Source organism: Somniosus microcephalus, chromosome 12 (assembly GCF_052327205.1).
Source record: "Somniosus microcephalus isolate GS21.2 chromosome 12, FLI_Smic_1.0, whole genome shotgun sequence".
NCBI lineage: Eukaryota > Metazoa > Chordata > Chondrichthyes > Squaliformes > Somniosidae > Somniosus > Somniosus microcephalus.
The window spans coordinates 15,233,886-15,305,974 of NC_140998.1; the positions used below are offsets into that span (position 1 = coordinate 15,233,886).

The 72,089-nt window shown below is 46.7% G+C and overlaps 1 protein-coding gene across 1 annotated transcript; it reads left to right on the top strand.

Moving 5' to 3' along the window:
* Positions 1-267: 267 nt before the first annotated feature.
* LOC147109040 (leucine-rich repeat-containing protein 74A-like) lies at positions 268-53,448 on the top strand. The gene is made up of 6 exons (XM_086002602.1): positions 268-1,387; positions 26,208-26,303; positions 27,574-27,717; positions 42,743-42,847; positions 47,987-48,072; positions 53,275-53,448. The coding sequence occupies exons 1-6, from the start codon at positions 1,199-1,201 to the stop codon at positions 53,297-53,299; spliced, it is 645 nt and encodes a 214-aa protein (XP_085858728.1). The 5' UTR covers positions 268-1,198; the 3' UTR covers positions 53,300-53,448.
* Positions 53,449-72,089: the final 18,641 nt, after the last annotated feature.

The following is a 72,089-nucleotide window of genomic DNA, read 5'->3' on the forward strand; positions in this document are numbered from 1 at the left end:
TACTAAACCTGAGCTGGAACCAGATCCAAACGCAGGGCGCAGTGGCTTTGAGCGCAGGATTACGGGTGAGAGCACACACCCTTTCACTTAACGCCAGACAACGTTTGCTTTTCTCCCCTCTGGCCTCTTCCCCTGAAGGCAGTGCCTCATGTTGGGGTACAGTTCCAACGATGCAGGCAGACCTCCAGCACTTCAGCCTAGTGGCCGTAAGTGAGTCCAGACATCGAGGGGGTGATTTTCATCGAACTCGCTGGGCGGGAAACCCAGGGGATTGGGAGGAACTTGCACAACATTAAAAGAAACCGTTGACTTTAATAGAGAGTAAAATCGGGCGTGGTTGTAAAACCAGTGTTGCCCCCGTCAGGTGTGAATGTGCTGCCTGAAAGGGCGGTGGAAGCAGAATCAATCGTAACTTTTGACATGAACCTTGTCATTCATGTGAAAATGACTTATGAACTGATACTGGGCGGCCTGCTGGTGGCACTGTCCAGGGAGAGTATAAATACTCGGGCATGGGCCCAGCTTGCTCAGGACATTCTTTAACAGGAACTAGTGAAGGACACAACTAGATCTCCATGTTGAAAAACAGTTGATTAAAGCCTTGTTTAACGCTTAGACCAAGTGCCTAGTAGTTTTCTTATATCAACTTTCAAAAGGGAATTGGATATATACTGGAAAAGGAAAGATTTGCAAGACTGTAGGGAAAGAGTTGGGGGAGTGGGACTAATTGGATAGGTCTTTCAAAGATCCAGCACAGGCACGATGGGCCAAATGGCCTCTTTCTGTGCTGTAAGATTGTATGATTCTATGCATGGAAGGTGAAAAGAAAATTACAGGACCAGTAGTTCATTAAACCTCTACGTCCCGTGTTTTAATAGACCCATTCACAGTGCTAGACAAGCTATTTCCTAGAGTGATGTTCTGCTTTCTCTCACAACACAGAGAGGGAAAATACAGAGTCTCCCAGCTCTACCTCTATCCCTCAGCAGGTGCGGGCTATGAATTGTGGCCCGGACACTCAGGGAGAAGCAACTCTGGTGCTGGCCGTAGCTGAAGGTGGTCCTTGCCTGTATTTGTAGCCTCACTGGAGCACTGGGTCAGCACAGAAACTATTGTTACGTGTTCATTACCGCAGTCCTACTAAATACAGTCTGCCATTTCCATACAGTCGCAGCGTGTCTTCTATCTTTAGATCAATATGAACCTGAAGGTCCTCGATCTTTCCTATAATGGCTTTGGAAATGAAGGAGCATTCGCCATCGGAGAGACGCTGAAATCCAACAACACCCTGCTCGAGATCAACCTCAGCACCAACCACATCAACAACGAGGGGGTCACCATGTTGTGTAACGGGCTGGAGATCAATGACACGGTTAAGAGGTTGTATGTACGTTTCGCTTTGAGTAAGGTGGTAAGGTCAGATAACAACATAACAACAACTTGCATTTATATAGCACCTTTAACATAGTAAAAATGTCCCAAGGAGCGTGATCAAACAAAAAATCTGACACCAAGCCGCATAAGGAGATATTAGTAAAGGATGACCAAAAGCTTGGTCAAAGAGGTCGGTTTTAAGGAGTGTCTTAAAGGAGGAGAGAGAGGCGGAGAGGTTTAGGGAGGGAATTCCTGAGTTTAGGGCCCAGGCAGCTGAATGCACAGCCGCCAATAGAGAGGTGAAGGAAATCGGGGGAAACACAATTCATAATTCCGATCCCAAGAGAAATATAAGCAGAGGACTGGATGGCTCAGGGAGCCAGCACTCAGGCCTTTTAGCCCTGGTTTCTGGATTCAAATCTAGCTCAGGCTGATGGATGAAAGACTCTCTGACTGGTTCTAGGGTCCGACATTCATTGAGTTTAGAGTCATCTCAATGCAGCTACTGGTGGATGTGAGTTCATTGCACAGAACAGTGCATAATTTATCACTAAATTATCAATCAAGTAATCAGTTAACTAACTAAGCTATAAGCTAAGTTAATTCAATATATGGGGGAGAAATTTGTGTGTTTTGCGCCACACGGTAGCAAGATGGCGCTAAAATGCCATTCAGAGCTCTACCACCACCTGATGCTGGTTCCAGCGCCACTTGCCGTTTTGGTCTTGCCGGTAGCGCTGCCGCTGAACTTGATCACCGGGGACCTCGCCATCATGGAGATCATGACCTCAGTGAGTGCGGAATGCTCACTAGACGCCCGATCACCCAACTTTGTCATAGCCATTGAACTTACCAGCTGCAGAAAATGACGACAGCTTGAGGTGGCGGCAGCAGCAGGAAGCCGGCTCCAGATCCACTATTTAAAGGGATCATCACCAACTCCTGCTGCAGAGAGAGTCAGTGACCTCCTGGATGCATCGATGGGCGGCGAACTATGAAATGAAAGCTATGTCTGCTGCTGTAGACTGGAAGGATCTGCTGGTGAAGAAATTGAGGGCCACGGTGACCTTGACTGCCACTGGGAGAGCCGTGGTCACCCTGGTCTGAGGTTGGAGGTCTGGTTGCAGGAGGTGGTAATGTTCTGTGACCACCTCCTTGGCGAACTGGGTTTGTGAAGTTTGAGTGGCTGTGTGCTACTTCCTGCTACTGCTACAGTTTTCTTTAGTCATTTCAAGGTTCTTTGGTATCAGGAGTGCTCTGGCAAGTACAAAACTCCATAATTATTTCTGAAACACTTCAACCTACCACACTTGCTAAAAGTCATGGGGGCTTACTGGCAGTTGACCTCGCCCAACGGCAGAGGGAGCGGAGGCAGCGAGAATGATGGGAATATATCCGCAGAGAGAGGAGTAGGGCCATCAGGGCTCTCAACAGGAGGCCTTACCCTCCTAGGGTCTTCTGACACCTCTTCTCCTACCTTCAATTAAGCGAGGAACAATGTATTAGGAGGCTCCCGCTTCACCAAGGAGGTGGTCACAGAACACTGCCACCTATTGCAACCAGACCTCCAGCCTCAGACCAGGGTGACCACGGCTCTCCCAGTGACAGTCAAGGTCATCGTGGCCCTCAATTTCTTCACCAGCGGATCCTTCCAGTCTACAGCAGGCGACATAGCTTTCATCTCATAGTTTGCCATCCATCGATGCATCCAGGAGGTCACAGAGGCTCTCTGCAGCAGGAGAAGGGACTACATTTCCTTCCCCATCACCAGAGAGAAGCAGGACGAGCATGCACGTGGCTTTGCCAGGATAATGGGATTCCCCATGCTGCAGGGCTCCATCGACTGCACCCGCGTGGCTTTGCGGGCACCGCAAAATAATCCTGAGATCTTCCGTAATCGCAAAGGCTACCACTCACTTAATGTGCAGTTGCTGTGCGACCACAGACAGCGAATCCTCAACGTCAATGCCCGCTATCCTGGCAGCATCCACGATGCCTTCATCCTGCACCAGATAGGTGTGTCAGCAGTCTTTCAGCCACCACATCAAGCTCGCAGGTGGCTGCTCGGAGACAAGGTCTATCCACTCTCCACCTGGCTCATGACTCCCCTCCGTAACCCTAACACTCCTGCCCAGCACTCATATAATGAGAGCCATGCTGCCACCAGGAACATCATCGAGCAGACCATCGGCCTGCTCAAGCAATGCTTCCGCTGCCTTGACAGCTCGGGAGGAGCCCTCCAGAACACGCCGGAGCGGGTGTCCCATTTCGTGGTGGTCAGCTGCATGCTTCACAACTTAGTCATCATGAGGGTGCAGCCCTTGCCAGCAGGGATTGTGGGACCACCTCAGGAGGACGACAAGGCAGAGGAGGATGAGGAGGAGGACGAGGAGGAAGAGGACGAGGAGGAGGAGGAACAGGAGGGAGGGCAGAGGCAGCAAGACAATTGGCCTTCCGGACGGGCTGTCCATGACCGGCTCATCAGACTCCGATTTGCATGAATGAAACCCCAGATCCCCGTAGCTCACCACATCTCCATCATACCATCCCCGTCTCATGGCATATCACAGCATCCTCCTGGGCGCAAAGGTGAAATGAGTGAGGCCACAAAATATTCCAAACACAATTAATAAATGTATCTATAAAAATATCACACATATCACATGAATTCTAATAACTAATGACCCTTGTGCCTGCCATAGTTGAATAGTTTGCAAGGTGTGAGATGTGGGTGTGAGTGTTGCTAGGTAGAGATTGTTGGCGGGTGAGTGCCGGGGGTGTGGTGCATTGAGCAGTGTGTGAAACTTGTGGTACAGATGGAGGTATTTAGCATTTGTTGAAGCAATCACTCACCATGACCACCCGTGTGAGGTCATTAAACGTCCTCCTGCACTGGGTGTGGGTCCTGGGGAGCACAGCACAGTCTGTGATGTGGTGTGCCTCCTCCCCCCACATAGTCCGGCAGACTTGACGCGAGGGCCTCCTGTCAGTTGTTGGGTACAGGACCGCCCACCTTCTCTCCACTGCTGAAACCAATGCCTCCAATGCTTCATCGGAAAACCTCCGGGCTCTCTCCCTGGGGCGGCGATCTGCCATCAGGATTTGTAATTAAGAGCTATTTCTCCTTGTCCTTCTTCTTATGATTGTTGGGGCAGCTGCACACCCAACAATGCTGAGAATGAGGAGCTGCAGCATCAATGAACCTCCCCTTTAAGTAGTGAAAAAAGCCTGTGGCAATCATTACTTGTGTTTAGACTGCCCCCGATATTGGTCCAGCTTTTCAGTGTAACGCCAATGATCTTGAGTTTGTCGACGAGAATCATGACTGCAAACATTTTAGGAGTGAGGATGTATCCGAGATGAGTTTCAGTGGTGCTATTTCAACATTTTGGGGGAGAAGTTCGGTATCGCCCCGTTTGGGGCGCAATTATCGGCCGGGCGCAAAGTTTAGCGCCTGGCGCTAATTATCGCCCCCGACTGCAAACTTGGCTTCTATCACCCCTGGAGGTGATTGGAGCGCTAAATCAGGTGCTACACACCTCTCTTAAGGCGCTAACGCCGAGGAGCGAGGCGCTACCTCAGAGCGCTGGCGAAGCTCATGTGATGTCAGTCAGCAATGGAACACAGACACACTGGCGCCGGCCAGTTCTTAAAGGGGAGGGTTGATCTTGCTCTCCATCCACACCCTACTCATTACAGCCTTGAATATCGGCCTGGAGAGACCTGTACATCAATTCTGCTGGAAAGAACAATGGAGAGGACCAGGGGAACAGCTCAGAGTGCAGCCCCCACAGTCTCTTCTAAATCGATGCAAGGAAGGGCAAATCAAAATGAATCTGCAAAGTGCAGCTCAGAACCCAAAACTCCTTCACACAGCGTTGAATCTCTCCAGAAGTCTCTCTCTCTCTCAGAATGCGTGATGCAAAAATGTCGCCAACAAAAAAAGGCAGGAAGCGGTCGCCTTTAAATAGCACTCCCCCAGTCCCTTCCCGACTGCAAAATGCTCCCCTCTGTAGTGTATGTATCCGTCTACCTTTAAGAAAACCATTGTATGTAACCGTTCACCTTTAAGAGAACTATTTTAGGTGTGGCACTACTTTGTTGGCTTCTGTATACTGTAATACCGACGGTGACCACACCGGTATATAAGTGCTGTGTCAGGATTTATTTGGCAGATTCAACCTGACCTTTGAATAGTAAAGTCCTGTTTTAAGTTACTCTGGTAGTCTGTGTATTAATTAACTAAACAACTCACAGACTTTACAGTGGCGACGAGTCCGATCGTACCCTGCGGCAACAATACTTCCGAAGCAGTTAACGAGCGTCGAGAAGAGGCAACCGCCCTCGTCGTTCTGCTGGGAGAAAACTCGAGGCTGCAGAACTAGAAAGGAAGAAGAAGTTAGAGACAAAGACTTCCATCAGCAACAGGCACTGACTGTCCCTTCTGCCACGGTGAGGAGTGAGCCGATCAGCACGAGAAGCAAGGCGGCCACGGTGACTGTGAGTAAGGGAAAGTAAAAAGAATAACCGGAGGATAAGGGCGGTGCACTCGACCACGGTCGAGGGGGAAAGGAGCCGGACAGAAGTCGGGTCCAGAGGCGCTGAGACTGGGGCAGCGTGGAGCAAGGAAGCCGCGGTACAGACAGGCTGGGGGACGCAACGGCATCATGAGACAGCTAGACCGCGACCGGCGAAAAAGGCCGGGCAGCGACCGAAGCCACGAAGCGCTGCGACCGGGAGCGTAGGCGCGGGAAGAGATAAACTCAGCCGCAGCCGGGGAGGGAAGCACCGGACTGCGAGAGGGCTGGGAGGCGCGATTGGGAGCCGAGTGAGCGGGAGAGGCAGAGCCAACCAAGGGGGAACTGAGCGAGAGCCAGTCCAGCGGCTGAAACTGTTCTCCGTCAACGGGGTGTACCCAGCGCCGGTAGAGCCGAGCGAGCGGGAGAGAGACAGAGCCCGAGCAAGGGGAACCGAGCGAGAGCCAGCCCAGCGGCTGAAACTGTTCGCCGTCAACGGGGTGTACCCAGCGCCGGTTGCCCTGCCGAGAAAAGGGAAAGCCCTGAAGCCGACGCGCAGGCTGTGAACCTGAAAGCCAGCGGCCGTCGCCCGTGGGGAAAGTGTACCCCTCCCGCTAGGGAAGAAACGCGGGAAGCCGCCATTAGGCGGGGAAGAAGACAGAAGCGGGAAACCGCCATTGAAGTGGGCGGGGAGAGAAGATAAGCGTGGGAAACCGCCATTTTCGCGGGAACCGCCATCTTGGAAAAAAAAAATTAAAAGAAAATTTAAAGAAATAATTCGTGGTGTTATCAGGAAGAGAGGAAGATGCCTAAGCGTGGTAACATCGACGATTTTAATTCCGAGGTAGAAGACTGGGCCACGTATGTGGAATGCATTGAGATCTATTGTGAGGCCAATAAAATAGAAGAAGATGACAAAGCTATAACCTTGCTAAACTCGATGGGCGCGAAGACATACGGGCTCTTGAAGCATCTACTAGCACCAGCTAAACCGGCGGATCAGACTTTCGATGATATTGTGACTGTTCTGAAGGATCACTTGAACCCCACACCGTTGATGTTGGCGGAACGATTCAAATTCTATGCGAGAATGCAAAGGAAAGACGAAAGCAACGCAGAATACTTGGTCGAACTGCGTAGACTAGCGAAACACTGCCAGCTTGGAGAGAATCTGATAGAGGCATTGCGAGACAAGTTCGTGTGCGGGTTGTCAAAGGAAGGAACGCAAAAGCGACTACTCGAAGAGAACGACCTTACACTTGACAGGGCTGTCCTTATTGCAGCATCGCACGAAGCCGCAGCGAAGGGAACTGCGGAAATGCAGCTAAAGGCAGCGGCACTCAGTGTGGATCAAATTACCTCGAGTACAACAAAATGCTATCATTGTGGGAAGACAACACACGACCAGAACCAATGCTGGTTTAAGAACCAGGAATGTAGGAAATGTGGCAAACTGGGTCACATAGCTAAGGTATGCCGGTCAGGGAAGAAGACCAACAACCAAAGGAAGCCATCACAGGAAAAGTACAACAAGGTACACAAGGTGGCTGAGAAGAGTTCAGACGAACAGAATTCGGACTCAGACCCAAACGGCCAGGAGCTGGGCAGTCTGAGAATTCACAATGTGAGTAAGGAAGCTGACCTACAAACTATCTGGGTCATGCTAAAAATAGCTGGAGTCCAAGTGAAAATGGAGTTGGACACTGGATCAGCTCTATCAGTCATAAATCGAAGGGATTACCACTGGCTATTCTCACATATACCCTTAAGAGATACCAAGTTCGTATTGCAGACATACACGGGGCATAAAGTATACCCCATGGGGAAGGTAAGAGTCAAGGTGAGAGATGGGGGTAAAGAACACCCAAGAATGAACTTATACGTACTACCTGAGGGAGGACCACCACTTCTGGGACGGGAGTGGATCAAGAAAATAGACATGGAATGGCACTATCTAAAAGCCATAACGAGTGAGGACTCGGTGCAGACAATCAGCTCAGATTCTGAAACGGATGACGATAAGACCAACCCAAACATGAAAGACAAGGCTAAAATGGACTTGCCGACTAAGGTTGGAAGAACGAAGGCATGCATAAAGGCTTATGCTCCAGAGAAGAACAAAGTTTCAGAACAGAACTCCACCGAACAACGACAAGATAGTTTGACAGAGAATTCTGAGTCTGTTCAGTTTACGGACATATCCATGACTGACGAACACCGAGCTCGGACTCAACTTTATTTCAAATTACGACAGCAAGTAGAACAAGTGAGTTACCGTCTCGAACAAGAGATGAAAGCAATGAAAAAGTTCTATGACACCGAATGGGAGAATCTGGAAAGACAACAGAAGCAGCTAGCTCAAGCAGAGAGCGACCATAAAGCCATTGTGACCAATTACCGATCACATCTCCCTTATGCTGTTCAGGAGTTAGAATATTTGCAGGAAGGAGCAAATGAAGAGGAATCTTCAGGAAGCCAGGATTTTATTCCCGTTCTTCTCTACGACTCCTTACAAGCAGAGTTTGAGAAGTTGAAGGAACAGTATGAACAGGCCCAGGCTACAATCCTGGAGGGGATTAACTCGGCAACCTCCGAAAAGCTAGTTTCAGTAGAAGCATATGAGCAACTAAAGGTTGAACATGAGCAAGAAGTCCAAAGGCTGCAGGAAATTCTTGATGAGCTCAAGGCCAAGGCAGACTCATCGGTAGAAGTTCCATCCATAGATGAGAAATTAGAGGTGAAAGACATGGCAGAACATGAAAGACAAGATGTCCAAGAACTCATAAAAATATTGAAGGAAACCCAAGACAAATATGAGGCGGCAATGACCGAGGTTCAACAACTTGAAGAACAGATTCAACTGGGAATCCTTTCAGTGGAAGAAAAGGAAACTGTAAGAAACACAGAGACTGTAAGAATGGCCCCTGAACATGAGCTAGAGAGCATCAAGGCGCAACTACTCCGAGCGCTGAAAGCCAAAGTACAAGAGGAAAAGAAGGTGAAAGCATTGGAGGAAAAGGTGGATGAAATGGAGAAGACTCTGATCCACAGTGTTCCCGTGGAAGAGTTAACGGTCAGCCAACTCCTTCATATGCTGAGGGACAAGACTCTGCAATGGGAACAATCTGAACATGAGCTTCAATCTTCAAAGGGAAGGAGTTCGGAGCTCTCAAAAGTTATGGAAATAGCTGAGGTTGCAACACAGATTTTACTGGGATGCCAAAAGTACACTGAATCACGTCTATGTGAACAACAGAATGTTGAAACAGCTGCTCCAGTAGAAGGATTGAATAGCCCGATCAATCAATCCCCGATGGAAGGGGAAGTATTGAAATCACAAATGAGGTCATTAGTGAAGGATTTGCAGGAAACCCAGGAAGAGCGGGATGAATATGAACGCATGAAGAAGTCTCTTCAGGAAAGATGTCTAGGGAGGGAACAACAGTCGGCTAACGTCCAGTTGGGTAAGGAAGAAGTAGCAGGCCCTCTCGCTAGACTAGTTCAGGACGACACCGAATATTACCATGACCTGTTGAGTGACACAGAATATTACGAGGACTTGGTCTGCCCAGCTTGTGATGAAAACTCCCAAAGTGCAGAAATCAGGATGAAGCACTTAAAGTCTAAGGAACATAGGGAGATGGTGGCGCTACAGCTGGCAGCTGATAAGGGAGCCCCGAGAGTCTCCAAGAAGCAGAAAAGAAAAAGACGAAGCAGAAGGTGATAACCATCTAAATCATTATCACTTCTACCAGATCATGTACGTGGGCCCTACGAAGGGAGCCAAATCAGTTGGCAAGTAGGAGAAATTACCAAGGCAGTCCAGCTGTTTGTAAAAGTCAGCACTGCTGGTTCAGCAGGACGGAAGTTCAAGCTGTTAAGTCAAGGGAAAGACTATTGGATGAGTCACGCTAGCAATGTGAACCGGCTACACCACAGAGATGTTGTTTGGACCGAGTCAAGACCAGAGACTGAATCTGTGAACTGTTCCCGCAGCGACTGAATCTGTAAACTGTTTCCCGCATAGATTATACCTGTGAATTGTTTTACATGAAGTTGAATATATGTTATGTTTAATGGGGGACTAAGTATGTTGTAAGCTAAAAAGGGAGGATTGTAGTGTATGTATCCGTCTACCTTTAAGAAAACCATTGTATGTAACCGTTCACCTTTAAGAGAACTATTTTAGGTGTGGCACTACTTTGTTGGCTTCTGTATACTGTAATACCGACGGTGACCACACCAGTATATAAATGCTGTGTCAGGATTTATTTGGCAGATTCGCCCTGACCTTCGAATAGTAAAGTCCTGTTTTAAGTTACTCTGGTAGTCTGTGTATTAATTAACTAAACAACTCACAGACTTTACACCCTCAACCTGTTGTTGCTAGTGGTAGGCGGTAAGGCAGGGGCCGCCCACTCAATATCCGGTCTGGGGCACTACCGGGGCGTTGCACGCTCGACTGACATCACGATCTGCGGGCACAGGAGATCGTGGCGGTAGTGTTTAGCGCCGCCGCAAAATGTCTAGTTAATTTCGTGAGCGGCGCAAACATCACCGCGCCCGGGCGCTAGTTGCTTTGCGCCCCATTAGGTCGCTAACGGGAGGTGCAAAGCAACCGATTTTTTCCCCCCTTTTAGTCTAAACACTGCCCATTTCTTGGCTATAATTAATTTCTAGTTCATAAACGTTAATTAATTAAATAAATAAAGCAATAGGGATGGCAATGCATGTGGTGTGCTGCAACGGCAGCATGTGGGAGTTTGCGGAGAGCATCGCGATCCCGGACGACCATGTCTGCAGTAAGTGTTTGCATCTTGAGGAACTTCAGCTCAAAGTTGTTGAGCTGGAGTCTGAGATGCAGTCATTATGGGGCATCAGGGAGGGGAGAGTTACCTGGACACTTTGATACAGGAGGCAGTCACACCCCTTAGGTTAGGTAGTGGCACAGGTCTGGTCAGTGGTCAGGGACAGGAGGGTGTGACTCCAACTCAGGCAGACAAGGGGACCCCAGGTGCAGTGCTGGAGGAGGCTCAGCCTTTGCCCTTATCCAATAGGTACGAGGTTCTTGCTGCCTGTGTGGATGAGGGCTGGTTTGATGAGCAAACTGACCACGTCACTGTGGTACAGGAGGCCATTCAAGTGGGGGAAGTGAAAAGGAATGTTGTAGTGGGAGGGGACAGTATAGTCAGGGGGATAGATACTGCTCTCTGCAGTCGCAACAGGGAGTTCCGAAGGCTGTGTTGCCTGCCCGGTGCCAGGGTTAAGGATATCTCCTCGCGGCTGGAGATGAACTTGGAGTGGGAGGGAGAGGATCCAGTTGTCGTGGTCCATGTAGGAACCAACGACATAGGTAGAAATAGGAATGAGGTTCTGCTGAGAGAGTTTGAGGAGCTAGGGTCCAAATTAAAACACAGAACCTCACAGGCAATAATGTCTGGATTGTTACCTGAGCCACGTACAAATTGGCATAGGGACAAGCAGATCAGAAGATTAAATGCATGGCTGAAAGAGTGGTGTGGAAGGCAGGGGTTCGATTCATGGGGCACTGGCAGCAGTACTGGGGTAAGAGGGAGCTGTTCCTTGGATGGGCTCCACTTAAACCAGGCTAAGACCAGTGCCCTGGCAAATCAAATAATGAGGGCAGTAGACAGGGCTTTAAACTAATGAAGTAGGGATGGGAGGATTCAGGAAAAGGTCATTCAAAAGAAGTAAGAGAAATGTCAAGGCTCTAGTTCAGTGTAGTGATTGGGTAAACATAAGCAGAGTGGGTCAGGAAGGAACAGAGCTTAACTAAGGTAATAGGGCATCAGTGACTAAGGTGACATCAGGGAATAATGGAAAAAAGTTCAAGCTAAAGGCACTATACCTGAATGTGTGGAGCATTCACAACAAAATAGATGGATTAATAGCACAGATAGAAATAAATGGGTTTGATTTAATAGCCATTACGGAGACATGGTTGTACAGTGACCAAGGCTGGGAGCTAAATATTCCAGGATACTTGACTTTTAGAAGAGATAGGCAGAATGGAAAAGGAGAGGGACAGGGTAGCCCTGATAATAAAGAGTGGGATACAGACAGCGGAGAGAAAGGATCTTAGCTCAGAAAAACAAGATGTAGAATCACTTTGGGTGGAGCTAAGAAACAGCAAGAGGCAGAAAACACCAGTGGGAGTAGTTTATAGGCCCCTAACAGTAGTTGTAGTGTCAGGTGCAGTATAAATCAGGAAATCGGTGTTGCATGTAACAAGGGTAATACAGTAATCATGGGGAACTTGAATTTTCATGTAAGCTGGGCAAACCAAATTTGCAGTAATAGTGCAGAGGTAGAGTTCATGGAATGCATTTGAGATAGTTTTCTAGATTAGTATGTCAAGAAACCAGCTAGGGAACAGGTTATTTTAGATCTAGTATTGTGCAATGAGACTGAGTTAATTAATATCCTTGTAGTAAAGGAGCCTCTGCGGAGCAGTGATCATAATGGGCCAGAAATTTGGGTCGGAGGCTTCCCGCAGGTACAAGCCCCCAACCTGCACTTACCTAGCGCACCGGCTGTTGTGCTGTGGGCCCGCGTGGGATTCCGATCCTGGGCCTGCTCCAGCTGCCGGCACGCAGTACTTGCGTAACCCAGGGGCGCAGTTAGTTTGATGCGTCCCCTGGGATCACGTGGGCCATGGAGAGCCAATCGTAGCAGGGAATCTCTATTCATAGATTTGACAGGAAGACCTGTCAAATCTATGAATAGAATTCGGCCACAAAACATAACTAAAACTACAAACACATTTTTTTTTTAAATCACATTTTTAAAATAACTATAAATTACATAAAACTATTTCAAACAATAATTAAAATTTTTGAAAAAATTAATTAGTTTTTAACAGGGCTAAAAATAAACTTACCTTTCTTTAAAGTATTTAAAAATAATAAACCTGTGGAAAAAATGTTTTAATTTTACTTAATTCACCACTTACCTTGTTAAAAGCAGGCCTTGCGACTGCTTTTTAAAAACATAGCTGCTGGAGACTTACCCTCCCAGAGAAACCTGCAAAAAAAACGGAAGTTCCAGGCGAACGCGCTGCCTCTCCGGCGCACGCATTCAACCTGTGAACCCCTTCCTTTAAGGGAACGGAAGTTCCAGTTTCCCACGCATGCGCAGTGCATGCACGAAACCGGCACTTCCGTTGGGCCTACGCGTGAGTACCCAACGCGTACTCACCCGCGGGGACCCGAATTTCTGGCCCAATATGATAGAATTTTATGTTGAGTTTGAGAGTGATTTAGTTAAGTCCGAAACTAGGGTCTTAAATCTGAACAAAGCAAACTACATCGGTATGAGAGGTGAGATGGCTAAGGTAGGTTAAAAGATATGATGGTAGATAAACAATGGCAAACAGTTAAAGAAATAATTCATAATTCACGACATATATGCATTCCTTACGGAATAAAAACTCCACAGGAAAAATGGTCCCACTGTGGCTAACAAGAGATGTTAAAGATAGTATTAGATTAAAGGAAGAGACTTATAATGTTGCCAAAAAGAGTAGTAAGCCTGAGGATTGGGAGGATTTTAGAATTCAGCAAAGGAGGACAAAGAAATTGATAAAGAAAGAGAAAATAGAATATGAGAGTAAACTAGCAAGAGACATAAAAACAGATTATAAAAGCTTCTATAGATATATAAAAAGGAAAAGATTAGCAAAACTAAATGTGGGTCCCTTACAGGCAGAGACAGGGGAAATTATATTGGGGAATAAGGAAATGGCAGAAAAATTAAACAAATACTTTGTATCTGCCTTCACGGAAGAAGACACAAACAATATTCCGAAAATAGTGGGGAGCCAAGGGTCTAGCAAGAATGAGGAACTTATTGATATTAGTATTAGTAAAGAAATAGTACTGGAGAAATTTATGGGACTAAAAGCCAACATCGTGATGGCCTACATCCTAGGGTTTTAAAAGAGGTGGCTGCAGAGATAGTGGATGCATTGGTTTTGATCTTCCAGAATTCCCTAGATTCTAGAACGGTCCCCGTGGATTGGAAGGTAGAAAATGGAACCCTCCTGTTTAAGAAAGGAGGAGAGAGAAACCAGGGAACTATAGGCCAGTTAGGTTGATATCAATAGTAGTGAAAGTGCTAGAATCTGTTATTAGGGATGTGGTAACAGGGCACTTAGAAAATCATAATATGATTGGGCAGAGTCAACACGGATTTATAAAAGGGAAATCGAGTTTTCTGAGGTTGTAACTAGCGGGATAGATAAGGGGGAACCAGTGGATGTGGTGTATTTGGATTTTCAGAAAGCATTTGACAAGGTGCCACACAAGAGGTTATTAAACAAAATTAGGGCTCATGGGATTGGGGGTAATATACTAGCATGGATTGAGGATTGGTTAACGGACAGAAAACAGAGAGTAGGAATAAACGGGTCATTTTTGGGTTGGCAGGCTATAACTGGTGGGGCACTGCCAGGATCAGTTCTTGGGCCTCAGCTATTCACAATCTATATCAATGACTTAGATGAGGGGACCAAGTGTAATATATCCAGGTTTGCTGATGATACAAAGTTAGGTGGAAAAGCAAGTTGTGAGGAGGATGGAAAGAGGCTGCAAAGGGATCTCGACAGATTAAGTGAGTCGGCAAGAACATGGCAGATGGAATATAATAGAAGGGAGCATCATCCGTGGCCAACTAAGGAAGGAAAGGATGGTATTAAATTGAAAACGAAGGCATACAATGTTGCCAAGATTGGTGGGAGGCCAGAGGATTGGGAATTTTTAAAAAACCAGCAAAGGATGACTAAAAAAATAATAAAGAGAGAGAAGTTGAATTATGAGAGTAAACTGGCAAGAAATATTAAAACAGATAGTAAGTGTCAGGGTTGCTGTCCCGGGGCCGTGTAGACACGGGGCCGAGTTGTCAGGGCGAGGCTGGTTCTGGACCCAAGTGCAGACAGACGAGGCGAGAAGCAGGTATGCAGTCTTAAATAACAGTACTTTACTAGAATCACACAGGTAAACAGTTGCAAAACATAAGAGCTCAAGACAAGCTACCACATAGGCAAATGGCTAGTCAAGATAGGAACTCAAGACAAGCTACCATGAGGCAACCGGCTTGTCAAGACTGAGCTCAAGACAAGCTACCACAGGGCAACCAGCTTGTCAAGATAGGAACTCAAGACAAGCTACCATGAGGCAACCGGCTTGTCAAGACAAGCTACCACAGGGCAACCAGCTTGTGCAAACTGAGCACCTTATCAAGACTGAGCAACTTGTCAAGACCTTGTCAAGACCGAGAACAAAGGGAAGAACCACAGAACTTAAATACAAGCAAAAACATAACACAGATAAACAGTTATAGACATAGGAGCTCAAGACAAGCAACCACTAAGGCAAATGGCTTGTCAAGACTTAGCCCAAGACAAGCTACCCCTAGGCAACCGGCTTGTCAAGGCAAGCTACCACAGGGCAACCGGCTTGTCAAAACTGAGCACCTAGTCAAGATAGAGCACCTTGTCAAGACTGACTCCCTTGTCAGGACTGAGCCCAGAGGGAAGAAACCACAGAACTTAAATACAAGCAAAAACAGGTGAAACCAATAAACCAGATAAAAGGCAGTTAAATAATAAACACAGGAGAAACTAGTGACAATTAACAAAGGGAAACCAACCAGTGAAGGTGCCATCTAGGGGTTACTGAAGGAACTGACCGGCACCCTCACAGGACCCCCTCCCCTAGGAACGGCTCCTGACGTTCCTCCTGGACGATTAGGGTTTCGACGGCGAAAATCCCTGATGAGTTCAGGATCCAAAATGTCCCGGGCCGAAACCCAGGAACGCTCTTCAGGACCATAACCCTCCCAGTCGACCAGGTATAGAATGCTCCTCCTAACCCGGCGACTATCAAGGAGGCGACGGACCGTGTAGGCTTGCTGACCTTCAATCATGCGGGGTGGTGGGGGGGGGGGAAGTCTGGAAGCCGGAACCAAAGGACTGATAAGGTGGTACTCATGGTCCTGGTGTACAAAACTCCATGCCTGTACGGCCAAAAAAGCGTCATTTAGCACAGTCATTGCCTCTACATTAAAAACACTCAGCTTCAAGCATTAAAAAAAACCACGAGATCAATTACTCGAGACAGAACTACCAAGAGCACATTTAGCAAAATAAAAAAAACACAGAAAGCTTGCTGCCCAAGAGCAGTGGTGAAATGGCCAATACACCTCCTGCAATTTGGGTAACCAGCAACATGAGAGCAAACAAGCAGCAAAACATTGCTCAAGACAAACCATAAAGCACAAAACCAGAAACAGACAATTAAAAAATGGCCCTCGTTTCATTATAAAAACATAAGGCACAGGATAATCATTTAAATGAAAATAGAGCATATGCTTAAATTATCCACACTTCTATATTATAGTGGTATGGATACCCAAGGGGGGAAAAGACTTAAAAGGCTCAAACTTGATAAATCCGAAGTCACAGTCACACGTGTACAACAGTAGCCAGCCACACACCCTCCTGGGCATTTAGAACTAGAGGTCAAAAATGAAAAAGTCTGTATTAGTACACATATCGAATTTTCTTGGCTTTTCAAGCAATGATATTTCCCATTGCAACTGATCACGAACTGCAGATGTTCAGAAATCTCAAGACAAAATCATCCTCCTCATCCACTAGCGGCAGGTACATGTCGTGGTGATCATATGATCATAATCTTTGTAAGCGACAGAGCCATTGTTTTCCAGAGTTAGCACGCTCAATGGGTTATATTCCGAAGGGACGCAAGAAGGGCGAGGAAAGCACCTTAACGGACGAGAATAGAACGAAATTCCTCCATCACTGCTGGGTCCATACTGGCTCAGTCCTACTGTCAGGGTTGCTGTCCTGGGGCCGTGTAGACACCGGGCCGAGCTGTCAGGGCAAGGCTGGTTCTGGACCCAGGCGAGAAGCAGGTATGCAGTCTTAAATAACAGTACTTTACTAGAATCACACAGGTAAACAGTTGCAAAACATAGGAGCTCAAGACAAGCTACCACATAGGCAAACGGCTAGTCAAGATAGGAACTCAAGACAAGCTACCATGAGGCAACCGGCTTGTCAAGACTGAGCTCAAGACAAGCTACCACAGGGCAACTGGCTTGTCAAGATAGGAACTCAAGACAAGCTACCATGAGGCAACCAGCTTGTCAAGACTGAGCTCAAGACAAGCTACCACAGGGCAACCAGCTTGTCCAAACTGAGCACCTTATCAAGACTGAGCAACTTGGCAACACCTTGTCAAGATTGAGAACAAAGGGAAGAACCACAGAACTTAAATACAAGCAAAAACATAACACAGATAAACAGTTATAGACATAGGAGCTCAAGACAAGCAACCACTAAGGCAAACGGCTTGTCAAGACTTAGCCCAAGACAAGCTACCCCTAGGCAACCGGCTTGTCAAGGCAAGCTACCACAGGGCAACCGGCTTGTCAAAACTGAGCACCTAGTCAAAACTGAGCACCTAGTCAAGACCGAGCACCTAGTCAAGACCGAGCACCTTGTCAAGACTGACTCCCTTGTCAGGACTGAGCCCAGAGGGAAGAAACCACAGAACATAAATACAAGCAAAAACAGGTGAAACCAATAAATCAGATAAAAGGCAGTTAAATAATAAACACAGGAGAAACTAGTGACAATCAACAAAGGAAAATCAACCAGTGAAGGTGCCATCTAGGGGTTAATGAAGGAACTGACCGGCACCCTCACAGTAAGAGCTTCTACAGGTATACAAAAAGGAAGAGAGTAGTTAAAGTAAACGTTGGTCCCTCAGAGGATGAAACTGGGGAATTAATAATGGGGAATGGGGAAATGGCAGAGACTCTGAACAAATATTTTGTATCTGTCTTCACGGTAGAAGACACTAACAAGATCCCAATAATGGGTAATCGAGTGGCCACAGGCAGGGGGGAACTAAAAACAATCACTGTCACTAAGGAAAAAGTACTTGGTAAAATAATGGGACTAAAAGACGACAAGTCCCCTGGACCAGATGACCTGCATCCCAGGGTCTTAAAAGAAGTGGCTGCAGAGATAGTGGATGCATTGGTTGCAATATACCAAAATTCCCTGGACTCTGGAGAGGTCCCAGTGGATTGGAAAACCGCTAATGTAACACCCCTATTTAAGAAAGGAGGGAGACAGAAAGCAGGAAACTATAGACCAGTTAGCCTAACATCTGTCGTTGGGAAAATGCTGGAGTCCTTCATTAAGGAAGCAGGCACAGGGCATTTGGAAAATCATAAAGCAGTCAAGCAGAGTCAGCATGGTTTTATGAAAGGGAAATCATGTTTAACAAATTTGCTGGAGTTCTTTGAGGATATAACGAGCAGGGTGGACAAAGGTGAACCAGTGGATGTGGTGTATTTGGATTTCCAGAAGGCATTCGATAAGGCGTCACATAAAAGGTTACTGCATAAGATAAGAGCTCATGGAGTTGGGGGTAATATATTAGCATGATTGAGAGTTGGCTAACTAACAGAAAGCAGAGAGGCGGGATAAATGGGTCATTTTCTGGTTGGCAAGCGGTAACTAGTGGGGTGCCACAAGGATCGGTGCTGGGGCCTCAACTATTTACAATCTACATTAATGACTTGGATGAAGGGACCGAGTGTAATGTAGCCAAGTTTGCAGATGATACAAAGATGGGTGGGAAAGCAAGTTGTGCAGAGGACTCAAAGAATCTGCAAAGGGATATAGACAGGCTAAGTGAGTGGGCAAACATTTGGCAGATGGAGTATAATGTGGGAAAGTGCAAGGTTATACACTTTGGCAGGAAAAATAAAAAAGCAAATTATTATTTAAATGGAGAGAGATTACAAAATGCTACAGTTCAGAGGGACCTGGGGGTCCTTGTGCATGAAATACAAAAAGTTAGCATGCAGGTACAGCAAGTAATCAAAAAGGCAAATGGAATGTTGGCCTTTATTTCAAGGGGGTTGGAGTATAAAAGCAGGGAAGTCCTGCTACAACTGTACAGGGTATCGGTGAGACCACACCTTGAGTACTGCGTACAGTTTTGGTCTCCTTATTTAAAGAAGGAAATACTTGCATTGGAGGCAGTTCAGAGACGATTCACTAGGTTAATTCCAGAGATGAGGAGGTTTACTTATGAGGAAAGGTTGAGCAGGCTGGGCCTATACTCATTGGAATTTAGAAGAATGAGAGGTGATCTTATTGAAACATATAAGATACTGAAGGGGCTCGACAAGGTAGATGCAGAGAGGATGTTTCCCCTCGTGGGGAAATCTAGAACTCGGGGGGTACAGTCTCAGAATAAAGGGTCGCCCTTTCAGAACTGAGATGAGGAGGAATTTCTTCTCTCAGAGGGTCGTGAATCTGTGGAATTCTCTGCCCCAGAGAGCTGTGGAGGCTGGGTCATTAAATACATTTAAGATGGAGATAGACAGATTTTTGCAAGATAAGGGAGTGAAGGGTTATGGGGGAGCGGGCAGGGAAGTGGCTTTGAGTCCAAGATCAGCCATGATCTTATTGAATGGCGGAGTAGGCTCGAGGGGCCAAGCGGCCTGTTCCTGCTCCTATTTCTTATGTTCTTATGTAATATAATGTGGAGAAATGTGAAGTTATCCACTTTGGTAGGAAAAATAGAAAAGCAGAATATTTTTTTAATGGTGAGAGATTGGGAAATGTTGTTATACAGAGAGACCTATGTGTCCTTGTACACGAATCACTGAAAGCTAACATGCAGGTACAGCAAGCAATTAGGAAAGCAAATGGTATGTTGGTCTCTATTACAAATGGATTGAGTATTGTAGTAAAGAAGTCTTACTCCAATTATATAGGGCCCTGGTGAGACCACACCTGGAGTACTGTGCACAGTTTTGGTCTCCTTACCTAAGGAAGGATATACTTGCCTTAGAGGGAGTGCAACGAAGGTTCACCAGACTGATTCTTGGGATGGGGGGTTGTCCTATGAGGAAAGATTGAGTAGGCCTATATTCTCTAGAGTTTAGAAGAATGAGAGGTGATCTTATGGAAACATAAAATACTTACATGGCTTGACAGGGTAGATGCAGGGAGGATGTTTCCCCTGGCTGGGGAGTCTAGAAATAGGGTCACAGTCTCAGGATAAGGGGTCGACCATTTCGGACTGAGATGAGGAGAAATTTCTTCACTCAGAGGGTGGTGAATCTTTGGAATTCTCTACGCCAGAGGGCTGTGGAGGCTCAGTCGTTGAGTATATTCAAGACAGAGATCGATAAATTTTTGGATATTAAGGGAATTAAGGGATATGGGGATAGTGCAGGAAAGTGGAGTTGAGGTAGAAGATCAGCCATGATCCTATTGAATGGCGGAGCAGGCTCCAGGGGCCGAATGGCCTACTCCTGCTCTTATTTCTTATGTTCTTAATTTCACTCGGACGGAAGGAGGTTATGCTTCAGTTGTATCGAGCCTTGTTCAAACCCCATCTGGAGTACTGCATACCGTTTTGAGCACCGTGCCTCAGGAAAGATATACTTGGCTTTGGAGATGGTGCAGCACAGTTTCACCAGAATGATACTGGGGCTCAGAGGGTTACATTATGAGGACAGGTTGCAAAAACCTAACTTGGATTTTCTTGAATATAGACAACTGAGTGGTGATCTGATCGAGGTGTTTAAAATGATTAAGGGATTTGATAGGGTAGATTTGAAGAAACTATTTCCTCTGGGGAATCAAGAACAAAGATACCTAGGCCGGAATTTTAACCTGGAGACTCACTGAGAGCAGGGTGGCCTGCTAGCGCGTGGGAAACTCGGAAGTAACCGTCTGTCAGTGGCTTTTTAACCCAGCCACTGCATTTGCATCTGACTCCCGGGTTTCCCAACCAATTAGCACGAGTGGGCATGATGATAACATGCTTGGGTCTATCCCAGCTGAAGTATTTAAAGAAACACTGGAAAGGTGACAGCTGAAGGATTGTGGAGGTGGAGGAAACAGAGGAAGGAAGGGTGGACTCGCACGGTGCCAAGGATGCGCCTCGATTCACTGATGCCTCCATGGATCTGATGCTGCGATGTAGAAAGTCCCGCAGTTCCCTGCTGACGGGAGGAAGGAGCCAACCTCGGAGACCAAGAAGGTGTGGCTGGAGACTGCTAAGGAGGTCAGCAGCAAGAGTGTGGTGCCACGCTCCCAGATACAGTGCCGGAAGCAGTTTAATGGCCTAATGAGTGCAGGAAAGGTGAGTGCAATGGCACATTCAACTAGATCCTGATGTGTGTGTCACCCCAACCCCCTCACTCTGCCTTCCCAAGCTTACTGCTGCACATCCATCACTCCTCACACCAACGTACCTTACAGGTGCACCCATCCCTCTCTGTCTATGCACTTCCTCACATCCCCATCTGACCATCCACCACTGACACTCACCCCCATCTTAATGCAATGTCACGCCTCTCCCTCATAGTCCCCCTCAGCAAATGTTGTCTATCCATCCATTCCACTCATACCATGACTCTCACTCAAAGGTCTCTTGTTTCGCTCCTTGCAGGAGAAGAGAGGACGGAACACCAGGGAGAGGCAGAGAACTAGAGGTGGACCTCCAGTCATCGCCACACTGACAGCTGCAGAGGAGATGCGCTGGAGATAAGCCAAGTGTCGGCGTGCCTGGTGATCGGAGATGGGGAGATGGGGGCCTCCCAGTTACCTGGTGATAGAATTAAATATCACACAGCCACATGGCATACAACACTCACTCATGTTGACTTGATGTCAGCAGCCAGTGAAATATGATCATGTGCATAATGTTCACTGAAAGCATTCTTACCGTGACAGTCCTAATTCATGTCTTTAATTTCCCACAGGCCCATCAAGCGTCCCACAGGAGGTGGTGCCGGAGGAGGATGACAATTCCTCAGAGGAGGTCACTCACTCTGAGGCTGCACCGTCACAGGCCTCATGCAGACCATGCACCAGCTCAGATACACACACATGTCGGTAGGACCAGTAAGATAGTTGTGTTGTCACCTGGTGACTCACACATCACATGTGAGCAAGAGCAGATGGTGGAGACTGGGACCGCGGTGGAGTGTCCACATCGGAGGGTGCAGGACGCTCCAAGCTCTGCTCAGCTGGAGGCAGATGCTGAAACTCGGGGGCCGTCGACAAAGAGGACAATTCTGGAGCAGCAGCAAAAAATGTGAGGTTCTGGCAGGATTTCCGGCCGCACTGTGCACGCCTGCAGCATGAAAGGAGGAGTCCGTCTCAAGCATGAGTGGCTTGATGCCACAGGCCTTGCTATGATGTGTTCGTCCATGGAAAGAGTGACTAACTGCACGGAGCATCAGACACAGCAACCACACGCGAGCAAGCAACGGTTCACACATTCTAAATGCCACCTTAACTAGGATTGATCAAGATCTAACCTTTTGCCATTCAGCACCCCACTGACGTGCAGCAAAGTGTTCTCCGGCTCATTGCTAGCAGGAGGTGCGGGTGGGCCATGAGAGGGATGATGGAGAAAGGGGACATGGAAGTGGGGACTCTGCTCAAAGCATTTCTCCTTCTCACCCATTGCACCCTGCCCACACCCCCCCCACCCCACCTCAATCAGCGCCCCACATTCTGCCTCGTGTCCCAATAGCCGAGTCTGCCCCAGCACAGATGCAGGTGGAACAGTCTTTGGCAGGGCCCTCACGGGCTCCAAAACCCAGAGGACGTCGGTCAAGAGCAGCTCAATGGTCAGAGCAGGGATTTGAGTAGCCTGCCCCTACCTCTGGAGCCACAGGGGTTGCACCACGGAGGAATAGTAGAAAAAGGAAGATGAAAGATTTGTAGTTGCACAAGGGTGTGTTACACTGTGTTACACTGTTAAGTCTATGTTTAAATTTTAAGCCACATAAAAATGATTTCTTTGCAACACTTTCCCGTCTTGCCCATTTTTGCCTGCAGCCTGGCAAGTGGCCTTCTCAGTTCTGAGGAATGGTAAGACAAGACTTAAATCCGAGCAATGGGTGTCTGTGAAAGGGTTTCTTTGTTGATTGCAGGATTGCTTTCTGCTGGGTGGGTGAAGGGGGGGTGGGGTGGGGGGAGTGGGTATAGCATGTGGCTGCCAGATGGGTACAGTGGCACCACCTAACTAAATCTTGCCATTCTGAGTCCATCCCGGGCAGCACTGTGCGCCGCTGCTGGTGCCATGGCCACATGACGTTCCTCCTCCTCCTGTCCCTCCTCTGAAGAGGCTGTGCGCCCTGCGCCTCACTCCTCCTGCAGCTCCAATTGTTGCTGCTGCGTTATGTTGTGCAGAGCGCAACACAGCACGATCACTCTGGGGACCCTGGCTGGTGCGTATTAAAGGGCGCCTCCGGATCTGTTGAGGCACCTGAAGCGCATCTTCAACATCCCGATTGTTTGCTCAGTGACACATCTCGTCATCATATGGCTTTGACTGTTGCACTCTTGGGCCTCATTGCTTGGGCTCCTCAGGGGCGTCATCATCCACGTTTTAAGTGGATAGCCCTTGTCTCCAAGCAGCCAGCCGGTAAGTCTGTTCGGAAGTGCAAAGAGCTCAGGGAGGGTAGACTGGCGCAGGACGAATGAATCATGGCAGCTCCTTGGGAACTTTGCACACACCTGCATAATGATCATGTTGTGGTTGCAGACGAGCTGCACATTGACAGAGTGGAAGCCCTTACAGTTCACAAACACTCCTGGGTGATCTGGGGTGCCTTGATTGCCACATGTGTGCAGTTGATGATGCCCTGCAACTGTGGGAAGCCAGCTAGAGCCGCAAACCCGAGTGCCCGCTCATTCTGACTGCCTTCATCGGTGGGTAAAGTGTACATAATAGCCTGCCCTGGCAAACATGGCATTGGTCACCTGGGTGATGCATTTGTGGGCGGCCGACTGCGAAATCCTGCAAATGTCTCCTGCAGATCCCTGGAAGGAGCCCGAGGTGAAGAAGTTGAGGGCGGTGGTCACTTTGACAGCCACTGATAAAGGGTGGCCACCAGGTCCAGTTGGCAGCAGGTCTTGTTCCAGTAGACTGCAAATGTCTGCTGCAACCTGTCCCGATACCCTGAGACCCCCCCGAGGCACTGGTGTTCGGACATGTCCAGGAAGCTGATCCTCTGCCTGTAGGCCCTGCGTTGCGGGTATCGCCTCCAGCGAGCTGCACCTCTGTGCTCATCCCCTCTCTCCTGTGGAGTGGCAGGTCTGTGACGAGAAGGTTGCTGCTGTTGCTCCTGATCACCTTGGTCCTCATCTGAGGTCCAAGGTGAAACAGCATAAGTGGCACCCATGCTGATCTGATATATGACAGATGGAAAGTGGAGATCAGACACACAAATCTCCAAAGCAGTGAGAGTGACCAATGTTGTAGAAATCACCTCCTATGTTGTAGAAATCACCTGCAAAGTACTGAAAGCAAACCCTCAGAACAAGTGCTATGAGCAAAAGTTTTTCACTTGGGCAAGGAAACAGGTGTGAGGTCTCAGTACGTCTGGGATTTTTTTGCCTGTCATTTGTTCAGCCCCCTCAACTGCCACAGCGCTCTCGCCTTGCTTTCACTGGCGAGCTTCAGGAAGCCCAGGAAACCCGTGCACCCACGGTTAAAGTTGAAAACCCCTGTTTTAAAAAAGCTGAAAATGACCTCTTAACTACTGCTTAACATCTTTAAATTGGCAACCCGCCTCTCTCCGAAGGGGGTTACTCGCACGCAGCCAAACGTGCTCCAGTTAAATGTGAAAGTCGGCAGGTTGGAGCCAGTTTCTCAATGTGCTGTCAATTTCAGCACTTTTAACCGGTCACCCACTCCCAAACCCACTCACTCTTTGCAGTTAAAATTCCCCCCCCCCTCCATAACCTTAAAATTAGAGCCAGGCCATTCAGGAGCGCAATCAGGAAGTGCTTTTTCACATAAAGGTATAGTGGCAATGTTGAATTCTCTTCCCCTAAAAGTGTGTGGATGCTGGGGGTCTATTTGAGATTTGCAGACCGGGATAGATAGATTTTTGTTAAGTAAAGGTATCAAGGGATATGGAGCAGAGACGGGTAAAGGGAGTTGAGGTACAGATCAGCTGTGATCTGATTGAATGGCGGAACAGGCTCGAGGGGCTGAATGGCCTCCTCCTGTTCCTAAATGACAAAAAAGTGTAAATAAATTCTACATGATATTACTTGTAAGGTACTTTCAGTTTCAGTGTCAATTTCATCACCAGTATAGATAATATATGCACATGAAACTTTCATATACACTAGAAATAGGTGTTCCACAGGGATCGGTGCTGGGACCACTGTTGTTCACTTACATCAATTACTTACATCAATAATTTGGACTTGGGAATCGGAAGTACAGTATCAACATTTGTGGATGACACCTAATTGGAGGGTATAATGAATACTGAAGTGGACTGCGACAAAATACAAGAAGATGTTAATGAACTTGCAGAATGGGCGTGTAAATGGCAAATAAACTTCAATGTAGGTAAATGTGAGGTGGTGCAATTTGGCAGGAAGAATAAGGAGGCTACCCACTCCTTGGAAAGTAAGAGTCTAAATGGAATAGAGGTGAAAAGTAGTAAGGCAGGTTGACAAAACCATAAAAAGTGCAAACAAAGCACTGGAGTTCATTTCTAGAGGAACAGAATTCAAAAAGCAGAAAAAGTGATGTTAAGCCTATATAGAACATTGGTTAGACCACACTTGGAGTACAGGAATCCCTCCCGAACCGCAGGGGGTACGTCCCTGAAAACCCCTGTGGTTGGCAAATACAGTATAAATGTTGAAATAACACAATAAAAAAGAATATAAAAGCAATAAAATCATGTTATTTACCTTAATCCTAAATTAAAAACCGCATATACGCAAAATTCACTGCCGCGGTTGGCAAAAGTTGTCGCAGAGAGGAAACTGTGTATACGTGAAATCCACGTATGGCAAAACCGCGGTTGGGGCGGGATTCCTGTATTGTGAACAGTTCTGGTCATATTACAAAAAGGATATGGAGAAAGTGTAAAAAAGATTTACAAGGGTAATACTAGAACTAAGAGGGTACAATTATCAGGAATAACTGAACAGACTGCAAGGTGACCTGATAGGATGTCTTTAAAGTTATGAAGGAGTTTTGATAGGGTAGACATAGAGAAAATGGTTCCACTTGTGAGGGAATCCAAAACTAGCAGCCATCAATATATGATAGTCCTTAATAAATCCTGAAAGTGAATTACCGTCCATGACATCCACCTCTTTTGTTGTCATGTAAATATAAATGTGCACTAGCCTGAGAGGCCAGCGCTCATTTTGGCCACTCTCTGATTGACCTTTCTTTCCTGCTTCAGCTGTCCAACAATCCTATAACAGTGGCGGGTGCCCTTCGTCTTTTAGAGGTCATGAAGAAGAATGATAAATCAAGCTTGGAAATGATCAGCATTAAAGTGAGTCTCACCCTTTATTTACATGATTTGCGACAGTATTGAATTGATAATAGCTAGAGTAACTAAGCGATTGCAGAATACAGTTCACATACTGTGGGGGTGGATTTTTCCTCTTCCCGCCCCCTGTTACTCTGAATCGCCTGGACACAGCGAATACAGGAAAATCAGGTAAGGGAGGAGTGCACGCCCATAAGGGAGCTCGCCCGATTTTCCCATGGAAGGTAACAACAGTACAGAAGGGAAATAAGCAGTAAGAATATAGAATATAAATACAGCCCTCTGGACTCAACACAGAGTTCAACAATTTCAGAATATAACCTCGGCCCCTATTCACATATATATATTTTCTTTTTTTTATCCACACTTTTTGTTTGCCCCCCCCTTTTTTCTTCTTCCCTCCGACATGGCAGCTATCTTTCATTCTGCCAGCGCAATTCACACCTCATCTATAGCCATCCTTTATTCCTTAACCTGTCCCATTACCACCTCCTCTCGCCTTGAATAGCTCTTAATGTCTCTCAATGTCTCTTAATCTCTCCTGCTTCCTATCCTATCACTGACCTTCCCTTTTTGTTCTTTCATCCCCTCCCCCTTTTCCCAGCCGCCAAACTTGCTTTCCATTTCCTGCTTTTTTCCAGTTCTGATGAAAGGTCTTCGACCTGAAACGTTGACGCTGTTTCTCTCTCCATGGATGCTGCCTGGCCTGCGGAGTTTTTCCAGCGTTTTCTGTTGTTATTTCGAATATAAATGGCTGTAGGCTTCAGGAGACAAAAAGGAGAGTGCTCTTAGAGGCATTGGTGCAGTGTGTGACAGCAATGAGGAAAAGCTAATCAGATCGTGGAGTGTATAGTGAGAGGGGCAGAGCACCAATCCCAGGATTGAGGAGATAATTAGTCTACATCCGGCAGTGGTGCGGCTAGTGTACCGAGTACAGTTCTGCTTGCAAGCCAGGATAACCAGACATTTCAGACAGTGCAGAAAAGGGCAGCCAAACTGATTACCTAGCGTAATAAAAACAGAAAATGCTGGAAATAATCAGCCGGTCAGGCAGCATCTGTGGAAAGAGAGAAACAGAGTTAACGTTTCAGGTCGATGACCTTTTGTTGTACCGAGCACCAGTCATCTGAGCTACGAAGAGAGTCAACACATTCAGGATGGTAGAGAATTGAGGAGAAAAAGACATGGATTGTGGCTTTTGGAGATATTTGTGGCCAGTGAGTTACAGAAACATTCCACTGTCTGATGTGTAATGTATTCCTTTTGTTTGCAGAATGTACTGGTCAATGAAAGCTTCATGGAGCTGCTGAAGAGCATTACTCATGATTGTCCACAGTTTCAGATTGAAACGAAAGGAGTTGGAGGGTTCATTGTTGGGAGTCGCCAACGTCGACTTGATCCAATGAAAGTGATCCAGGTAAGAAAAGCCTCTGAATGTACACCCTAATTAAAGTAGGTCCTATGAGTGTAGACCCTTATTAAAGTAGGACCTGTGAGTGTAGACCCTTATTAAAGTAGGTCCTGTGAGGGTAGACCCTTATTAAAGTAGATCCTGAGTGTAGACCCTAAGTAAAGTAGGTCCTATGAGTGTAGACCCTTATTAAAGTAGGTTCTATGAGTGTAGATCCTTATTAAAGTAGGTCCTATGAATGTAGACCCTAATTAAAGTAGGTCCTATGAGTGTAGACCCTTATTAAAGTAGGTCCTGTGAGTGTAGACCCTTATTAAAGTAGGTCCTATGAGTGTAGACCCTTATTAAAGTAGATCCTGAGTGTAGATCCTTATTAAAGTAGGTCCTATGAATGTAGATCCTTATTAAAGTAGGTCCTATGAGTGTAGACCCTTATTAAAGTAGGTCCTATGAGTGGAGACCCTTATTAAAGTAGGTCCTATGAGTGTAGACCCTTATTAAAGTAGGTCCTGTGAGTGTAGACCTTTATTAAAGTAGGTCCTATGAATGTAGACCCTTATTAAAGTAGGTCCTATGAGTGTAGACCCTTATTAAAGTAGGTCCTATGAATGTAGACCCTTATTAAAGTAGGTCCTATGAGTGTAGACCCTTATTAAAGTAGGTCCTATGAATGTAGACCCTTATTAAAGTAGGTCCTATGAGTGTAGATCCTTATTAAAGTCGGTCCTATGAGTGTAGATCCTTATTAAAGTAGGTCCTGTGAGTGTAGACCCTTATTAAAGTAGGTCCTGTGAGTGTAGACCCTTATTAAAGTAGGTCCTGTGAGTGTAGACCCTTATTAAAGTAGGTCCTATGAGTGTAGACCCTTATTAAAGTAGGTCCTGTGAGTGTAGACCCTTATTAAAGTAGGTCCTATGAGTGTAGACCCTTATTAAAGTAGGTCCTGTGAGTGTAGACCCTTATTAAAGTAGGTCCTATGAGTGTAGACCCTTATTAAAGTAGGTCCTGTGAGTGTAGACCCTTATTAAAGTAGGTCCTATGAGTGTGGACCCTTATTAAAGTAGGTCCTATGAATGTAGACCCTTATTAAAGTAGGTCCTGTGAGTGTAGACCCTTATTAAAGTAGATCCTGAGTGTAGATCCTTATTAAAGTAGGTCCTATGAATGTAGATCCTTATTAAAGTAGGTCCTATGAGTGTAGACCCTTATTAAAGTAGGTCCTATGAGTGGAGACCCTTATTAAAGTAGGTCCTGTGAGTGTAGACCCTTATTAAAGTAGGTCCTGTGAGTGTAGACCTTTATTAAAGTAGGTCCTATGAATGTAGACCCTTATTAAAGTAGGTCCTATGAGTGTAGACCCTTATTAAAGTAGGTCCTATGAGTGTAGACCCTTATTAAAGTAGGTCCTATGAATGTAGACCCTTATTAAAGTAGGTCCTATGAGTGTAGATCCTTATTAAAGTAGGTCCTATGAGTGTGGACCCTTATTAAAGTAGGTCCTATGAGTGTAGACCCTTATTAAAGTAGGTCCTGTGAGTGTAGTCTCTTATTAAAGTAGGTCCTATGAGTGTGGACCCTTATTAAAGTAGGTCCTATGAGTGTGGACCCTTATTAAAGTAGGTCCTATGAGTGTAGGCCCTTATTAAAGTAGGTCCTGTGAGTGTAGTCTCTTATTAAAGTAGGTCCTATGAGTGTGGACCCTTATTAAAGTAGGTCCTATGAGTGTAGACCTTTATTAAAGTAGGTCCTGTGAGTGTAGACCCTTATTAAAGTAGGTCCTGTGAGTGTAGACCTTTATTAAAGTAGGTCCTATGAGTGTAGACCTTTATTAAAGTAGGTCCTGTGAGTGTAGACCCTTATTAAAGTAGGTCCTATGAGTGTGGACCCTTATTGAAGTAGATCCTATGAGTGTAGACCCTTATTAAAGTAGGTCCTATGAGTGTAGACCCTTATTAAAGTAGGTCCTATGAGTGTAGACCCTTATTAAAGTAGGTCCTATGAGTGTGGACCCTTATTAAAGTAGGTCCTATGAGTGTGGACCCTTATTAAAGTAGGTCCTATGAGTGTAGACCCTTATTAAAGTAGGTCCTATGAGTGTGGACCCTTATTAAAGTAGGTCCTATGAGTGTAGACCTTTATTAAAGTAGGTCCTATGAGTGTAGACCTTTATTAAAGTAGGTCCTATGAGTGTAGACCTTTATTAAAGTAGGTCCTGTGAGTGTAGACCTTTATTAAAGTAGGTCCTGTGAGTGTAGACCCTTATTAAAGTAGGTCCTATGAGTGTGGACCCTTATTAAAGTAGGTCCTATGAGTGTAGACCTTTATTAAAGTAGGTCCTATGAGTGTAGACCTTTATTAAAGTAGGTCCTATGAGTGTAGACCTTTATTAAAGTAGGTCCTGTGAGTGTAGACCTTTATTAAAGTAGGTCCTGTGAGTGTAGACCTTTATTAAAGTAGGTCCTGTGAGTGTAGACCTTTATTAATGTAGGTCCTATGAGTGTCGACCCTTATTAAAGTAGGTCCTATGAATGTAGACCCTTATTAAAGTAGGTCCTATGAGTGTAGACCTTTATTAAAGTAGGTCCTATGAGTGTAGACCTTTATTAAAGTAGGTCCTATGAGTGTAGACCTTTATTAAAGTAGGTCCTGTGAGTGTAGACCTTTATTAAAGTAGGTCCTGTGAGTGTAGACCTTTATTAAAGTAGGTCCTGTGAGTGTAGACCTTTATTAATGTAGGTCCTATGAGTGTCGACCCTTATTAAAGTAGGTCCTATGAAAGACTTACATATAGAAAGCAACTTATGCATTCCCAGGATGTACTTCACAAACAATAAGCTATTTTGAATGGTACTCACTTTTGTTTTGTAGGCAAACATGGCAGCCAATTTGTGTACCGCAAACTGCAATTAATCTGTTTTGGTGGTGTTGGTTGAGGGATGAATGCTGGTCAGTATGTTGGGAGAATCCCCTGCTTTTCTTCAAAACAAGTGCCACCGGTGATCTTTAAATCCACCGAGGTAGACAGACGGGGCTTTGGTTTAATATCTCATCTGAAGGACAACACCTCCAACCATGGAGCGCTCCCTCAGTACTGCACTGGAGTGTCAGCCTGGAGGATGCGTTCAAGCTGCGGAGTGGGGCTTGAACCTTACAATCTTCTAACTCATGAGTGACTCCTACCACTGAGTCAAGCTGACATTTTATGTGGTGCAAATGAACCATTTGGCTCTAGATCAAAAAACAACAACAACAACTTGCATTTATATAGCACCTTTATAACGTAGTGAAACATCTCAAGGCGTTTCACAGGTGCGTTATCAAACAAAAATTTTACACTGACCCACATAAGGAGCAACATTCCCTCTACGTGCGGCCGCGCAGCTCTGCCGGTCCGGCACAGCCCCGGACCGACTTTCTCAATGTTAAATTTCACGCATGCTCAAAACTGTGAATGTGCACCCAAAAATAAATTAGGGGAACATTGATAAAGAGATACCAGGACAGATGACCAAAAGCTTAGAAAAAGAGGTAGGTTTTAAGGAGTGTCTTAATGGAGGAGAGAGAGGCGCACAGATTTAGGGAGAGAATTCCAGAGCTTAGGGCCTAGGCAGCTGAAGGCGTGGCCACCAATGGTAAGGCGATGGAAATCAGGGATTCACAAGTGGCCAGAATTGGAGGTGCTCAGAGATCTCAAAGGCTTGTAGGGCTGGAGGAGGCTACAGAGAGAGGGAGGGGTGAGGCCATGGAGGGACTTGAAAACAAATGAGAATTTTAAAATTGAGGCGTTGTCAGACCGGGAGCCAAAGTAGGTAATAAATGATCTGAAATGACACTGGACATTGAAGCTAATTGTAGTCATCACAGAAGCGTTAGCAAACAAAATATGATGCCGAGCCACACAAGGACTTATTAGGACAGGTGACTAAAAGCTTGGTCAAAGAGGTTGTAAGACACGTCTAAAAGCAGAGGGAAGGCTGGATGCAATCAGAAATGCACCCACTCCCAAGAATGTCTCTGAATTTCGATCATTTTTGAGTCTTCTGAATTATTACGGAAAGTTCCTCCCAAACTTGGCTACATTGTTGCATCCACTGAATGAGCTGTTGAGAAAACAGGTCCCTTGGAAGTGGTCAAAAGAATGTGACACAGCATTCAAAGAGTGTGAAAGCCAGTTAGTAGAGAGTACAGGAAACTTTCTGGTATCCGGCACTGACGGGACCGAGCTGGTGCCGTTAGATCAAAACTGCCGTATAAACCAGCGGCAATGTTAAAACATACAGAGCTTTTCAGCTCCGTGTGAATCAACAAATCCTGTCCTGTTGCTTAGCAACAGCTTCAAAACAGTCGGCTGCAGCTGCAAGCGTCTCTAGCTGAAGCTGTTGCTTAGCTACAGACCTTGCAGAGCCTGACTGGGGAAAAAAAAGCAACAAGAAGTAAAAAAACTTATAGAAAACGGCTCCTGAATTTTGCCGGTAGATAGAGCTTTCCGGACATTTAACCTCCGGTTAAACGAAAGTTTCCTGTACCATGTTAGTTCACTATGATGTATCTAAGGAGATCAAGCTAGCATGTGACGCCTCTCCGTACGGAGTTGGGGCAGTGATCTCTCATGTACTAGATAGTGGGGAGGAGAGACCAATTGCTTTTGCTTCACGCACACTCAGTGCCAGTGAGCGGAATTATGCACAGATCGAAAGGGAAGCTTTGTCATTGATTTTTGGGGCCAAGAAGTTTCACAAATACTTGTTTGGTCGTAAGTTTACCATAATTACTGATCATAAGCCCCTGACAGCAATCCTCCATCCAAAGTCCTCAGTTCCAACCTTAACTGCAGCTTGAATGCAGAGATGGGCTTTGATTTTGTCCGCGTATACGTATGACATTGAGTACAGACGGTCAGCTGATCACAGTAATGCTGATGTTATATCCAGGTTGCCATCCCGATTATAAGTTACACCCAATAAGGAAGAAGTGTTCTATTTCTCATACATTGATGAGCTGCCAGTCACAGCTGAAGAGATTGGTAGGGCAACCAAACGTGACCTAATTATGTCAAAGGTGTATGATTACATAGCAAATGGATGGCCAAACCAGGTATCAGAGGAAGATTTCCATCCATACTTCATTCGTAGGAATGAATTGTCAGTGGTTAAAGATTGTATCATGTGGGGAGCAAGAGTGGTTATCTCAAATAGGTTCAGATCTAAATTGTTAGGTGATCTTCATGACCAGCACCTGGGAATGTGCTTGACCAAGAGCTTTGAACGCAGTTACTTATGGTGGCCAGGCTTAGATAAAGAGAGAGTACATAGTCAGTCGGTGTACAACATGTTAATCGGCGAGCAAGAAACCACCATTACAACCATGGAAATGGCCTCCCAGAGTGTGGCAAAGGTATGAGGAGTATATCAGAGGAAGATTTCCATCCATACTTCATTCCATAAGTTCATATCCTTTGTTTGTGTTACAGAATTCTATAGTAGAATTTGGAAACATAAAATGGGTTCCATTTGAGAAATGTATACCAAGAGTTGTGTATACCATGCAAGTAGTGGTATGAGGAGAGTAGTAAACCAGCAGAGTTGTTTCTCAAACGACAGCCATGAACCAGGTTCTCGTTGTTAAAGCCAAACTTGGCACAGTCCGTAGAAGAGAAATAATCAGGGCAGAAAGAGAGTCATGATAAAGATAGAGTTAGAGAGAGAAGTGTGAAGTTGAACCAGAAGGTTAGAGTGAAGAACCATCACCATAAATGGTTAAAGTGGTTACCAGGAAGAGTAGTGAAGATATATGGCCCTCGCACATATTTGGTCAAGATGTTTGATCATGGAAAGGTCAGGTTTGTTCACACTGATCATATCTTACCTACAGATGTGGAAGGAGCTGAAAGCTGGGATGATTCAATTTATTCTGATGAGTCAGATAGTCTTGTTACAAGTACAGTACCAGTAGCAAATCCTACATCAGACGTACCAGAAACAAGTCCAAGACAGAGTCAGAATTTAAGTCTGAGCCCGAGTCAGGCGGACAAACAGTCTGAAAGTGTAGAGAGTCCAAATGTAGATCAAGGTCAGTCCTTGGAGAAAAATTCTCCACAAGCTCAGCCTAGAATGAGGCAAAGTCCGACAACAAGATCTGAAAGTTCTGTTCAAGAAAGAAGGTATCCTCTTCAAAACAGAAAACCAGTGGTTAAGTTTAATCTGTAAATATGGAAAATAAGTTCATATCCTTTGTTTGTGTTACAGAATTCTATAGTAGAATTTGGAAACATAAAATGGGTTCCATTTGAGAAATGTATACCAAGAGTTGTGTATACCATGCAAGTCATGTACAATGATTATTTGCTATAATTAACTTCAATAAGGAGGGAGAAGTATAATAGAGCCACCTGGTGGACGACTGATGTATACAATAATAAAGCCATATGCAGTACAGTTCTTACTGGAAGCCATGTTGTGCTGTTGTGTATATATATGCTGTGTCTCAAGATATCACAGAGAGAGCCAGAGGTATTTAGGGAGGGATTTCCAGAGCTTAGGGCCTAGACAGCTGCAAGCATGGCCACCAATTGTGAGGTGGTGGAAATTGGGGATGCTCAAGTGGCCAGAATTGGAGGAGCACAGAGATCCTGGAGGGGTAGGGCTGGGGGAGGCTACAGAGATAGGGAGGGACGAGGCAATGGAGGGATTTGAACACAAGGATTACAATTCCCTTTCAAAACCGCTGTTAAGTCTGTGTGTTATATTGAGAATTACTACACAGACCACAAGAGTAAACTTTAACAGGTCTTTACTAGTTGAAGGTCAGGGCGGAACTGCCCAATAAATCATTATACAGCACTTATATACCGGTGTGGTCACCACCGGTATTACAGTATACAGCAGCCAAGATAAAGTAGTGCAACTCTTAAAATAGTTCTCTTAAAGGTGGAACGGTTACATACACCACAATCCTCCCTTTTTAGCTTAACAGTATATATTCCCCATTAACATAACATAATAACATATATACACAACTTCATGTAAAAACAGTTCACAGATTCAGTCTCTCTGGAGGCTTCCTGACTCGGTCCGGATGACGCCTCGGTGGTGTAGTAATTTTCGGTGGTGTAGTAGGTTCTTTTGGCAAGGTCGATTCGGCTTGAATGCCAGTGTCGGGTTCATCTGATTCCAGTATCACCGGATCGGAGGTAGCTCCTATGGGTATCTCTGCTTCATCATTAGGCGTATAGAGTTGTGGAGTAGGTTGTCCCTTTTCAGATGACTCTATGATCTGGTCAACATGGCGCTTTATTATGCTTTCACCAATGTCCACGGTATACATCAGCGGTCCTAGTCGTGTGCAAATAGTTCCAGGCTGCCATTTCTGGGTACGGTAGTCCCGGGCCAAAACTTGTTGACCTATCTGGAAGGTTCTAGTTGGCCTTTCATTCATGCCTTGAAATTACCGGTTCTCTACGTCCCTTCTGATGTTTGGCTTGATCAAATCCAGCCGGCATCTTAGTCTTCTATTGAAAAACATCATGGCGGGAGTTTGGTTTGTAACCGCATGTGTTGCATTCCTGTACGCCAACAAGAAGTTATCTACCTTATGTTGTAGATTTATGTCTTCCTTACCCATGGCCTTTATGGCCTTCTTGAAGGTCTGGACAAACCTTTCAGCTAATCCATTGGTGGCGGGATGGTATGGGGCGGACGTGTAGTGCTTAACCCCATTGTTTTTCAAGAACTTCCTGAATTCTTCGGACACAAATTGCGGTCCATTATCAGAACAGATCTGTTCCGGCAGCCCATTCCTGGCAAATATGGTCCTTAATACTGTGATGGTTTTTTCCGTGGTGGTGGAGGACATCTTTATTACCTCCGGCCACTTGGAGTGTGCATCCACCGCGATTAGGAACATTGAGTCCATAAATGGACCAGCAAAGTCGATATGTACCCTTTGCCATGGAGATGAGGGCCACTCCCATGGCTGTAGGGGAGCTTGTGGTGGGGCGTTTTGGACCTTCTGGCATCCTGGACAGCTTTTGGTCATTTCTTCGATGTCTCCATCGATACCTGGCCACCACACAAACGCTCTGGCTAGGTTCTTCATTTTCACTCCACCCAGATGCCCCTCGTGAAGCTCCTTTAGCACTTTGTGCTGGAGTTTGGGTGGAATCACCACTCTGGATCCACACATCAAAGTTCCTCGGCACACTGACAGCTGTTCTCTTCTTTGCGAAAATGCTGGCAACAATGGTTCGCCATGTGCTGGCCATCCCTTCACCATTAAATCGTAGACTCGTGAGAGAGTCGGGTCATTTCTTGTTTCCTTTTTGATCGTAGAATTTGTTACTGGTAGACATTCCACTATGGTTGAGTGGAACATCTCCACTGGGTCCACTGTAGGCGCCTCTTCTACCGTTGGCAACGGTAGGCGCGATAAACCGTCAGCATTCCCATGCCGTTTTGATCCTTTGTATTCTATGTCATATTGGTGGGCCCCTAGGAAAAGGGACCACCTCTGTAGCCTTTGCTCTGTCATAATGGAAACGCCCTTTTTAGGGTTGAATATGGATACCAACGGCTGGTGGTCTGTCAGCAGTGTAAACTTCTGGCCCTGCAGGTAATGATGAAACTTCTTTACTCCCCACACCAGGCTGAGAGACTCCCTATCTATCTGAGCATAGTTGCGCTCAGCGGAGGTCAATGATCTGGATGCAAATGCGACTGGCCTTTCCGAGCCATTTGGCAACTTGTGTGAGAGTACAGCTCCAATACCATAAGGAGAAGCATCACAAGCTAAACGAATAGGTAGCGTTGGGTTGAAGTGAGCCAACACTTCCTCTGAGGTGATCAATGCCTTGCTTTTGCGAAAGGCCTTCTTACAGTCCTCGCTCCACTTCCATGGTACTTCTTTCTGCAAAAGAGCATTCAGCGGGCGCAGCACCGTGGATAGATTTGGCAGAAACTTATGGTAATAGTTAATCAACCCTAGGAACGACCTCAACTGGGATACATTTTCCGGAGCGGGAGCCTTCACAACAGCTTTGATCTTGTCAGGTGACTTGTGCAGCCCCTCCTGGTCAATGACATGACCACAGTACGAGATCCGTTTCTGAAAGAACTCACATTTCTGGCGATTAACTCGAAGGCCATATTCCTTCAACCTGGTGAGCACCAGTTTCAAATTTGCAAGGTGTTCCTCATCGTCATCTCCTGTAATCAGGATATCGTCCAAGTAACATTGAGTGCTTGGAATTCCCTGTAATACCTGCTCCATGGCCCTCTGCCAAATTGCTGGAGCCGAAGCCACTCCAAAAACCAGTCTATTATATCGATACAAGCCTCTGTGCATGTTGATTGTGAGATACTGGCGCGACTCTTCCTCAACTTCCATCTGTAAGTACGCTTGCGCCAGGTCTATCTTGGTGAAGTGTTTCCCGCCAGACAATGAAGCAAAGATATCCTCAATCCGCGGAAGCGGATATTGCACCGTGTGAAGCACCGGATTAACTGTGATCTTGAAGTCTCCACAGATGCGGACCTTCCCCGGTTCCCCTGGCTTGTTACTCGATGAACGCTTCATGACGGGAACAATGGGCGTGGCCCACTCACTCCAGTCCACCTTAGACAGCACTCCTGAACGTTCAAGTCCTTCCAGCTCAGCTTCCACAGCAGGTCGTATCGCATAAGGTACCGGTCTGGCTTTGAAAAATTTTGGGTTTGCATGTTCTGCAATCTGGATTTTTGCCTTAATTCCTCTCAGTGTTCCCAGTCCCTGTTGGAACACCTCTTTAGCTTCATCCAATATTCTGGACAATCGTTCAGGTTTGACATCTTTTTTCTTTCCGGAATCTACCGTTATTGCATTTAGGGAGTGCCAGTCCATATTTATTTTCCTGATCCACTCCCGTCCCAGAAGTGGTGGACCTCCCTCAGGTAGTACATATATGTCCATTCCTTGGTGTTCTTTGCCCTTGTGTATCACCTTGACTTTTATCTTTCCGATGGGGTATACTTTTTGCCCCGTGTATGTCTGCAATACTATCTCCGTATCCCGTAGGGGAATATGTTTGAATAACTTTTTGTAATCTTGCTTATTCATGACCGTCAACGCCGATCCGGTGTCCACTTCCATCTTCACTTGGACTCCTGCTATCTGCAGTGTGACCCAGATAGTTTGTCGGTCAGCTTCCTTACTCACGTTGTGAATTCTCAGACTACCCAGTTCCTTGCTGTTGGAGTCTGAATCCGAATTCTGTTCATCCGAACTCTTCTCAGCCACCTTATGTACCTTTCTGCACTTTTCCTGTGGTGACTTTTTGTTGCTGGTCTTCTTTCCTGACCGGCATACTTTAGCTATGTGACCAAGCTTGCCACATTTTCTACATTCCTGGTTTTTAAACCAGCATTGGTTCTGATCGTGTGTTGTCTTCCCACAACGATAACATTTCGTTGTACCCAAAGCCATTTGATCTACGCTGAGTACCGCTGCCTTCAGCTGCATTTCCGCGGTGCCTCTCGCTGCAGCTTCGTGCGATGCTGCAATAGTGACAGCCTTATCAAGTGTAAGATCATTCTCACAAGCAACCGCTTTTGTGTTCCTTCTTTCGACAATCCACACACGAATTTGTCTCTCAGTGCCTCTGTCAGGCTTTCCCCAAACTGACAGTTTTTCGTTAGCTTACGCAGTTCAATTAAATACTCCGCGTTGCTTTCCTCTTTCAGTTGCGTTCTCGCATAAAATTTAAATCGTTCCGCTAACATCAGCGGTGTGGGGTTCAAATGATTCTTCAGGACAGCAACAATATTAGCAAAAGTCTGATCCGCCGGTTTAGCTGGTGATAGAAGATGCTTCAATATCCCGTATGTCTTCGCACCCATTGAGTTTAGTAAGGTTAGTGCTTTATCTTCCTCTGATATTTTATTTGCCTTACAATATATCTCTATGCGTTCTACATACATGGCCCAATCTTCAACATCGGGATCGAAATCGTTGATGTTACCACGCTTAGGCATCCTCGCGATCTTCTTGAGAAACAAAATAATTATTTTTTTTTTTATTTTTTTTACAAAATGGCGGTTTCCCGCGCTTGTCTTCTTCCCCCGCCTCCGAAAATGGCGGCTTCCCGCGTTTGCCTTTCTCCCCTGCTGGCTGTAATGGCGATTGCCGATTTGCTGCGTTCGCCCTCCCCCAGCGGTTTTCAAATCCTGCCTCCCAGCCCCTCTTGCAGTCCGGTCCTTTCCCCCGGCTGCGGCTGAGTTCTCCGCGTTTTTTTAAATTTTCTCCCGCGCTTTACGCTGACCCGGTCGCTGCGCCTCGCGGCTTTTTCACGGGTCGCGGTCGAGCTTGCAGTCCGGTCCTTCCCCCCCCCGGCTGCGGCTGAGTTCTCCGCGATTTTTTAAAAATTTTATTTTCACCCGCGCCTTACGCTGCGCCTCGCGGCCTCGCTAGCTGCCCGGCCTTTTTCACCGGTCGCGGTCGAGCTCTCTCTCGACGCTGTTGCGTCTCCCAGCCCGCTTGCAGCCCGGTCTCTCACACCGGCTGCGTTTGTATTCACCGCGGCTTCCGTGCCTTACGCTGCCCCAGTCTCAGCGCCTCTGGCCCCGACTTCTGTCCGGCTTCTTTCCCCGGCCGTGGTCGAGTTCTCCGCCCTTATATCCTCCGTTTTTTTATTTTTATTTTGTCCCCTACTCACAGTCAACGTGGCCGACTTGCTGCTCGTCGCTGATCGGCTTACCCACCACCGTGATAGAAGGGATGATCACTGCCTATTGCTGATGGAAGGCTTCGTGTCAGAATCCTTCCTTCGCTCTGCAGACCCGAGTCTTTTCTCAGCAGAATGATGAGGGCGGATGCCTCCTCTCGACGCCCGTTAAACTGCCTTGGATGTATCTCTGCCGCAGGGTAAGATCGTACTCGTCGCCACTGTTAAGTCTGTGTGTTATATTGAGAATTACTACACAGACCACAAGAGTAAACTTTAACAGGTCTTTACTAGTTGAAGGTCAGGGCGGAACTGCCCAATAAATCATTACACAGCACTTATATACCGGTGTGGTCACCACCGGTATTACAGTATACAGCAGCCAAGATAAAGTAGTGCAACTCTTAAAATAGTTCTCTTAAAGGTGGAACGGTTACATACACCACAACCGCCATCACCTCCTCCTCAAAAACCCGCCCTCAACTCTCTATTCTTGCAAACTATCACCCCATCTCCAACCTTCCTTTCCACTCCAAATCCTTGAACATGTTGTCACTTCCCAAATCCGTGCCCATCATTCCCGCAACTTCCTGTTTGAATCTCTCCAAAGCACCAAAACGGTCCTAACTACAGATACAAACCACATTCTCTGTGACTGTGACCCTTCTCTGCATCCTTTGGTTGAGCACATTATCCTCCTTCAATGCCTCTCCTACGTTGAGCAGCTCAGTTTGAACCTCCTTCACTTGGTTCCACTCTGGTCATAGCCAGAGCACCTCCTTCCCACCCCTGCACCGTTGCCTCAAGAGCACCCAAAGATCTATCCTTGGCTCCCTCCTCTCCATGTTGCCCACATATAGGCTGACGACACCCAGCTCTACCCCTCTACCACCTCTCTCTGCCACTCTACTGCCTCGGTGATGTCAGACTGCCTGTTTGACATGCAGTCTTAGATGAGCCACAATTTCCTCCAGTTAAAACATATGGAAGACCTCATAACTCCTTCATTGGCTCGGCATCCATTTTCTGATTACGGCTCTGTGAAGCACCTTGGGATGTTTTTCTATGTTAAAGGCGCTAAATAAATGTAAGTTTTTATTGTTCTACAAGAACCTATTAAGCTAGATATGATTGCTGTATGCTTTCTCTACCTCAAAAGGGTGTGCATGCTCAGTCGTTGAGTGTATTCAAGGCTGAGATCGATAGATTTTTGGACTCTAGGGGAATCAAGGGATATGGGGATCGGGCGGGAAAGTGGAGTTGAGGCCGAGGATCAATCATGATCTTATTGAATGGCGGAGCAGGCTCAAGGGGCCGTATGGCCTACTCCTGCTCCTAATTCTTATGTTCCTTATGCTCTTATGAATATAACCTGATTAATGTAACCCTATAAATCAACCCCTATTACTAAAGCTCCCATGAATGCAGGTCCTATTTGTGAAATTAGAGAACTAGCATTGATAGTCCACCTGGCAGTAATTTTAACATCCATCTACCACCAAATGAGTGATCTATGGTCGGGCAAACAGAGTCCATGATAACAGCCATTCATCCTTTGCCACATGGGTGTAAAGGAGTGGTTAAATTTTAATAGGGGTGGCCCAGCCGCAGCATTTGAACCAATTATTGTAGTCACTGAATCACACAGCACAGAAGGTCATTCAGCCCATCGTGCCTGAGCCGGAAAACTGAGTTCTCAAACTACCATGGTGGGATTTGAACTCATATTCTACTAGATTATTAGTCCAAGTCCCTCGATTACTAGTGCAGTGACATAACCTGTGGGACCTGGATTCAAATCTAGCCTTGCAATGATGGGATGGAAATTTCCTTTGGTTATAAGAGCGCTCTGTGAAATTATCTTGGGGAGTCCCAGGGCGCACATTGCAAAACTGCCCTGAATGAGCTGAGGCACGTTATTGGGACAGAGTTACTCTACATCCGACTGTGCCATATCCGACCTGGCAGTGCTTGATGCTGACGATGGAAATGGGCAAGTGTTCCATGACCCAGCACTACCATCCCTCACCTTGATGAACACGGAGCGAAGATCAACCAGTGTTACCTCCTTGTGGGCTCCATTTTGTGGTGTTACTACTGCAGCATATGATGTTAGCATACATTAGAAAATTTAATGGCTCTGGTAGGCCGAAAGATTTGAATAGTGACATTTGGTGCACTGGCAATAATTTAAATGCAACTATGACCCATTTCAACCAGGACTGTATGAAATGGCTCAACACCCACTGAGTACAACCAAGAAATCTTCAATCTTTTACATTAACTTACTCATTTACAGTTTGCATCTCTCCAATGACTTCATGGGTGAATGCGCCAATATGGTGTTGTACTTACCTGCCCGTATAGGGCCTAAGTCTGGTTTCATCTGAAGTGGCCAGATATGGGAGGGGTGCTACAATTGGCATCAGCTCTCCAAGGGCCGGGAGGGGGAATCATTTTACAATGACTCCTGCTGGAAGGTGTGGGTGTGTGGATATTAGGGGAGGATAGAATTGGGCTTTGCTGCGATGCCTTCCATAATCAAGCCTGACACCCGGGCCCTGAAATGCTGCAGGGGTTCGACCGGTTGCAAGGGCGTAACCCTGGCGGGAGATTGGCAGAACCCCTGGGAAGTGATGGCTATATTCAGCCTCGAGCGCCATGCCCCGGATTCCTGCCAGAGCTACAGCAGGAGACTGGTGGTACCCAACTCTTTCCCCCCCCCCCATCCCCCGCCACCCACCCCAGCAGGGCCTCACTGCCTAGGCTCACATATGAAGAACTCACTCTTGGGACTGTATCCCCGCAGCAAGGCGGCAACACCTTCAGGAAAGGAGGCAAGAAAACAATAAAAAGAAACGAAAAAGAAAGACTTGCGTTTCTATAGCACCTTTCACAACCTCAGGACGTCCGAAACGCTTTACAGCCAATGAAGTACTTTTGGAGTGTAGTCACTGTTGTAATGTGGGAAACGCAGCAGCCAATTTACGTACAGCAAGCTCCCACAAACAGCAATGTGATCATGACCAGATAATCTGTGACATGAATCAGTCATTCATGAAAGAAAGACTTATGAAATAATACTGAGCGGCCTACGGGTGGCGCTGTCCAGGGAGAGTATAAATACTCGGGCACGGGCCCAGCTTGCACAGGACATTCTTAACAGGAACTAGTGAAGGACACAACTAGACCTCCATGTTGTAAAACAGTTGATTAAAGCTTTGTTTAACGCTTAGACCAAGTGCCTAGTAGTTTTCTTACGTCAATCTGTTTTAGCAATATGTATTTAATAAATATTTTGACGTTGTCCCTGTCCGCTGTGCCATTGTTTTCTAACAGGATTACCTTGATAAGCGCAAGCTCCGACTCTCCGATTTCTTTCGAAACATGGACAAAGCTGGAAATATGAGCGTGCCCGTCACTGACTTCAGGAAAGCCTTGCAGGTTTGGGGAGAAATTCACATAAATACACTTCTGAAAATGTACACGTCCCAACAAAAAAAAATTGTATTAGAAATGAAGGTTTGGACAGCCAGCACTGTAGAATCCTAGGTGTGGGAATTTCAGTCTGAGCCATAGACTGAGGTGTTAGCCGAAATTATAAACATAATAACTAAAAGCAGCAACCTTAAAATGCTGACGAAGGGTCATCGACCTGAAACGTTAACTCTGTTTCTCTCTCCACAGATGCTGCCCGACCTGCTGAGTATTTCCAGCATTTTCTGTTGTTATTTAACCTTAAACTTAGAGCCAGGCCACTCAGGGGTGATGTCAAGAAGCATTTCTTCAGACAAAGGGTAGTGGAAATGTGGAAAACTCTCACCCAAAAAGCTGCTGAGGCTGGGGGTCAATTGAAGAGGGGCTGAATGGCCTGCTCTTTTTTTTAATACTTACTCATTTACGGGATGTGGGTGTCGCTGGCAAGGCCGGCATTTATTGCCCAACCCTAATTGCCCTTGAGAAGGTGGTGGTGAGTCGCCTTCTTGAACCGCTGTAATCCGTGTGGTGAAGGTATATCTCCAAGTCAAGATGTTGTGTAACTTGCAGGTGATGGCGTTCCCGTGCTCCTGCTGCATTTGCCCTTCTAGGTGGTTGAGTTTGCAGGTTTGGGAGGTGCTGTCGAAGAAACCTTGGCGAGTTGCTGCAGTGCATCTTGTAGATGGTACACACTGCAGCCATGGTGCGCTGGTGGTGGAGGGAGTGAATGTTTAAGGTGATGGACGGGGTGCCAATCAAGCGGGCTGCTTTTTCCTGGATGGCGTCGAGCTTCTTGAGTGTTGTTGGAGCTGCACTCATCCAGACACGTGGAGATTATTCTGTCACACTCCTGATTGTGCCTTGTAGATAGTGGAAAGGCTTTGGGGAGTCAGGAGGTGAGACACTCGCCGCAGAATACCCAGCCTCTGACCTGCTCTTGTTGCCACAGTATTTATGTGGCTGGTCCAGTTAAGTTTCTGGTTAATGGTGACCACCCAGGATATTGATGGTGGGGGATTCGGCGATGGTAATACCGTTGAATGTCAAGGGGCGGTGGTTAGACTCTCGCTTGTTGGAGATAGTCATTGCCTGGCACTTGTGTGGCGCGATTGTTACCTGCCACTTATCAGCCCAAGCCTGAATGCGTCCAGGTCTTGCTGCATGCGGGCATAGACTGCTTCATTATCTGAGGAGTTGTTACTTGTAACCATTCTGTGATTCTATGATATAAACTTCCTTTTCCCCCCTGTCTACTCCAGTCTGTGTAGCTGAAAATTTAATTTGGAGGCAGCTAGGGAGCGGGGGTGCCGGGAAGCGGTTGGGTAGTCCGGGAGAGCGGGTTTCCCGCAGGGACTGGTTAGCATTTGGAATCTCTGTTTCCCGTCCGCAGCAAGCCAAATGGAGAGGCTGGCTGGCTCTTGGATGGTTAGGCCTGCGGCACCAGGCTGCAGAGAGGAGGAAGGGAAGAATCAGTGTGGGGCGGATCGGAGGCCGGAGGGGAGAGGCCGGAGGGTGATTGGGGCCCGGAGCGGGATAGGGGGAGGAAAGGCTGAAGAGATCGGCGTGTTGGGGTGGGGGGGAGGGTGGAAGTGGAAGCCAGAGGGTGATCCGGACCGGGGGCTGGGTGGATGGGGTGGGACCGGAGGGTGATTGGGGCCAGATTGTGGAGGTCAGAAGGCCGGAGGGGGGAATTGGAGCCAGAGGGTTGAAGGCAAGAGATCGGAGGCATTGTGGGGCTTGAGGGTGGGGGGGTGGGTGGTCAGAGGCCTTGGTGGGGAGGTCGTGGGGAGATCAGAAGGGTGGGGGAGGAGTGCGATCGCTGGGGGTTGGTGAGGCAGGAATGCCAGATCCAGCAGGCAAGTGGAAAGGCACTTACCTCCTGGATCCAGCAGACCTCGCCTCCCTTTAGCTGTCGGGTTTCCGGAGTCCTGGGAAACCCACCCGCCCACATTTACATTTAAAATGGTGGATCACCATGAGGCACGGAGCCTCAATATAATATATAAATGGGCAAACCGACCTGCAAGTAGGGTGGCTGCCCACCCCCCATCCCGTCTCCGTTAAAACCGGAAGTGGGCGTGTTGAAGGTGGGTTGGGGTTGGGATTCAGATTTTTAACTCTTTAACCTCCCACCCCACACCACCTGCTTTTTGGGGATTAAAATTCCCTCCCTTTGTCTCAGTACCACTACCATCCCAAGCACTGCCTCATTATAATCTGTACTCCAGTCTGTGGCCCAGAAACAAGTGCCGGCCAGTTTTGAAGGACGAAATGGGCCCGGGGAACAGAGGAAATTGGTCCTCAGGCCTCAGCTACATAATCGTGGTGAGCTGCCAGCACATTTCACGCAGGAGGGGACTTGGTGCTGGAGAAATTAATGGGACTGAAAGCCGATAAATCCCCAGGGCCTGATAATCTGCATCCCAGAGTACTAAAAGAGGTAGCCATGGAAATAGTGGATGCATTGGTTGTCATCTTCCAAAATTCTATAGATTCTGGAACAGTTCCTGCAGATTGGAGGGTGGCAAATGTAACCCCTCTATTTAAAAAAGGAGGGAGAGAGAAAACAGGGAACTATAGACCGGTTAGCCTAACATCAGTAGTAGGGAAAATGCTAGAGTCTATTATAAGGGATGTGATAACAGGACACTTAGAAAATATCAACAGGACAAAGTCAACATGGATTTATGAAAGGGAAATCATGTTTGACAAACCTACTGGAGTTTTTTGAGGATGTAACTGGTAGAATAGATAAGGGAGAACCAGTGGATGTGGTGTATTTGGATTTTCAGAAGGCCTTTGATAAAGTTCCATATAAGAAGTTAGTGTGCAAAATTAAAGCACATGGGATTGGGGGTAATATACTGGCATGGATTGAAAATTGGTTAACAGACAGGAAACAGAGAGTAGGAATAAATGGGTCTTTTTCGGGGTGGCAGGCGGTGACTAGTGGGGTACCGCAGGGAGCAGTGCTTGGGCCCCAGCTATTCACAATATATATCAATGATTTGGATGAGGGAACCAAATGTAATAATTGCAAGTTTGCTGACGACACAAAACTAGGTGGGATTGTGAGTTGTGAGGAGGGTGCAAAGAGGCTTCAAGGCGATTTAGACAAGTTGAGAGAGTGGGCAAATATATGGCAGATGCAGTATAACGTGGATAAATGTGAAGTTATCCACTTCGGTAGGAAAAACAGCAAGGCAGAATATTAGTTACATGGTGATAGATTGGGAAATGTTGATGTATAAAGGGACCTGGGTGTCCTTGTACACCAGTCACTGAAAGCAAACATGCAGGTGCAGCAAGCAGTTAGGAAGGCAAATGGTATGTTGGCCTTCATTGCAAGAGGATTTGAGTACAGGAGCAAGGATGTCTTACTACAATTATACAGGGCCTTGGTGAGACCACACCTGGAGTACTGTGTGCAGTTTTGGTCTCCCTACCTAAGAAAGGATATACTTGCCATAGAGGGAGTGCAGCGAAGGTTCACCAGACTGATTCCTGGGATGGCAGGACTATCTTATGAGGAGAGATTGGGTCGACTAGGCCTGTATTCACTAGAGTTTATAAGAATGAGAGGGGATCTCATTGAAACGTATAAAATTCTGACAGGGCTAGATAGACTGGATGCAGAGAGGATGGGCAGGATTTTCATTGGGCCGTGGAGTCGGGATTGGAGGTGTGTGGGGGGTTAAAATCCCGAAATCAAGTGTCCCGACCCCATCCCACACCCAACCCGCCTCCATGCCAGTTTCAAAGGAGGCGGGTAGCCGCCCCACACTGGGACCCGCCTACCCGAGGCGGGAAGGGATTAGTGCTAATTAACTGCCTGTTAACAGGTAGTTAACAGGCAGTTTTTAGCCTAATCCCTATTTTTAAGGTTGAAGTGTGGGATTCCCGACGGCTCCAAACCACGCCAAGTTAGAGGAGGCGGACCGTCGGGTTGAAGGACTTGGAGGGGTCGCGATGTCAGTGTTCAGGTGAGTGATGTGTACATGAATGCAAAGGTAAGTGTGTTTGGTGTGTCTAAAGTGTTTAAAGAAGTTAAAATGACCTTTTCATACCTTTTCAGCCTTCCTTCCTTCAGGTCTCGGGAGTCCCTCATCTCACCGGCACAGAAAGCAGAATGGCTGCGAACTGTCAAAAGTGACAGCCTGCAGCTTTCTGTGCCGGAGAGATTTCTAACTGAGTCTGTGGAGAAGGACTCTGGTTAGAAGTAAGACTGTCAGTGTTTGACAGCTTCAAACAGCTGTGAAACGCTGATATTTCATCTGTCAAAACCTCCTGACAGATGAAATTTCAGTTTGTGACGTCAGCTGTTGCCGGGTGGCCCTTAATTGGCCTGCTGAGCCCGCTGGGCAGGCTCAACAAGGTCAATCAAGTTAAAATCGTGTGGATTGGCCCGAAAGTTGTAGTCCCACCTCCTACCCGACTCCTGAATGAAAATCAAGCCCGATGTTTCCCCTGGCTGGGGGGTCTAGAACGAGGGGTCACAGTCTCAGGATATGGGGTAGGACATTTAGGACTGAGATGAGGAGAAATTTCTTCACTCAGAGGGTGGTGAACCTGTGGAATTATCTACCACAGAAGGCTGTGGAGGCCAAGTCACTGAATATATTTAAGAAGGAGATAGATAGATTTCTAGACACAAAAAGCATCAAGGGGTATGGGGAGAGAGTGGGAATATGGTATTGAGATAGAGGATCAGCCATGATCATATTGAATGGCGGAGCAGGCTCGAAGGGCCGAATGGCCTACTCCTGCTCCTATTTGTCTATGTTTCTATGTGCCAGTTATGACACGGACTGCAGAGTTTGGGATGAGCTGAAGTTTATGGAGGGTGGAAGATGGGTGGCTGGCCAGGAGAGCATCGGAATAGTCGAGTCTGGAGGCGAGGAAAGCACGGATAAACATTTCAGCAGAAGGGGGGCTGAGGTCGGGGCCGAGACTGCAACTATTTGCTCACAAGGAGGGTAAACGCCAACACGGGCTGGTTGGGCTGAATACCCTGTTTCTGTGTAAGCTCTGCCACAGAAACATATTGATAACGATGGAGTGTGTTTCAGCGTCTCTCATTATCTGTTCTCGATCTTACTCCATCAGCAACTCAACATCCCATTGGATCTCACTCAGGTTGAGGAACTAATCAGCAAACTTGACAAGGATAATTACGGAGCAATTGACTACAGGTAGGGAATTGTAGGATGAAGTAGCCATTGTTGAGGGATCCTGTTTGGGAGAGTCTTCCTTTCCAACACTAGGGATCACATTGGAGGTCAGAGACACACTGCCGGAGTGAGGGATTAAATGGCTGATGACATCTGTCTCTCTTCACTGCATGGCAACACCTTCATCGTTCTTTTAAAAAAAATCAACAACCGTTCAATTTTTAAAAAAAATTTCAATCCTTTTGAGGTTTTTTTGATGCGTGAATATTCAGATATGCGTGATATCGAAGACAGCGTAGCAAGGTTAGAGAGGCCGCTGTGCAGCAGAAATGGTCCTTTTTTCAACTAGCTTGTCAGTGTTGCTCAGAGAAGATTGCCTGTTGTGGGAGATGGAACTGCTCTTTTTAAAAAATTCATTCTGGGGATGTCGGCGTCGCTGGCAAGGTCGGCATTTATTGCCCATCCCTAGTTGCCCTTGAGAAGGTGGTGGTGGGCCGTCTTCTTGAACCGCTGCAGTCTGAGTGGCAAAGGTACTCCCACAGTGCTGTTAGGTAGGGAGATACAGGATTTTGACCCAGCCACAATGAAGGAACTGTGAAGTACGTCCAAGTCGGGATGGTGTATGACTTGTCGGGGAACTGGCTAAAGTCGGACCCAAGGTACATTTCTGGGGCTGAATAGAGGGAAACAAGTGGACAATCTCAGCTGCAGTCAGATGCAGAGGCATTTTGTGGCGGTCAGCCAGCCAACTTCCACAGGGGGAAGAGAGAACAATCAGAGGGAGATGATCCCTTACTGGAGCAGTGAGGAGAGCCCAGTGGGTAAATGCATCATCCTGTAAGTACTGAGCCTTGGAAAGAACTTGCATTTCTACAGCGCCTTTCACAATCTCAGGATGTCCCAAAGCGCTTCACAGCCAATGAAGCACTTTTGAATTGCAGTCACTGTTGTAATGTAGGGAAACGTGGCAGCCAATTTGCATTTAGCAGGATCACAAAGACAGCAATGAAATTAATTACCTGATGAATTTTTAGTGATGTTGTTTGAGGGATAAATGTTCTTTGGGACAATGGGAGATGTCCCCTACTCTTCTTCAAATGGCACCGTAGAATCTTTTACTTCCACTTGAAAGGGCAGACAAGGCCTCAGTTTAACATCTCATCCAAAAGAAGGCACCCCCAACAGTACTGCACTGATGACCAGCCTAGATTATGTATTGAGTAGATTGGGCCTATATTCTCTGGAGTTCAGAAGAATGAGAGGTGATCTCATTGAAACATATAAGATTCTGAGGGGGATTGACAGGGTAGATGCTGAGAGGTTGTTTCCCCTGGCTGGAGAGTCTAGAATGAGGGGGCATAGCCTCAGGATAAGGGGCCGGCCTTTTAAGACTGAGATGAGAGGGAATTTCTTCACTCAGAGGGTTGTGAATCTTTGGCATTCTCTACCCCAAAGTGCTATGGGTGCTCAGTCATTGAGTATATTCAAGGCTGAGATAGATAGAAATTTGGACTCTAGGGGAATTAAGCGATATGGGGATAGGGCAGAAAAGTGGTGTTGAAGTCGATGATCAGCCAGATCTTATTGAATGGCAGAGCAGGCTCGAGAGGCCGTACGGCCTACTCCTGCTCCTGCTCCTTATGTTCGTATAATGGGCATGTACTTTAATTAGCAGGATGTGACTCGTGGTGTCCCGCAGGGATCTGTGTTGGGGCCTCAACTATTCACAGTATTTATTAACGAATTAGATGATAGCATAGAAAGTCTGATATCCAAATTTGCGGACGACACAAAGATAGGTGGAATTGTAGGCAGTGCAGATGAAAGCATAAAATTACAAAGGAATATCGACAGATTAAGTGAATGGGCAGAACTGTGGCAAATGGATTTCAACAGAGGCAAATGTGAGGTCATCCACTTTGGACCTAAAAAGAATAGGGCAGGGTACTTTCTAAATGGTGAAAAGCTAAAAACAGTGGAGGCCCAAAGAGACTTGGGGGCCCAGGTACATGGATCATTAAATATCATGTAAAGGTACAGAAAATAATCAAAAACGCTAATGGAATGCTGGCCTTTATATCTAGAGGACTAGAATACAAGGGGGTAGAAGTTATGCTGCAGCTGTACAAAACCCTGGTTAGACCACACCTGGAGCACTGTGAGCAGTTCTGGGCACCACACCTTAGGAAGGATATATTGGCCTTGGAGGGAGTGCAGCGTAGGTTTACCAGAATGATACTCTGACTTCAAGGGTTAAGTTACGAGGAGAGATTATACAAACTAGGATTGTATTCCCTAGAATTTAGAAGGTTAAAGGGTGACATGACCAAAGTTTTCAAAATATTAAGGGGAACTGATAGGGTAGATAGAGAGAAACTATTTCCACTGGTTGGGGATTCTAGGACTGGGGGGCATAGTCTAAAAATTAGAGCCAGACCTTTCAGGAGTGAAATTAGGAAACACTTCTGTTGTGTATGTAACCTGTTCCACCTTAAGAGAGCTTAAGCCTATTCCACCTTAAGAGATGTACTACTTTCTCAGGCTGCTGTAGACGTAATACCGGGGGTGAACACACCGGTATATAAGCACTGTGCAGTAATCTTGTATTCAGTGTAGTCCCTACCTCCAACCAGTAAAGACCTATTTTATTGTTACTGATTAAGTCTGAGTATTAATTACTTGAACAACTCACAGACTTAACACTGGCGACGAGTCAGGTTCTTACCCTGCGGCAGTTATTCCACGGCGGCTTCGTCCACAGACAGGACGTTGAAGAGAGGTTTCAAATCTCACCACCCCACTGGAAGCGACAGGCATTAGGACCCTGAAGCCTCCATCAGCGACTGAAAACTGGAGGACAGAAGACATCCTGCAGCTTCTTTTTCAACCTCGGTGGTGGGTAAGCCGAGCAGCGTTGGCTGCAAAGACAGGGCTGGGGGAAGTCGGAGGTAGAAGGGCCATCGATCGCAATCCCTGATAAGGGCCGCACTCGGGCTGAAAGGCGCAGCGTCGGCAGACACTGAAGGCGCGAGAGCCGCGGTGAAAAGCGCGGGCCATCGATCGCGGCGGAGATAAGGGCCGCACTCGGGGCTGAAGGGAGACGGCGTCGGGGGACGGGTGAAGACCGCCAAGCGCGGGAAAACCGCCATTTTGTGGGCGGAGGACGACGGCAAGAGCGGGAAGCCGCCATCTTGGATAGCAGTAAAAAAAAAAAATCTGAGAAAGTAGTACATCTCTTAAGGTGGAACAGGCTTAAGCTCTCTTAAGGTGGAACAGGTTACATACAGAACAACTTCTACACACACAGGGTGGTAGAAGATTGGAACTCTCTTCTGCAGACAGCAATTGGTGTTAGATCAATTGTTAATTTTAAATCAGAGATTGATAGATTTTTGTTAGCCAAAAGTATTAAAGGATATGGGGGCAAAAGCGGATATATGGAGTTAGGTCACAGATCAGCTGCGACCTCGTTGAATGGCGGAACAGGCTCGAGGGGCTGAATGGCCGACTCCTGCTCCTATGGTTCCTTCCTATGTTCCTATGAAGTCCTGGAGTGAGACTTGAACACATGACCTACTGACTCACGGGGGAGAGTGCTATCACTGAGCCAAGGCAGACATAAAGCAGGAAGGTCCATGCTGGGGAAGATGTTGGGAAACTAAATGTAGCACCACTGTGCTGGAGAGAGCGAAAAAAATCAGCCAGGATTCCCGGGATAGGATCAGGGTTTAGCGGTGATGGGAGTAAATCTGTTTTTAATGGAAGGATGAGTAGGTAGGGGCTAAATGTCCTCTCTCTTCCATACTTATCTTGCAATGCACCCCATGGCGAAATAGTCTGCTGACACTCACCGTCTAGGCTCAGCCATAAAGAACGACCACTTGGAAGAGGTACCAGAGAGCTGCTGGTGCCCATGGAATCAATCACCAGTTTCCCTTCAGGAGAGGAGGGGAAGGAACTGAAATTGGGGAAAGCAGAATTTAAAAAGTGTGTATTGTAATAATGTGGGATTAATTTTACAGTATTAAGTCTACTCCTGATACTTGACTTTATTTTTAATTCATTCACGGGATGTGGGCATCGCCGGCAAGGCCAGCATTTATTGCCCATCCCTAATTGCCCTCGAGAAGGTGGTGGTGAGCTGCCTTCTTGAATAAGTGGCTTGCTGGGCCATTTCAGAGGGCAGTTAAGAGTCAATCACATCGCTGTGGGTCTGGAGTCACATATCGGCCAGACCGGGTAAGGACGGCGGATTTCCTTCCTTAAAGGGCCAGATGGGTTTTTACAACAATCTGGTAGCTTCAAGGTCACCATTACCGATACTAGCTTTTTATTTAATTAATTTAATTTAAATTCCCCAGCTGGCGTGGTGAGATTTGAGCTTATGTCTCGGGATCATTAGCCTAGTGACATAACCACTATGCTACTGTACCCACTACTGGGACTGGCTTTATTACTAAAACATTGAAGTTTGTTTGATGAGCTGAAAATGTTAATGAAACTGGCTGGGGCAGATAGCTGTCAGTTTTAACAGCAAACTATTGTGTGCAGTTTTGGTCGCCTTATCTGAGGAAGGCTGTTCTTGCCATGGAGGGAGTTCAGCGAAGATTCACCAGACTGATACCTGGGATGGCAGGAATGACATATGAGGAGAGATTGGGTCGATTGGGCTTATACTCGCTGGAGTTTAGAAGAATGAGAGGGGATCTCATTGAAACTTATAAAATTCTAACAGGACTAGACAGACTAGATGCAGGAAGGATGTTCCCGATGGCGGGAGAGTCCAGAACCAGGGGTCACAGTCTAAGGATAAGGGGTAAGCCATTTAGGACAGAGATGAGGAGGAACTTCTTCACCCAGAGAGTGGTGAACCTGTGGAATTCTCTACCACAGAAGGCAGCTGAGGCCAATTCATTAAATATATTCAAGGAGGAGTTAGATATATTTCTTAAGGCTAAAGGGATCAAGGGATATGTGGAGAAAGCAGGGACAGGGTACTGAATTTGGATAATCAGCCATGATCTCATTGAATGGCGGAGCAGGCTTGAGGGGCCGAATGGCCTACTCCTGCTCCTATCTTCTATGTTTCTATGTTAAACATCCACGGACTACTCAATGAATGGCAAACAGAGATTTTAACAGAGGGAAGCTAATTTACCAGATCCCATAGTTCCTCAGCCACCTGCTACACACTAAACCGCTTCTTATCTCTTTTCAAACTAGCTTCACGCTGACTCAGGTGCCATAGATTTTGATAAGTCAGGTGACATGTACCAGAAGGTAAAGACCAACTAGAGAGCCCCAAAAAAAATGGAGAAAGAAGATGAGGTTAACGACAGAAACACTGTATGTTGTGATAAAAAACCTTTTCATGGTCTTTTTTTTGCTTTATTTATTATTAAAAAAGAAACAGTAAATTAAGTTGTTCTTTCCATATTTTGTCTTAAAGGGGATGTGTATTCATCATAATTTAACCATAATCCCACCCATTCTAAAGCTATTAGGGATGTAGAAAAGTACAGGACTGTGTAAAGACTCTGCAGTCCAACCAAACCCGTCCCAAAAAAACAATAACCCACAATCATCCACTCCCTCAAACATCTTTTTTTTATTATACTGTATAAACTTGCATTAGTCTAGCGACTAAAGCAAAAAAATAGTCTCAGCGGCCTGTATACGAGCTCATGATTATTCTTTCCCTGGGGAAAGAACGGGCTCAGGTTTGGGGTGCAATCTAAATGCAGGGGCAGCCTGTACATACGCTGAATTAAACCAGTGCCTTGTCACGGTGCAATGTCTCAGAGCCATTCATACAAAGAAATGCTGCTGGGGGTGGGGGTGCACTAGCTGTGGTTGTGCAGACAACACCATCAGGCCATCTGCACCAGCTACCTTCCACAGACAGCAGCAAGATGACTGGCCAGTTCATCATTTCTTGTTGGTATTGGTTGAGAGAGGAATGTTGGCCAGGACACGCCCTACTCTTATTCTCAAGCGGTGTCGTAGGATCTTTAGCGTCACCCGGAACCACTGGATCTCCCCTTTGACATGAATCTTATCATTCATGTGGAAATGACTAATGAAATAATACTGGGCGGGCTGCTGGTGGCGCTGTCCAGGGAGAGTATAAATACTCGGGCATGGGCCCAGCTTGCTCAGGACATTCTTTAACAGGAACTAGTGAAGGACACAACTAGGTCTCCATGTGGAAAACCAGTTGATTAAAGCCTTGTTTAACACTCAGACCAAGTGCCTCGTAGTTTTCGTACGCCACCCTTTCTAGCACCTTGGAATTGTGGGCAATTGAATAGAATACACTTCCCCTTTATCAGATTAGGAACTGTGGGCACTTCAAAGTCTGCTCCGAAGCACTGGTGTACTCCCACTGTAACGTTGACAGTACACTGGATGGGCTGGAATTCAGGCCGGGGCTTCAGTACGCAGGATCCGGGCCTTGTGCAGGAATTACCACTTGGCCTTGTAAGGGGCTGAAGCCTTTTCCTGCCCGTTAAAGGGCATTGGCACAAGGAGCGTCGGGGCCGAGGGCAGAGACTCTGAACTCTGGAGCTCCCCCATCCAATCTGGAGTGGCCACCCCTCCTGAATTGCCCTTGAATGTCCGGGAATTAAAGACAAATCTCCAGGACACTGCTGTGAGCAACCCAGGAGAAAAGTCACAGGGGTGTTAAAAAAATTGTGTTTTAAAAAAAAAAATCTTTCAATCATTTGGTTAATTAGTGAGATGGGGGTTTGACTGACAGTCAAGAATCATCCAATCAGGTAATGAAGTGTCTGTTCATTTTCTGATTGGCCGTGGGAAGGTGGGGCGCCACAGATATGGACGTCTTGGGCGACCAATGGCAGGAGCGTGCAGACAGCGTGGTTGGAAGCAGGAGGTCACGTGATGACACCTCCTGGAATATGTCCTAGGGTACTGAAGGAAGTGGCCCTAGAAATAGTAGATGCATTGCTGGTCATCTTCCAACATTCGATAGACTCTGGAACAGTTCCCATGGATTGGAGGGTAGCTAATGTTACCCCACTATTTAAAAAAGGTGGTAGAGATAAAACAGGGAATTATAGACCGGTAAGCCTGACATCGGTAGTGGGGAAAATGCTAGAGTCCATTATAAAAGATGTAATAGCAGAGCACTTGGAAAACAGTGACAGGATTGGACAAAGTCAACATGGATTTACAAAAGGTAAATCATGCTTGACTAATCTACTGAAATTTTTTGAGGATGTAACTGGTAGAATAGATAAGGGAGAACCAGTGGATGTGGTGTATTTGGACTTTCAGAAGGCTTTCGATAAGGTCCCGTATAAGAGACTAGCATGCAAAGTTAAAGCACATGGGATTGGGGGTAAGGTACTGACTTGGATAGAAAACTGGTTGGCAGACAGGAAGCAAAGAGTTGGAATAAACGGGTCTTTTTCCGAGTGGAAGGCAGTGACTAGTGGGGTACCGCAGGGATCGGTGCTAGGACCCCAATTATTCACAATATATATTAATGATCTAGATGAGGGAACTAGATGTAATATCTCCAAGTTTGTAGACGACACAAAGCTGGGTGGGTGTGTGTGCTGTGAGGAGGATGCAGAGAAACTCCAGTACGATTTGGACAGGTTGGGCGATTGGGCAGATGCATGGCAGATGCAGTATAATGTGGATAAATGCGAGGTTATCCACTTCGGTGGCAAAAACAGGAAGGCAGACTATTATCTGAATGGCAATAGATTGGGAAAAGGGGAAGTGCAACGAGACCTGGGTATCCTTGTGCACCAGTCGCTGAAGGTAAGCATGCAGGTGCAGCAGGCGATTAAGAAGGCAAATGGTATGCTGGCCTTCATAGCAAGAGGATTCGAGTACAGGAGCAAGGATGTCTTGCTGCAGTTGTACAGGGCCTTGGTGAGACCACACCTTGAGTATTGTGTGCAGTTTTGGTCGCCTTATCTGAGGAAGGATGTTCTTGCCATGGAGGGAGTGCAGTGAAGATTCACCAGACTGATACCTGGGATGGCAGGAATGACGTATGAAGAGAGATCGGGTCGATTAGGCTTATATTCGCCAGAGTTTAGAAGAATGAGAGGGGATCTCATTGAAACTTATAAAATTCTAACAGGACTAGACAGACTAGATGCAGGAAGGATGTTTCCGATGGCGGGGGATTCCAGAACCAGGGGTCACAGTCTAAGGATAAGAGGTAAGCGCATGACGGCCCTTGAGCTGCAGGTGGACTCACTTTGGAGCATCCACGATTCTGAGAGGGGTGTGGATAGCACATTTAGTGAGTTGGTCACACCGCAGGTTAAGGCCAGCGTAGACAGTACATGGGTGACCAAAAGGCAGAGCAAGGGCAGGAAGGTAGTGCAGAAATCCCCTGGGGTTGTCTCCCTTAGCAACAGGTTCACCGCCTTAGGTACTGTTGTCGGGGGGGGTGACACATCGGGGGAAGGCACCAGCAGCCAGGCTCATGGCACCATGACTGGCTCTGTTGCAAAGAAGGGAGGGAAAAAGAGTGGCAGGGCTATAGTAATAGGGGATTCGATTGTAAGGGGAATAGATAGGGGTTTCTGTGGTCGCGACCGAGACTCCAGGATGGTATGTTGCCTCCCTGGTGCAAGGGTCAAGGATGTCTCGGCGCGGGTGCAGAACATTCTGGAGGGGGAGGGGGAACAGCCAGTTGTCGTGATACATGTTGGTACCAACGACGTAGCTAAAAAAAGGGAAGAGGTCCTACAAGTAGAATTTAGGGAGTTAGGAGCCAAACTAAAAAGTAGGACCTCGAAGGTAGTAATCTCTGGATTACTACCAGTGCCACGTGCTAGTAAGAGTACAGAGAACAGGATAGTTAGGCTAAATACGTGGCTTGAGCAGTGGTGTAAGAGGGAGGGTTTTAAATTTTTGAGGCATTGGAACCAGTTTTGTGGTAGGTGTGACCTATACAAAAGGGACGGTCTACACCTGTGCAGAGATGGAACTGATGTTCTCGGGGTAATTTTTGATAAAGCAGTTCGGGAGCATTTAAACTAGTATGGCAGGGGGCTAGAAACCTATGTAGTGAAATAGAGGAAAGTGAAAGGCAGACAGAAATAAATGATAAAAGGGTGAGGAACAAAAAACAAAGGGCCAAACTAATTCATAAAAAATGTGAGCATAAAAAAAGCCTGAGGGTTTTATACCTTAATGCGAGAAGCATCAGGAACAAGGTAGATGAATTAGCTGTGGAAATAGAGGTTAATAATTATGATCTAATTGGGATTACGGAAACATGGTTGCAGGGTGAGCAGGGCTGGGAGCTTAACATACAGGGGTATTCAGTATTTAGGAAGGATCGACAAAAAAGAAAGGGAGGAGGGGTAGCATTGCTAGTAAAAGAGGGGATAAATGCAATTGAAAGGAAGGATATTAACTCAGTTAATACAGAATCTATATGGGTGGAGCTAAGAAATAGCGAGGGGCGAAAAACATTAATAGGAGTGGTATATAGGCCTCCAAATAGTAAAATAGAGGTTAGGGAGGGCATCACGAGGGAAATTAGAGAAGCGTGCAATAAGAGCACAGCTGTCATCATAGGTGACTTTAACTTACATATAGATTGGACTAGCCTAATCAGTAAAAATAATGAGGAGGAGGAATTCCTTGAGTGTTTGAGGGATGGTTATCTGGATCAATATGTCGAGGAACCAACTCGGGAACAGGCTATATTGGACTGGGTACTGTGCAATGAGAAGGGACTAATCAGTAATCTTGTTGTACGGGGACCCTTGGGTCAGAGCGATCATAACATGATCGATTTCTCACTCGAAATGGAGAGCGAAGAAATTGACTCAGAGACTAAGGTCCTGAATTTAAACAAGGGGAATTATGATGCCATGAGACGGGAACTGAGTAGGTCTGATTGGACAACGTTCCTGGGAGGACTGGAGGTAGATAAACAATGGCAAACATTTAAAGATAGAATGACAAAATTGCAAAAATTGTTTATACCAATCTGGCATAAAAGGAAATCTAAAAAGGTGACTCAACCGTGGATAACAGGGGAAATTAGAGACAGCATAAAATCCAAAGATAGGGCGTATAAAATAGCCAAAAAAAGCGCCAGAGCGGAAGATTGGGAACAGTTTAAGATAGAGCAAAGGAGGGCAAAGGGCATAATCAAGAGGGGCAAAATAGCTTACGAAAACAAGCTGGCGGAAAATATAAAAACTAACTCCAAAAGCTTTTATAAGTATATCAAAAGGAAAAGACTGGTGAAAACCAAAGTTGGTCCATTGCAGTCAGATACGGGGGAATATATAATGGGAAATAAGGAAATGGCAGATCAACTAAATGCATACTTTGGGTCAGTCTTTACGAAGGAAGACACAAAAAACCTCCCTGGGATATCGGGAAAAATAGGGACATTGGCAAAGGAGGAACTGACGCAAATCAATATCTCTAAGGATATGGTGTTAAGGAAGCTAAAGGGATTGAAGGTGGACAAATCCCCAGGGCCTGATAACATGCATCCTAGGGTACTGAAGGAGGTGGCCCTAGAGATAGCGGATGCACTAAGGATGATTTTTCAGAATTCATTAGACTCGGGAACAGTACCGATGGATTGGAGGGTAGCTAACGTTACCCCACTATTCAAAAAGGGGGGTAGGGAAAAAGCAGGTAATTACAGACCTGTAAGCCTTACATCAGTTGTGGGCAAAATGCTGGAGTCCATCATTAAGGATGAAATAGCGGAGCACTTAGCAAATGGGGACAGGATAGGACAGAGTCAACATGGATTTACAAAGGGTAAATCGTGCTTGACTAATCTATTGGAATTTTTTGAGGGAGTAACTGGTAGAATAGATGGGGGAGAGCCAGTAGATGTGGTGTACCTGGACTTCCAAAAGGCCTTCGATAAGGTCCCACATAAAAGATTAGCATGGAAAATTGAGGCTCATGGGATAAAGGGGAAAGTTTTGGCGTGGATAGGGAACTGGCTGTCAGATAGAAAACAGAGAGTTGGAATAAACGGCTCATTTTCTGAATGGCAGGCAGTAACAAGTGGGGTACCACAGGGATCTGTCCTGGGCCCCCAGCTGTTCACAATTTACATTAATGACCTGGATCAGGGAGTCGGATGCAGCATTTCCAAATTTGCAGACGACACTAAACTAGGAGGGGGGGTGGGCTCAGAGGAAGAGACCAGGAAGCTCCAGAGCGATTTGGACAGACTGGGCGATTGGGCGGATAAATGGCAGATGCACTATAATGTGGGCAAGTGCGAAGTTATCCACCTTGGGTGCAGGAACGGGAGGGCAAATTATTATTTAAATGGCAATAGATTGGGAGAGGGGGAAGTACAGAGAGACCTGGGTGTTCTTGTACACCAGTCACTGAAGGCGAGCATGCAGGTGCAACAGGCGGTCAAGAAGGCAAACGGTATGCTGGCCTTCATAGCAAAAGGGTTAGAATACAGGAACAGGGATACCTTGCTGCAGCTGTACAGGGCACTGGTGAGACCACACCTCGAGTACTGTGTACAGTTTTGGTCGCCTCATCTGAGGAAGGATGTTCTTGCCATGGAGGGGGTGCAGCGGCGATTCACCAGGCTGATACCAGGAATGGCGGGAATGACCTATGAGGAGAGACTATGTAGTTTAGGGATGTACACACTGGAGTTTAGAAGATTGAGAGGGGACCTCATAGAAGTGTATAAAATTCTGACAGGTCTAGACAGACTGGATGCAGAAGGAATGTTTCCCTTGGCGGGTGAGAACAGAACTAGAGGACATAATTTAAGGATAAGGGCTAAACCATTTAGGACAGAGATGAGGGGGAATTTCTTCACTCAGAGAGTGGTGAACCTGTGGAACTCATTGCCACAGAGGGCAGTGTACGCCAGCTCATTAAATATATTTAAGAGGGAATTAGATATATTTCTACGGGCAAAAGGGGTTAAGGGTTACGGAGAGAAGGCGGGGACGGGATACTGAATTAAAGGATCAGCCATGATCTCATCGAATGGCGGAGCAGGCACGAAGGGCCGAATGGCCTACTCCTGCTCCTATCTTCTATGTATCTATGTATTTAGGACTGAGATGAGGAGGAATTTCTTCACCCAGAGAGTGGTGAACCTGTGAAATTCTCTACCACAGAAGACAGTTGAGGCCAATTCATTAAATGTATTCAAGAAGGAGTTAGATATATTTCTTAAGGCTAAGGGGATCAAGGGGTATGGGGAGAAGGCAGGGACAGGGTACTGAGTTTGGATGATCAGCCATGATCGCATTGAATGGCAGAGCAGGCTCGAGGGGCCGAATGGCCTACTCCTGCTCCTATCTTCTATGTTTCTATGTTTCTATGTTTTCTATGTCCAGTCGGAGTTGGTGACCCTACCACATCCTGGCCTCAGAGTCAGTGGCGACAAGATCAGTGACCAGTGGAACTGGTGAGGCCCAACGTGCCAGTCTGCCAGACTGAGGAAGTGGGGCCCAAAGGAGGATGTGGGATTTTTTGTTATAACAATTTAAATGCAGTCCCCTTATACAGATGTTTCCACCGCCCCCACCAGTTGCCCATTCTCTTCTTGATGTTCAAGTGCCCAAGATGCATTTGCCGTTGCCATAGAAATTAAGAGAGCCCAGACCTCTCCAATGTTGGTGGGACCAGCCACGGATGTTCGGAGTGAGCACATCCCTTCACTTACAGTGGGATGTGCCCCCTCCTCCTGCTGTGGATTTTCAAACAGTTAATTGTGATTAGTCTACATTGTTTTGAACAAAAACTTTTTAATAATTCATTTTTTCTGGCCTCATGTTTTCCGTCCTTCCTTCTCTCGATCTATTTTGACCCTCGCCCTTCATCCCAATTCTGAGCTGAGCAGGAATCTGGTCGACACCAGGAAACAGATGATCCGGGAGCATCGGGAGCAACTCCGCAAGGAGGAAACCCGCCAGTGGAAAGAGAAGCAGAAGACCCAGCGGGTGCTGAGAACGCTCAAGAGCGCGATGAAGGCCATCACTCCGCGCGGTTCCATCGTCATCTCACCCGGTCAGGTTAAATTGCCGGACATCCAGCCGCTCGAGTCCTCCGGTTCCCGCCGCGTATTTGCCACGCCGCTGAGCTCATGGCACCATGTGGTGATGTCAACCAGCAGCCGGTACTCGGTGCCAACCCTGAGCCGCGTACAAGTGCACCGCCCGTTGAGCCATTCCAACAACGTGCTCTCGGTCTCCGGCGCCAGGTCGGGTGCTTCCCTCCAGGTGCACTCGATCTCTCAGCCTGAGCTGGTGCCTAAATCGCCTGTACGTTCTCTGTCGTGCCCAAGCGTGTACTCCAACTGGAAGGTAGACCCCGTCACAAAGTCTAGGCCATCAACTTCATTTTGCAAAGTGCAAGCATCACATTCTGGACACAAGTGAGGGGGATGAAGGCTAAAAAATAGTATCTGTGTAGTCTTTTCCTAGGAACTTTACTGACCTATGTTCATTATTTCCAGTCAGCTGCCTCCCTGTCAATCATCACCCGTCAATCACGTTCCATCAGTCACCTCCTGTCAATCATGTCCCAGCAGTCACCTCCCATCAGTTGCCTCCTGTCAATCACCTCCTGCTAACCACCTACTGCGTGACAATGACAAATCAAGAAACATTAAAAAAAAGCCAATTTTCTTCCCCTCTGCTCCTCTTTTGAAGGCATGGCCTCTTTGCCGTGGCATGGTTCCTCAGATGTCAAGCACCCTCGGCTCCTCACCAAGTGACCACTATTCCTGTACGAGTCTTTGTAGCGAGTGGTTGGGGGCGGGGAGTGGCTGGAGGAACGATTTCCCAATCATCATTTCCTTGCAGGAGTCACTAGATAGAGATCAGGAGCAAGAACACTGGTTGATTTCTTTCCCTCTCCCTGGACAAGGGCATTGAGACCATTGGGGTGTCACTGAGATCAACACCCCCCAGGAATTGACCCTGGGACCGTCATGGTGTGAATGGCTCAGCAATGCACAGGGTACTTACCAGCTGAGCACTCAGGGAAGCTCTTTCCTACACTTTTCATGCACCTTTTCGGCCATGTACTTCATTTAAGGTAATTGGCAAAAGACCCAGAGGCGAAATGAGAATATTTTTACGCACCGAGCTGTCATGATCTGGAATGCGCTGCCTGACAGGTCGGTGGGAACAGAGTCAATAATAACTTTCAAAAAGGATAAGTACTTGAGGGGGGAAAGTTGCAGGGCTGTGGGGAAAGAGCAGGGGGAGTGGGACTAATTGGAGAGCTCGTTCAAAGAGCCGGCACAGGCACGATGGGCCAAATGGCCGCCTGCTGTGCTGTAAGAGTCTCTGATTTTTATTGCTGTCTTGCGAGACATGTTGTCATGCCTTGGAAAGTGAAATGTAGAATGTTGTGAAGATATCATTAGATCACTAAGCACGTTAATCACTAAAAGAGTACTTTCCTACACTTTTCATGAACTACATAAAATATGAACAGAAAACTGGCATCAAAACCTGATACCTACTTAGCGATAATTTGCATGGGGAATGAATAACAGTGTCACTGCAGCATAAGCTTTCTGAGACAGTCAACCAGGCTTTTCTTAAATGGATTGCTCGGAGTAAGTCTGCTGAAACTGAGGCGACAAAAAATCCGCTTGACTCTAAGTAATGTCCCTTTAGAAGGACATTAATGCATCGAGGGAGTATGTCGGCTGATGTAAGGGTCTCATGTGAAATGAGTTCAGCCTAGTTCCTCTCATGTTTTTGTCTACAGCCCAAAGCCGCAACTAATTGGTGCGACATTCAGAATCTCACTTTGCGAAGCCGCAGCAGAAAGTCATTGGGTCCAACCAGCTCGTCCCTTTTTACCGCATTACTTGCCTTTTTACCATATCACATCCCTCCTCTCCCCAGAAACGCCCCTTTATATTGTTCCACAACTCTGTTACCTTTTGGGTGCAAAAGGTCACACCGGGTAATAGACCATTGCAGTCCATCTAGTTAGTCCCAGTCTCTAGAAAATGTCACAGCCCATGATATCTGTCATACCCCTCCATCAGATTTTCCCCCAGGTACTTATTCAACAGGTTTGCTACTCTTTGCATGTCCGTGTATAATTGAGACACGGACTGCAGGAGTTGATTATAACAAGTCTTTACTGAATGGAGACAACCTGGAAACTGAAACTACAGAAGCCTGCTAGGGCCTTTTATACAGGGGTGGTCACTGCCGGTACTGCAGTCTGAGACCAGTTATTCCCTTAAAGGTACATACACAACAATTCCTCCCCTTTTAGATAAACAGTACATAACATTCATTTAACAACTAAATATTAACTAATTACAATTACAATTACGGTTGCTAGATACATTGGTTGAAGTAAAGCAATTATAAGTTCAGTCTTTGAGGAGGCTTCCTGATTCTGTCTGGATAACGCCTCTTTGGGATATCAGGTTCTTCTGCCAAGGTTGAGTCAGGATCAATGTCGTTGTTTGGTTCGTCTGCTTCCAATATCACCGATTCTGCGGTAGATGCAATTGGTACTTCGGTTTCATCGCCAGGTGTATCAGATCGTGGTGTGGGGTTGACGTTTTCCAGTGACTCTAGAATCTGGTCAGCATGGCGTCTTACAATGCTCTCTCCAACGTCCATGGTATACATTAGAGGTCCTTGCCGTGTACAGATCGTTCCTGGCTGCCATTTCTCTGTGCGGTAGTCCTGGGCCAAAACTGGTTGACCTATCTTAAAACTCCTGGTCGGCCTTTCATTCATATTCTGAAACTGCCTGTTCTCCACATCTCTTCTGACGTTTGGCTTAACCAAATCCAAGCGGCATCGTAGTCTTCGATTGAAGAACATCATGGCTGGAGTTTGGTTGGTAACCGCATGTGGCGCATTCCAGTAGGCAAACAAGAAGTTATCCACCTTGTGTTGTAGGGGTATATCTTCATTACACATTGCCTTGATAGCCTTCTTGAATGTTTGAACAAACCTCTCGGCCAATCCATTAGTGGCTGGATGATATGGGGCAGATGTGTAATGCTTAACACCATTGTTCTTTAAGAACCTCCAGAACTCTTCAGACACAAACTGTGGTCCATTGTCAGAGCAAATCTGTTCAGGCAGCCCATTCCTGGCGAGTATGGTTCGTAAGACTGTGATAGTTTTTTCTGTGGTGGTTGAGGACATTTTTATTACCTCTGGCCACTTTGAATGTGCATCCACCGCAATTAAAAACATCTCCACCGCAATTAAAAGCATCGAGTCCATAAAGGGACCAGCAAAATCAATGTGCACCCTTTGCCATGGAGATGAGGGCCACTCCCATGGATGTAGAGGGGCTTGTGGTGGGGCGTTTTGGACCTTCTGGCATCCTGTACAGCTCTTGGTCATCTCTTTGATTTCTCTATCGATTCCCGGCCACCACACAAACGCTCTGGCTAAGTTCTTCATTTTTACCCCTCCCAGATGACCCTCATGAAGCTCATTGAGCACTCTATCCTTCAATTTGGGTGGAATTACTACTCTGGATCCACACATCAAGGTTCCTCTGCACACTGACAGCTGTTCTCTTCTCGGCGAGAATGCTGGCAGCAGTGGTTCGCCATGTGCTGGCCATCCCTTCACCGTTAAATCATAGACCCAGGAGAGTGTCGGGTCATTTCGTGTTTCCTTTTCTATGTTTGCATTCGTCACAGGGAGACATTCGACTATAGTCGAGTGGAATAACTCCACTGGATCCACTGACAGTTCTTCTTCCACCGTCGGCAATGGTAGGTGCGACAATCCATCAGCATTCCCATGCTGTTTAGTTCCTTTGTACTCGATGTCATATTGGTGTGCCCCTAGGAAAAGGGACCACCTCTGTAGCCGTTGTGCCGTCATTATCGGTACGCCCTTCTGAGGGTTGAAAATGGAGACGAGAGGTTGATGATCAGTTAGTAGAGTAAATTTCTAACCGTGCAGGTAGTGATTGAACTTCTTCACCCCCCACACCAGGCTGAGGGCCTCTCTGTCAATCTGGGCGTAGTTACGCTCGGCAGAAGTTAACGAGCATGACGCAAAAGCTATCGGCCTCTCTGAACCATCAAGGAATTTATGTGACAGTACCACCCCAATGCCGTAGGGAGACGCATCACACGCCAGTCTTATTGGTAGTGATGGGTTGTAGTGAGCCAATACTTCTCTTGAAGTGATTAGGTCCTTACTCTTCTGAAAGGCCCGCTTACATTCATCGCTCCATTTCCATGCTACTCCCGTTCATAGTAGGGCGTTCAGTGGATGCAGAATTGTGGACAAATTCGGCAAAAACTTATGGTAGTAATTCACCAATCCGAGGAATGACCTCAGTTGCGACACATTTTCAGGCGCTGGAGCCTTAACTACCGCTTCAATTTTGTCAGGGGACTTATGCAACCCCTCTTCATCAATCACATGGCCACAATACGATATCTGTTTCTTAAAAAACTCGCACTTGGGGCGATTGGCTCGTAGCCCATGTTCACGTAGCCTAGTGAGCACCTGCTCTAGGTTGGCAAGGTGTTCACTGTCATCTTCACCTGTCACTAGGATGTCGTCCAAGTAACACTGAGTCCCCGGAATCCCTTGCAGGACTTGTTCCATCGCTCTTTGCCATATCGCCGGAGCTGATGCTACTCCGAATACCAGTCGATTATACTGGTAAAGACCTTTGTGAGTGTTTATCGTGAGATACTTCCTAGAGGATTCTTCAACCTCCATCTGCAAATATGCTTGTGCTAGGTTAATTTTTGTAAAACGCTTCCCTCCAGATAGTGAGGCGAAGATATCTTCTATCTTTGGAAGAGGATATTGTACTGTGTGAAGGACTGGGTTCACCATCACCTTGAAGTCCCCACAGATGCAAACCTTCCTTGGCTCCTCAGACTTATTGTTTAACGTTTTCATGACAGGAACGATGGGTGTCGCCCACTCGCTCCAGTCTACCTTAGATAACACGCCTGCATTCTCCAGATTCTCCAGCTCTGCCTCGATGGCTGGGCGAATTGCATATGGTACCGGTCTTGCTTTGAAAAACTTGGTAATTGCATTTTCCTCTATTTTTATCGAGGCGGTTACGCCTTTAAGAGTGCCCAGTTCTTGTTGAAATACCTCTTTGGCGTCAGCTAAGATTGTTGACAATCGTCCAGGAGTGACGTCGTCATCCTTTTTACCAGCCACCGTCAGTGCCTGAATGGAGTGCCAGTCTAAACTTATCTTTCTGATCCATTCACGTCCCAATAACGGTGGTCCACCATCTTGCAGAATGTAGAGATACAATTTCCGTATTTTCTTGCCGTTGTATTCGACAGGCACCCTTATTTTTCCTCTGGGGTATACTTTTTGCCCCGTATACGTCCTCAAGACAATGGATGTCTCTCTCAAGGGTATGTGTGAGAATAGCCGCTCGTAGTCTCGTCGATTCATGACGGTTAGAGCTGATCCTGTATCCAATTCCATTTTGACTTGGGACCCTGCTATCGTGAGGGTGACCCACATGGTTCGGTGATCCTCTTTTGCGATTACGTTGTGAAGTTTGAGACAGCTTAGTCTCTTGTTCCCGGATTCACTATCGCTCATCTGGTCTTCGGAACTACTGTCCGTCATCTTTTGTACTTTCCTGTACGGTTCCTTAGTAGCCTTTTTGTTGTCGTTGGTCTTCTTCCCAGACCTGCAAACTCGTGCAATGTGTCCCATCTTTCCGCATTGCCTGCATATTTTGTCCTTGGACCAGCAGTCCTTCTGGTCATGGTTTGTTCTGCCGCAGCGATAACATTTTGCAAATCCCCGTGTCATTTCGTGGGTGCCGTATTCCTGTGGCTTTTGTTGTATTTCCGCAGCTCCCCTTGCTGCTGCTTCATACGATACTGCCACGCTGAAAGCCTTATCTAGCGTCAGCTCTTTCTCTGAGAGTAACCTCTTCTGGGTTCCTTCACTCAGGAGTCCACAGACAAATTTGTCCCGTAAGGTATCTGCCAGTCCTGCTCCGAACTGGCAGTGCTTTGATAGCTTGCGTAGTTCCGTAAGGTAATCAGCATTGCTCTCATTTTTATGCTGATTTCTCCTGTGGAATTTAAATCTTTCTGCTATCAGCAGCGGTGTAGGATTTAGGTGTTCCTGTAGGATAGCAACAATTTTGTTAAAACTCTTCGTCTTCGGTTTGGCTGGAGTAATCAGGTCCCGAAATAGGCCGTACGTTCTTGCGCCCATTAAATTTAGCAATATCGATGCCTTTTTCTCATCGGCTATTTCGTTTGCCTCGCAATATACCTCGACTCTTTCCACATACGTGGTCCAGTCTTCTATTGCATTATCGAAGGCAGTGATATCGCCAGTCTTTGGCATCTTGAAAATCTAAGATGGTGCCTCCCGCGCTTTGCCTTCGTTCCCAATGGATCAAAATGGCGCCTCCCGCGCTTTTCCTTCTTCCCCGCCGAGTTAAGATGGCGCCTCCCGCGCTTTCCCGCTGCTGCCGCTGCCAACGCCGCTCTCCGCGGTATTTTTATTTTCCTATCGCGCTTCAATATTTGCTCCGTTTATTGAAGAACCGTTCCTGTCGTGGAGCGGACCCTCTGGGACACTTCCCTCCCTCTTCTTAGGTCCGAACGCTACCCGGCTGCGAAGCACCGGCCGCGCCCTGTGTGCTCCACCCTCTCTCTCCCTCTTTGCTTCCCGACTCGCTGCCCGGCCCCATTGCAGAGCCACCCGATCGAGCTCTAGCCCGCCGCAGCCCAGGAAGGATCAGTGCACAACCTGCCACCAGCCCGATTAGCTGGGAAACCACAGACTGGAGAATCAAGCCAGGCTCTCGACAGTCTCTCCTGCACTTTTCAATTCGATGATTTGGAGGGCGGTTGCCCACGGTCGACGCCCGTTCCTCGAGTTTCTTTGGATTATTTTTTTTTTCTTTCTTCTGGCTTCGACCTTCAATAACGTCGTCTGAGGTGCTGCCGAGTTGCAGGTAAGTTCGTTTCTTACTCGTCGCCAGTATTCTGTCCGTGTATAATTGAGACACGGACTGCAGGAGTTGATTATAACAAGTCTTTACTGAATGGAGACAACCTGGAAACTGAAACTACAGAAGCCTGCTAGGGCCTTTTATACAGGGGTGGTCACTGCCAGTACTGCAGTCTGAGACCAGTTATTCCCTTAAAGGTACATACACAACAAGAAACTCAGAGAGAATGAAAAGAAAACTACAAACCATCTAAACAGGGAAACAAAAAACCTACATAGAATCATAGAATGGTTACAGCACGGAAGAAGGTCATTCAGCCTGTCGAGCCCGTGCCAACTCTCAGCTAGTCCCACTCCCCTGCCCTGCCCTTTCCCTGTAGCCCTGCAATTTTTTTTCCTTCAGGTACTGATCCAATTCCCTTTTGAAAGCCACGATTGAATCTGCCTCCACCACCCTTTCAGGCAGTGCATTCCAGATCTTAACCACTCGCAGCGTAAAAAAGTTTTTCCTCATGTCGCCTTTGGTTCTTTTGCCAATCACCTTAAATCTGTGTCCTCTGGTTCTCGACCCTTCTGCCAACAGGAACAGTTTCTCTCTATCTACTCTGTCCAGGCCCCTCATGATTTTGAACACCTCTATCAAATCTCTCCTCAATCTTCTCTGCTCCAAGGAAAACAACCCCAGCTTCTCCAGTCTATCAGCGTAACTGAAGTCCCTCATTCCTGGAAACATTCTCATAAATCTTTTCTGCACCCTCTCTAAGGCCTTCACATTATTCCTAAAGTGCGGTGCCCAGAATTGGATACAATACTCCAGTTGGGGCCGAACCAGTGTTTTATACAGGTTCATCATAACTTCCACACTTTTGTACTCTATGGGCAGGATTTTCATTGGGCCGTGGAGGCGGGATTGGAGGCGTGTGGGGGGTTAAAATCCCAAAATCGGGGGGCACGAACCCATCCCGCCCCCAACCCGCCTCCATGCCACTTTCAAAGGAGGCGGGTACCCGCCCCACACTGGGAGCCGCCTCCCCGAGGCGGGAAGGGGATTAGTGCCAATTAACTGCCTGTTAACAGGTAGTTAACGGGCAGTTTTTAGCTTTAGAATTTTTATTCTTGAAGTGTGGGATTCCCGACGGCTCCAAACCACGCCAAGTTAGCGAGGCGGGCCGTCGGACTGAAGGACTTGGAGGGGTCGAGGTGTCCGGTGTTCAGGTGAGTGATGGGTGCATGAGTGCAGAGGTAAGTGTGTTTGGTGTGTTTAAAGTGTTTAAAGAAGTTTTACTTACCTTTACAGCCTTCCTTCCTTCAGGTCTCGGGAGTCCCTCATCTCACCGGCACAGAAAGCAGAATGGCCGCGATCTGTCAAAAATTGCAGCATTCATCTTTCTGTTCCGGGGAGATCTCTAAATCATCCTGAGAGGAAGGAATTAACTTAGAGTACAGATTGTCAGTGTTTGGCAGCTTCAAACAGCTGTGAAATGCTGACATTTCATCTGTCAAAAGGTCTTGACAGATGAAATATCAATCTGTGACATCACCTGTTGCCAGGTGGCCCTTAATTGGCCTGCTGAGCCCGCTGGGTGGGCTCAACAAGGTCAATCAAGTCAAAATCGTGTGGGTTGGCCACAACTCGATGGAGGCGGGACTACAACCACAAAAGTTGTAATCCCGCCTCCTACCCGCCTCCTCAATGAAAATCCAGCCCTATACCTCTATTTATGAAGCCCAAGATCCCGTAAGCCTTTTTAACCACTTTCTCAACCTGCCCTGCCACCTTCAACGATTTGTGCATATTTACCCCTAGGTCTCTCTGTTTGTGCACCCCCTTTCGGATTGTACCCTTTAGTTTATATTTCCTCTCCTCATTCTGTCTACCAAAATGTATCACTTCACACTTTTCTGCATTAAATTTCATCTGCCACGTGTCCACCCATTTCACCAGCCTGTTTATGTCTTCCTGAAGTCTATCACTATCCTCCTCACTGTTCACTATACTTCAAGTTTTGTGTCATCTGCAAATATTGAAATTCTACCCTGTACACCCAAGACCAGGTCATTAATATATATCAAGAAAAGCAGTGGTCCTAGTACCGACCTCTGGGGAACACCACTGTATACCTTCCTCCAGTCTGAAAACAACTGTTCACCACTACTCTCTGTTTCCTGTCATTTAGCCAATTTCGTATCCATGCTGCCACTGTCCCTTTTATTTCATGGGCTTCAACTTTGCTGGCCAGCCTATTATGTGGCACTTTGTCGAACGCCTTTTGGAAATCCATGTACACCACGTCAACCACATTTCTCCAGTCCTCTGGCACCACCCCCGTATCTATGGAGGATTGGAATATTATGGTCAGTACCTCCGCGATTTTCTCCCTCAATTCCTTCAGCATCCTAGGATGCATCCCATCCGCTCCTGGTGATTTATCTACTTTAAGTTCAGCCAGCCTTTCTAATATCTCCTCTTTATCAACTTTTATCCTGTCAAGTATCTCCACTACCTCCTCCTTCACTATGACTTTGGCAGCATCCTCTTCCTTGGTGAAGACAGATGCAAAATACTCATTTAGTACCTCAGCCACGCCCTCTGCCTCCATGCATAGGTCTCCTTTTTGGTCCCTAATCGGCTCCACCCCTCCTCTTACTACCCTTTTACTATTTACATCATCCTGAAATATAAAAAGAAAATGCTGGAAATACTAAACATGTCAGGCAGCATCTGTGGAGAGAGAAACAGAGTTAACATTTCGGGTCGATGACCTTTCATTGGAACTGGAAGAAGTTAGAGATTTAACAGTTTATAAGCAAGTACAGAGCCAGGGAAAAAGAACTAAAGGGAAGGTCTGTGATAGGGTGGAAGTCAGGAGTGATTAAATGACAAAAGTGATGATGGTGCAAGGCAAAAGCACTTTGGGACGTCCTGAGGTCGTGAAAGGCGCTTTATAAATGCAAGTCTTTCTTTTTTCTTTTCAAAAGGGAGTGGTAATGGGAAAAGTCAAGAAACAAAAGATGGGTCCAGAGGACGTGTAAATGGTTACAGCAGACCCATTACCAGCACCTGCTGTCTGACAAAATGGGAGCAGTGGTTAGGATCTGATGTTTTTGAACTCAATCTAAAGGCTGGAAGGTTGTGAAGTGCATAATCATAAGTTGAGGTGCTGTTCCTTGAGCTTGCGTTGAGCTTCATTGGAACAATGTAGGAGGCCGAGGACAGAGAGGTCAGAGTGGGAGCGGAGCGGAGAATTAAAATGGCAAGTGACCGGAAGCTCAGAGTCACACCTGCGGACTGAACGGAGGTACTTAGCAAAGCGATCACCCGATCTGATATTGACAAATGAGCAAATATATCATCACACTGAGCTCTTGTGAATAATGTGTGTGTTGTGATTTTGGAGATGTTCTCCAAGTGTGGTGGAATGTGCTTAGTTCCAATACATCAGCTGTTGGCTCCAATAGAACTGCTAAAAACTCACCTTTTCAGTCTCTTTATTTTCATACAAGTCATGTTGAGTTAGTAGCCATGGTCACACTCTCCAATTTACACATACTGGCTTACATTCGCTGGTTAACATTCTCTGCCTCCCTGGTGCACACTCACTGGTGCACACTCCATGGTTCACACTCGCTGGTGCACACTCCTTGGTTCACACCCACTGGTGCACACTCCTTTGTTCACACTCGCAGGTGCACACTCCCTGGTTCACACTCGCTGGTGCACACTCCTTGTTTCACACTCGCTGGTGCACACTCCCTGCTTCACACTCGCTGGTGCACACTCCTTGGTTCACACCCGCTGGTGCACACTCCTTGGTTCACACCCGCTGGTGCTCACTCCTTGGTTCACACCCACTGGTGCACACTCCTTGGTTCACACTCGCTGGTGCACACTCCTTGGTTCACACCTGCTAGTGCACATTCCTTGGTTCACACCCGCTGGTGCACACTCCTTGGTTCACATTCGCTGGTGCACACTCCTTGGTTCACACCCGCTGGTGCACACTCCTTGCTTCACACTCACTGGTGCACAATCCATGGTTCACACTCACTGGTGCACAATCCATGGTTCACACTCGCTGGTGCACACTC

Bases quoted from the DNA above. Each gene is read 5' to 3' on its own strand.
- LOC147109040 (XM_086002602.1), top strand. From the start codon at position 1,199: ATGAACCTGAAGGTCCTCGATCTTTCCTATAATGGCTTTGGAAATGAA. The intron at 26,304-27,573 runs GTGAGTCTCACC...TTTTGTTTGCAG, and splicing joins TGGAAATGATCAGCATTAAA to AATGTACTGGTCAATGAAAG. The intron at 42,848-47,986 runs GTTTGGGGAGAA...TTACTCCATCAG, and splicing joins ACTTCAGGAAAGCCTTGCAG to CAACTCAACATCCCATTGGA.